The sequence below is a fragment of the Hevea brasiliensis genome, chromosome 18 (genome assembly GCF_030052815.1).
Source record: "Hevea brasiliensis isolate MT/VB/25A 57/8 chromosome 18, ASM3005281v1, whole genome shotgun sequence".
In the NCBI taxonomy this organism is placed as follows: Eukaryota; Viridiplantae; Streptophyta; class Magnoliopsida; order Malpighiales; family Euphorbiaceae; genus Hevea; species Hevea brasiliensis.
Genome location: NC_079510.1, coordinates 47,061,141 through 47,129,275, shown reverse-complemented (window position 1 = coordinate 47,129,275; position 68,135 = coordinate 47,061,141). Strand labels below are relative to the sequence as shown.

The following is a 68,135-nucleotide window of genomic DNA, read 5'->3' as shown; positions in this document are numbered from 1 at the left end:
AAATATAATTAAATTAAAATTATCAATTTAAATAGAATAATGAGTGAAAGTGATTTAAGAAAAGTAAATAAAAGTCTTCATTAACTATGTAAACATATATTTGATGTTGAGAAGCATTCTACATTAACATTCTAATCCATGTCTTACCCAATAATATTTCCTTCTAGGATGCATTTTTCTTTTTAAAGTAGATTCAATACCTTAAATTTGTTTGAATTTTTAAATCTAACATATTTCAATAGCTTCCCTTTTCAGTGAAAATTATACTTATTTATAATAATATCCTTCAAATTTTAAGGAAAACTAATTTTTTTTCCCCCAAATTTTAAAATAAAATATTGAGCTCAACATAAATATTAAGTCAAATAATATTGTGAAAATAAAAAATAATGCTTAAATCTAAAATAAAATTATGTGTAATTTTTTTTTTAAAAGTAAATAGTAACTCCTAGAAGGGATTTTATATCTTGGATTAAATATTATTTTTATATTATTATTTATAATACTTTTTTATTGATATTTTAAATAAGAGAAAAATATAAAATTAAGAGTATTGTAAATAAATTCTAAAGTTTGCTATCTCATATGTATATACACTGTTAGGCTTTTCAATACGAAAGAGCAACGATAGGTGATCATTTTTCTCAGAAATTTCCAGTGAACTCATATGTCGATTTTCATTATCGTTATTAAGAGTATTTTCTTTTTCCTTTTTTTAAAACAAAAAGGCCCTTTTCAATTTTTATTATTAAACAGTCTCACCTATTTACACCAATTTGAGTGGTAAATTATAGAATATATTTAGTGTAGTAAAAAATAGTGCATCAATCATTCATATAAAAATAATTACGCAATAAAATTATGAAAATAGAATTCATTATTTGGTGAGTGAAGATGCACATTTACTCAATGCATTTAATAATTTATCAATTTAAATAGACTGACGAGTGAAAGTGATTTAAAAAAAGTAAATGAAAGTCTAACACGTAGTTGACATTGAGAAACCTTCTACATTAACATCTTAATCCAGGTAATTGCTAGGAACATGCTTTGTCTCATAATACTTTCCTTCTGTGATGTATTTTTCTTTTTAAAGCAGGTCCAATATCTTAAATTTGGTTGAATTTTTAAGTTTGATAGATAAGTAAGATACTTTATAATAAACACAAGTTGTTTGACTTTTCAAAACGTTTGAGATAAAATGTTAATTAAACAAACTGAATTTATTAAAATTTTGAAAACTTGAAGTTCATCAATAAATTTACCCCTAATCATGGTGTGTGATAGAGGGGTCATCTATGGGTGTGGCAAATGCAATACAGGTACTTTCTCCTTCGGTACAACTTCTTATTATGCATACTAAATAAATATTAGACATTTTATGGTTTTCTCCATTTCTTTTTTCCTAATATCAATTTAATCCATTTCATGAATTATAAAATGTGACTAGTTAACCAATCAATAAATCTACCTATTACAAATAACTTTTTATTATTACATCGAAATATATAAATGTTGACTAATCTGACTAATATCGAATTTAATAAAATAAAATGGTTGAATAATTGAAAAATGAGATTATTCAAAAATATAAATTGAATATTAAGATTAAGATTATGCATTAAATTTTTACTATTTATATATATTAAATTTCTTTATGAAATAATTCTATAAGCACACTCCAACACATTTACTTACGCTTTGTTTGGGTGGGGGTAAGGGAAGAGTAAATAAGGGTAAGGAGGGGTAAGTAACTATTTTATCCCTGTTTGGGAAGAGGTGAGTTAGTAAAAGATAAGGGTAAGTAAGAGTAAGGCTTACCCTCCCTTACCCCTCAAATCCCAATTTTTTTTACACCTTAAATTGGGGTGTAAGCAGGGGGAGGTGATAGCTGAAAATTATTTTATTTTTTATTTTTCTATTGTATCCTTAATTTTTTATTAAAAATCTAATTATACTAATTAAAAATAAACCTAATGTACCACTACAAATAAATATTTTCTCTCTCATGTGGTCATACATAGTTTCTCTACTTTCAATCATTTGTTTTTAAATAGTTTGCTATAATTATTATATTTCAATTATCATTTTTTTTATTTATTCTTTCAATAATTTGTTTCAATTATTATACTTCAATTATCATTTTTTTTCTAAATAATCCATTTTTTATTCAATCTTTATTAGATTTGTGCATTATTGTTTTGATTTATTAATTTTATGATTTAATTATAGTGGACCATTATTATTTGCAAATTTAAGATTTATCATAATGAGTTTACCATTTAATAAATTATCTAATAAAAAAGAATATTTTTGTACTTCTAATAATTATTTATCCTTCTTTCACCTCTTTCTAAACATGAAGAATATACATTACCTTTCCTTATCTTTCCATTAATTCACCTCTTTCTAAACATGAGATTTTTTGTATTGTAACCCTCTTCACCCTTCCCCTTCCTTACCCTCCCTTATCCTTCTATTAATTACCCTTCCCTCGCCCCATCCAAACAGAGGCTTAGTGTATTCATGATTTTTAGATAATCATGAAATATTTTTTAACACAGTTCATATTTTTTAACACAGTTAAATTCTAATCAATAAGAAATGGGATCACATCCGTATTAACTAGATTAAAATTACTTACCAAAAAGAAAATAAATTAGGACAATAGCGATTTAATGAACCCTTCAGACACGATAAACACACTTAATCAAGAAAGATGGATATTTTTCACTCCTGACTACAGATATGAAGCTATCCATGCGAAGTACGTGGAAATCTGCTTCATTAACATACCATCTCCTCAATAGTCAATAACACAAACTCATGGCTGTGTGGCCTTTGAATGGTGTTATGCTTCTGCAGCTTTTGATCTTCCTTTCCCTTGCATACCTCCAGCAAGCCCAAGTTCTTTACTTTCCTACAGTAAAGCTGCCCACGTCGTGGACCATTTATAATCTGAACATAGTTGGGTACGATCAAACAATCCTGTCCAACGAGAAACCAAATGCTCAATATGGGATTGGATTTGCTTGTGGGTTTTACTACCCAGAAAGGAGGAACGATTACTTCTACTTGGCTATTGGATTAGCTGAGGCACTTATAGATTTTGAATCTTTCAAACAAGTTTGGTCTATCAACAACGTAACATGGTTAGCGAACAGAAATAGACCCGTTGGTGAGAATGCTACGTTAACGTTACATGCAGATGGAAATTTGGTCATCAGAGATGCAGATGGTGCTTTTGTTTGGTCTACAGGAACATCTAACGAGTCTGTGGTGGGTATGAAGTTGATGGAAACTGGAAACCTTGTACTTCATGATAGCAAAAATAAGACTGTTTGGCAATCTTTTGATCATCCAACAGACACACTGCTTCCTGGGCAGAAATTGGTGCCAGGCAAGAAGCTGGTGGCTAGTGTTTCAGAAACCAATGTGTCTGAGGGAGATTACTATTTTTCTTTAACAACCGAAGGTCTGTTTGCTTTTTACCTATCTGATAATTACTTCAGTTATTTCTTACGAGATTCATATTATTATTACTATGAAAATTCGACCATTGAAAGCATTCAACCTTATTATTACTATGAAAATTCGACCATTGAAAGCATTCAACCAACTGCTAACGGTACTGTCGTAGTGTATGCATTAAATACAGAAGGCCATAAGTTCACTTTCCCTTTTACAGATTTTTCTAATTATTCAACCCGACTCAACTCAAATACGGCAAAAATGAAATTCAATCCCGATGGGCATCTCAGACTTTATGATGATTATTCCGCGTCGGTTGATCTGTTGGGAGATCTTTTAAGTGAATGTGATTATCCAATGTCTTGTGGTAATTACGGCCTCTGTTCAAATGGACAGTGTTCGTGCCCTGGAGGGTTTTTTCAAGATAATGCCCAGGGCAATTTCAGTCTTTTCAGATGCAAGGAGATTAATCCAACCACATGTGAAAATCCCGTATCCCACTCACTTCTTCCCCTCGAAGGTGTCTATTATTTCACTAGAAAAGGTGGAATTGTGAATGAAACAAACATGGAGAACTGTAAACAGACGTGCTTGAAAAACTGTTCATGCAAAGTTGCTCTGTTTCAGTATGAAGACAATTCTTCATATGGGGAATGTCTCTTGCCTTCACCAGTTCTTTCACTTATAAATGGAGGAAAAGACGACTATTATTTGAAGTCATTTGCTTTTATCAAAATTTCAAATGATGATGGGAGCGGAAGAGGTTCTGATACAAATTCAAATCCTGGAGACCATGGAAGACTTGTTGATGGAATTTTGACCACCGGAGAACATGGAAAAGGATCTCCGACAACAAAAATTATCGCAGGATTAACCACAGCAACCTTTCTTCTGGTAGGTCTGATTGCTGGCTTATCTTGGATGGTGTTTTTTAGGAAGAAAGCTGATGGAGATGATGGAATGGAAGATTACTTAGATCAACTATCAGGAATGCCTACGAGATTCACTTATGAAGAACTAAAAGCAGCAACTGCAGATTTCCAGAAAAAGCTTGGAGCAGGAGGGTTTGGATCAGTTTTTGAAGGAGACATGGCCACAGGTGAGAAAATTGCTGTGAAGCGCCTAGACTTTTTAGGCCAAGGGAAGAAGGAATTCATGGCAGAGGTCAAGACCATAGGAAGCATCCACCATAACAACCTGGTGAGGCTAATTGGCTTCTGTGCAGAAAAATTGCATAGGCTCTTGGTGTATGAGTTCATGTGTAATGGGTCACTGGACAAATGGATTTTTCATAAAGAGCCCAAGAGACCTCCTCTAGATTGGCAAACAAGAAGGACCATTGTTCTAGACATAGCAAAAGGGCTGGCCTATCTCCATGAAGATTGCAGACAGAGAATAGTTCATTTGGATATTAAACCCCAAAACATACTACTGGATGCTGGCCTTCATGCAAAGATATCCGATTTTGGCTTGTCTAAGTTGATTGATAGGGATCAAAGCCATGTAGTGACCACAATGAGAGGAACTCCTGGGTATTTGGCTCCTGAGTGGTTCAGCTCAGTAATCACGGAGAAGGCAGATGTTTATAGCTTTGGCATTGTAGTCATGGAAGTAATATGTGGTAGGAAAAATTTAGATAGGTCACAGACTGAGGAATTCAAGCATTTACTTCCAATTTTCATGAAAAAAGCTGAGGAGGATCAATTGGAGGATATGGTTGACGGAAGTGAGGATATGCAATTGCACAAGTCAGAAGCTGTGGAGATGATGAGGGTTGCAATTTGGTGTCTGCATAGTGATTACACAAGGAGGCCTTCCATGTCAGTTGTGGTTAAAGTCTTAGAAGGCACTGTGGATGTGGAAGCTGACCTAGACTACGCCATCCATAATCCAATAGCAATGGCAGCAATAAGAAGAGAGGTAGAGTTGGGAACAACAACTCCAGTATTGCCATCTTTTCTATCAGGACCAAGGTGAAGAATGATGATTTTGTAAGAAATCAGGGTTTTTCTATTTCTTATTACTTTTTTTTCTTTCCTGTTGTTGTGCTTTATATGTTCCTTTAATCTCTGTACTGCTTATATTTTTCTGTCCATTGATTACATTTGGACAATATGGCATTTGGGTTCATCACATTTATAACTTTTAATAACACTATATCTGATGCTAAAATAGATATAGAAGAAGTGTTTTTAGTCAAATTGATGTCAGTAGATATCATCTAAGCACCATCATGAATACTACTTGTGTTCAGTTAATCTTTATTAAAAATATAATGGTGACTCTCTCTTCTAGTTTTATTAAAATACTAGAATATATTTACAGCAGTTTGATTTGGTTAATGTCTAATCTTTGAGCTACAAAGAAGTTGGCAAATTTCTTTATCAATTCTGTTAACAAATTCAACACATATTAGATTTCCATTGATTGTGTGCTATATGATTAGAACTTCAAAATGGTCTGTTGATTTTTTTTTTTTTTTTTAATTCAAAGATTTTATTTGTCTTATGAATTGGAGATCCAAAATTAGTATTTTTGCCCCATAACAATAATGGAATTTGTTTTAGCAATCTAGACACAAACTAAGGACATGTTTGTATCCATTTTATTTGATTTTATTAAAAATATTATACAAATAAGATAATTTTACTTTCATTTTTTGGTACTTAAAAATAGAAAGACAGATTGTTGCAACATAAGAAAATTTTTTCATGAGAAAATTTTTTAACTTCTAATTTTTTTTTTCAACAAAATGAACAACAAAAACCAAACAGAATTTGATAAAACAAGAACAAGTTGTACATTATGCTGATTCAGATGAAAAAATATAGAAGACATCAGATTGAATTCTGCAGACTTGGCAGGGAAAAGCAGGAAAAAAAAGAGTAAGAACCTTGAAGTGTTGTAGAATAAATCCTAAAAACTACTCTTTTAAAGAAAAAAGAAAGAACCCTTTGGGTTGAGGCTAATCTATCTCCCTTAAAAAATTCATTGTGTTGACTCGAAATTGTAATGTCTCTTAGCTGCCATTATTGCTTAGATACAACGATGTCGAAGTCACTAACAGTCCATTCGGCAACCTGATCAGGGGCTTTGAAAATTTCAGTTCCCAAGTCAACAGACATCCATTGCCTCCTAGCTGGAGGAGTCCCTGGATCCTGCGAGAATTGTTTTACATTTTCATCAAAGCAAAGCTTCAACGATTTCAAGAATTCCTTCTTTTGTCCTCTAAATAATTTTCTTGCACATAACCAGTAACCCCTAAAAGAAAGAAAAAAGAAAAAAAGAATTTAGATACCTGATAAAAGTAAAGGGATTGTGACAACCTCCCAACATCAAGCTCCCATGTTCTTGGATCACCAATCCAACCCTCACCTTGGCTAGTTGGATATCCATACTCACCCCAAACAGGATGCGGCAAAATCTGCAATATTTCCTGAGGCTGAGGATTGCTATATGGATCACACAAACTGTAAGGCACCTCAAGATGTTCTGCATTCCCTGGAGAACAGTGCAAGTGATAGGCTGCATAAGGGAAGCGAGCAGTGTCATTGCGATGAACACGTGTTCCATTGGCAAATGTGTGGTAGGGTGGGCAGACATTAAGGTTGTTAGGATGGCACCATGAACTTGTATTAGGGTTTATGATCATTTCACTGTATCGAGTAACGTCTGAAGTGACATTTCCATCACAAGGTTGTCCATTGTTCTTCCAACAGCTTCCCATGTCCATTAGGTAAAACTGACTGCTAGGACCCCCACCTTTAATTACATTCAAAGTGAACCTCACCTTAAAGTTTGGTGATTCTGGTATCTGCATATATAGTACACGTGTCAAGTACTAAACAGTTGTTTTGCTTGCAAGGAAAACTAGCCCAAAGGGCATAATTTAGATAGATTTTGATCTGACTGATAGGATAAACTTGTCATTTAGCATGTCTTGTTTAAAAAATTTTCTTTTAATTTTGTTCAAATTTTATTTGTTAAGCATCATATTTTTCATAACTAGAACCTGGGATTGAGATTGATTGAAAATTATGTCAAAACCTTTTGAAGGGTATGTTTGAATTAGGTATAGAAAGGAAAGAATTACTCACAATTTTGGACATTCCCCTTGTGGGGTAATGATAGCCACTAGAAAGTCCATATGTGGCATCCGATCTTAAGTAAAGCATCAACCATGGATACTTTGTTGAAGTCCTCAAGACATGGTGGAAAACCCAACTGCCCTTTCCAACTTCCTTCTCCCAACTTACAGAATGGTAAGAAATGTTACCCAACAATCCTTTTCTCAAATCAGCGTCCAAATCCCATGTCCCATAAAATCTACCTTTAAGAGTAGTCCTATTAGGCCCTTGCAGACTAGTATAGTCATGATAAATAAATGGTTGGTTCATGCACCCTTGTCCAAAGCAAGGAAACCCAGAATCAGGGCCAAAAGGTCCCACTTTGTGGCCATTTTTGGGGCACTTGGCTGCATAAGTGTCCATGTTCCCACTCTTGAGCATGATCATCCAAAACTGCCATGGATTTGGACTGTCTTCAACTTGACATTTAGAGCCTAAGTAGAGTTCTTTCTCTGCAGCATAAAGATTTACATCATAAAGGGACTTTGGTTGCACTCCAAGAAAAGGGTCTCCAACACCTAGTTTGTTGTCTTCCTCTGTGACTCTGTGCACCAACATGTAGGGCAGCAAACTGCAGATGGAGCAATTCTTTCCTGCAAAAGTAAGTAAAAACAAAAAGGCAAAGAAATAGTTATGTTGGAATAATTGATGGTCCGGGACTAAGCAAACAAAAAGTTTTATTTTAATAAGAAATTGCAAATTCATATGATTTCAAATTCTTGCTGGACAGTAATGCATTGGCTGCATAAGTTTCGCTGTCTATGTTCAAAGAACAAACATATAAACGCTAATTACAAGGACAAATAGAAATCAAGAAAAGCACAGAAAATAAGCCAGAAAGCTTACCTTTTGCCTGAGGAGAAGCCTTGTATATGTCAAAGCAATCTGCAGCTCTTGGGCTGCCCATGTAAGGAACTTCTTCTCCAACCTCATTGCACTGATTCCATGACTCTATTGCCAATCTTAGACTATCTCTTCTCATGCCCGGATCACCCACTGCTGATGCATACTCATTTCCAGCTCCAACACACAAAGACCCTGAAAGAAAAACCACTGCCAAAACAAGGAGATAGCAATTTGGCTTCTTTAGTATAGCCATTTACGAAAATGAACCAAAGATTGATATCCTATATATACACATGCACATGATAAGTTCAATTTCTGTTCAATATGTGAATGAAATTTGGGTTTGAATAAAAATGTGGAATTTGAATTTATTCTGTATTGTTTTTCACTACAAAAACATTGCTTGGGACTCTAGTCTTATATGCCTTCTAGAAAAAAAAAAAGGGGGTTATTGTTATTAGAAGTGTAATGCTCTGTGGAGTCTAATTATTCTTATTTTACTACAAGTAGCTTTGGTTCGTTGCACATTCTGTTTCATACAAGGCTACTTATGCCTTTCTTCAACCAACTTTCTTACCAGAAAAGAAAGGGACAGACCAAACAGGAGTCTTATCAGTATTGCATTTTATTTTTCTTTTTGGATAAAACATCTAATTTTCTTGTTAGATGAGCATTTGCAGGAAACTTGCATGCAAAAAAAAAAAGTCCCTTTAGAAAATTGGAGCAGTCACTGTCCTGGTAAAAGTTCAACTACAGGATTTTCTATTATGAACTTTTTATCTTCTATCTTGTTTTTCCCTTCCTAACAAAATACAATGGTTGCCATTGTAACTTATATTATCAATTATGTTGATGACTGAGATTTTCCACAATGCCCCATTCAGCATGATATATATCTACATGCTGTGTTTGGAAAAAATTCTTAGGAAATTTAGCACACGGTTAATATATGATAAATTTAATCAAATTTTATGCAAATTGAATTCAATTTTTATTTTCTGAATCCAAAGACTTTTCCTTAAAAAAGTCATAAATGATGAAGCATTGCTCTGGTAGAACTTGTGAGTAGAAATATTAGCCCTAGCTAATCAGGAAGAAGAATAATTCATCTGCAAGTGATTTTAGCATTTGCAAGGCCACCACTCTATTAGTCAATAGAAAACATAGGATGACCAAGACTGCAAGAGGAACACCCAGAAATTAGATTCTTGAGACTCTGGTCCTTCTAGCTGATAATGATGACATAATCGATTAAAGTAAAATTGACAATGACCACCCTTTCCCTCTGATAATGCATAGTTTGGCTGCACATATCAAACTTATAGGTCATGGCAGGCCTAAAATGGCTACTCAGAGTGGAAACAACTGGCCTGACAGGGGCAAAATCCACACTCACAAAATGACTGTAGAAAATATTTTTCTTGCCTACTAGAATTTTTTTTTTTTTACTCAACTTACCATTGAAAAAAACAGTGCATAAACCTAATATTAGCAATAACTAACTTTAATTTGGTCTTCACACGCAAATTCTGAAATTAGCAACCTCTCTATCTCTGATTTGGATGTATTGGTCGTTGGGTATCTTTTAAACAAAGTGATGCCTCCATTATAAGAAGTAAGAGTGAAGTTTCTTGATTCTGTCCTTGGACTGCAATCCATTTCCAATCATAAAAATTGTGGAAAAATAGTGGACCCTTTGAAAATTTTGGTCCAATGTTACCATTGATTTGGGCTTCTCAGCTTTTGTGTGTGGATCTTAGCCCTGTATATAAACCAACCTAAATTGCTACCCAAGGTCATTGTAATGCTACCCCTTTTTACCATCTCTGGCAATTAGCCACTATACTGGTCTTTGGCTTAAAGTTTTGAAAGGGAAAGAAAAAAAGTCATGCAATCTAGAAACCCAAAAAATAAAGCAAAAGGGAAAAAAAAGAAGGAACCAATTTGATTTTAACGAACAAAAGAAGGGAAGTCCTTCAAATCAGAAAAACCAAAAGAGAGAACTGGCAGTCCTAGTTGTCCAACATCTGTCTCCATTTCAAAGTCAAGTAGCTGTTTCAGGCCATGACAAAAAGTGGGCTATTAATGCAAGTGGACTGCCTATCGATAAAGAATTACTCACCATAACTTCCTATTTAAAGAGGCAGTTCTAGCAAATGAGCTTAGTAGTTGAACAATGACCTGTTGCTTGCTATCAAGAAAATTATGAGGCAGACAATGGAAAGCTAAATGCAAGGCAAGGCATGTTTTTAGACAGGCTAATATGGAGAGTCTTCTCAAGGATTTGAGTAGTATTCTCTTTTTTTATTCATTTGGCTTCAATAGAAATTTGAACTGAGGACTCATGACTCTAGAATACTATTGATTATAAACTCGCTAGTTGAACAATATAATTAGGGATGACAACGACAATAAGCATAGTATATATATATATATATATATATTATAAATTCAATTATTATTATTTAAATATTATTTAAAATTTTATATATTTTAATTTATAATTAATATAAAATTATATATTTTAATTAATAATGTACATTTTAAAATTTTAATGCTTATAAAATATTTGAATTCTATTTATTTAAAATACAATATTCAAAATATTTATAAATAGCCTGGCCTTTATTTCATGTAGTCTTAAGCAATTAGGCTTTGTTGGGGGGTACCTGTAGTGGTTCTGTTCCTAGGAGATCATCCGAGAGGTCCCCATCTACCCATCAATTATTTTTCAAGTACAAACCATAAAGTGAAAAAGAAAATTAAAGTTGAGCAAAGTGGTCACAAGATTTAGGGCGGGCCTTTCTTTTGAAAAAAAAAAAAATTCTAGCAGAAAACAAGTGAGAAACCCACGTTCCTATTTATAAGCCTAACTGCCCTCTAACTACTAAAACTCTCTCCACTCAACCCCATTATCATCTTTTATTCAGTTTCTTATCAACCTCTCCTCCTCTGCAACTGCATTAACTTAACAAATCAAACAAATTCTCTTTACAAAAAGCTGAGAGAACCTTATTCATCAATACTAGAGAAAGATGAAGTGGGGCAGGAAAAAATCATCTTCATCTGCTTCTTCTGGCTCTTTCTTTATCTCTCATATTTTACCCACTTCTTGGCTGACAAAGTTCAAGCAAATGAACATCAACTCAGGTAAGAAACATGCAAAGCAAAAAGTGAAGTGGAATTCTGTGTGTACAAGCTCCTCACGCTGTGTTAGTTCGGGAGGTAAGTTTTACGGAGGAGATGGTGATGCTTTTTGGAGGCTATCGTTTGGCGAGGAGAGTCTTGATGGCTTGAAGAGTAAAAATGTGTTGCAATCAGTTCGGTACAATTCAGACGATGATCTTGAATTTCCACCATCTAGCTACCATAGCTATAGATCAAAAGCTTCAAGAATGAATGGAACTGAACAGGTTCAGAAGTTAAGTAACATGGTTTCTCAAGTAAGGAAGATGAGAAGATTGCCTAAAGAAGAGGAGATTTTGCCAGAACCAACATGTACAAAGAAGAAGGTAGCAGAAATCAGAACACCAAGGCTGAAAGTTGAAAGAGCTAAGAAATTGAAGAAAGAAAATCAAAGGGTTTTCAAAAAAAAGCAATTAGAATTAGATGGAAGACCACATGTAGCAGAAAGGATTCCAAGAAATGCAGTAGTGAAGAATATGTATGAAACTGAACCTCGAAGAACAGGTGGGATGGTTGAAAGGGAGGATCGTAAGTTGGCAGCTGCCGATTCAAGGAAAGATTTCTACTTCTCTTCCATGAATTCAAGAGATTCTTATGGGAGAAAACTTGAAGATTGTGTTTTTGCAGCAGAGAATGGAAACAGCGGATTTTCTGCAGGGAAGTTTAGCTTTGAGTGGCAGAAATTGAAACAAAAGAAGATCGAAGAGCTCAAGTCCACAAGTGAAGAACAGAGGAAATCTCTATACATAAGCAGAGAGTCACAGAGGAAAAGACCAAAGCAGAGCAGCAAAGTAAGAGTTTATTCTCCACGAACAGCTTCAAAAGCCGAAATCTGCAAAATAAAAGCTCTGGAAGACATGAAGAAAGCCAAGTTGAAAATGAAAAAGAAGGCAAAGGAAAAAGAAATGGAGGAATTCAATGGTTTAGAGAGCTTCGCCATGGTGAAATGTTCACATGATCCCCAGAAGGACTTCAGAGATTCAATGATTGAGATGATTAAAGAGCAGAGGATTAACCAGCCAGAAGAGCTTGAAGAACTCTTGGCATGCTACCTGACATTGAATTCTGATGAGTACCATGATCTCATCATCAGGGTATTCCGGCAAGTATGGTTCGACCTGAACCAAGCTTGTTTCGATATTGAATTCACTAATGAAGAGTGTTACTAGGAGTTAACCACATCTTTGCTAATGATGGGAAAACTTGTAAGTATGATGTAGATAGGTTGCTATTCTAATATTATTCTTCAATTTCAGCACATAAGCAGGATTAGTTAGCTGATCTCCTGACCATAAACAACTTGAAGAAAGACTAGCTAGGGAAGATGTACAACTGAGGTAAGGAGAATCTAGACAACACAGGTCAATCGTTCAACAGTAGCTACTAGCTAGGGGACCTTTTTCAATATCCTGACTGAATTATATTACAAAGTACTTTTTTTTTTTTATGAGATTGATTTATATTACAAATATTCTCCAGCAAGCGAAGAAAAATGTATTAGTAGTAAGACTGTAAGAGCCAGTCTGGGCCTCCAAGTATAGGTAATGTGCAAGGAATCATCCTGCATTCAACCCTTATGGTGATGGGCAACGAAGTAAGAATGTTTGTAAACCCTTCAATTCCCAAATCCATGTCTTATTATCATCCTAGATGCCCTATACTAAAGCAATATGTGCAGATTCTCAGGGAAATAAAACGGGTCACGCGTTTGACACAGTGATCCATATTCCCAATTTTTCAGATGACAATTTCACAAAAACAGTACCAGTCCTGAGAATTGAACTCCAGGAGTCTGTTAAAAGATTTCTGCATGCCTCCTCCTCCTCCTTCTCCTCTCCCTTTTGAATGCATGGGTGCATAAACCAGCAATATTAACACCCTTCCTCAAAAAGACTGTCATAGCCTTATTAATGTTGTTCAAACAAAAGAAAAAACAAGTGTAGGAGTGGTAGGAAAGCAATCCATACTTTCCAATAACTAATTCGTAGCATAATCCACTCTATTATAAAACCTGTCATTTCACGAATAAGAAAACTAATGCAATCTTGAGAACTAAATGCAATTTACATCTCCTCAAATAAGATGAAAGTTTCCATTTCTATTGGAAAATAAGATAAAAAAAAGAATGCAAACAAATGCAAATAACTTGCACAGAAGGTAGATGAAAAGGTGCACTAACTGAATCCAGCACAACCAAACTGTGCATGAAAATCATAACAATTCCCAACATGCAGCTCAAAATATTAAATAATGTATAAAAATATTGGCACAAGATGGGGGATACACACACACACTACAGTCTAAATTGCTTTTCCAAGACAAATAGCTACAAATTCATTTGCTCATTCCCTGCCATATTATTAACATTATTACATCAGAAGTCCTAGCTAGCCCTGTAGTGAACCTTAACATTATGGTCATTCTTCCTTCATCTTTGTAAACAATCTGAACAAAAAAACCTCCTCTCATGAACAATCATTAATGGCCATAGCACCAAGCAGACCTTGTTCAAATTCCACCCCATTTTTCTCAGTTGGTCAATTCCATTTTTTACCAAGCTAGCTAGATTGCAGAATTAATTAAATGGGAAACACCATAGCTAATATTAACTATGCTAGATAGGAGAGAGATCAGTCAACTGTTTGTAATTTGCCCTCATCTGTCTATCTCTGATATTCAAAGTAATATCATCTGAAATGTACCACAAATAGAAACAGGGAGCTTCCTATATGCAAGAGGACACTCAAAGAACACCTATGATAAACTATTGTAGAATTAGGTACCAAAATCAATTTCATCGTTAAAGCTAATTGACATTTTCTTCCATGTCAAAAACCTGTCATACTCAGATAACAACCAAAGCATGATTAAACTGAAGGAAAATGCAAAAGCCTTGTAAGGATAGTTGCACCTAAAGAACAATGGAGAATGAGATCAACACAGAAAATCTATTATTACCGTATCAAACAAATCGTACCTAAATTTATTACAAGTGAGGTTCTGAGGCACCAATAGCCCAAAAAGACAATCAAAGCAAATTTCAAGTTCTCTCTGCAGGAGTAAGATGCCCCATCTGTTCAGCAAGATTATTTACATTCCTCATATTCCACCAAAATTTTCCCTGATCAATGGGTTTGATCTCATTTTTTCTATCACCAGAATCCTTTCTTTCTGATTGAACTTCCTGTGTGTCAGTTGAACCAGGATTCTCAGTCAAAAACTGTTCCCAGAATACATCATTCACTCCAGCTGCCACAGTAGGAGCTGTTCCAGTTGCTTGTTCCTTCAGGGGATCAGGCTCTGGAACTGAAGCTACAGCAGGCTCAGAATTCATGTCGATAGTAGGAGACTTGGGCCGAATATCAACACTAAATTGTACACAAGATATGGCTGGGCTTTCAGCACAGCTTGTAGATTCATCCAACTCTAAGATTGAATTGCTTTGAATGTTGGTTTGGACATCATTTACAATACTCTCCCAAAATGTCAGAGATGACTCCAATTGCTCAAGCTGCTCCATGCTTGACAGTGCAAAAGAATTACTATCCACATTTTCTCTAGCTTGGCAAGTCACCATTTGGTTTTCCTCCATGCTGGCCTCGTCATGGAAATAATGAATTCTTGGCAACCTTCTCTTTCTATCATGGCCTGGTTCCAACTGTGACATGAGATTTAAAGCAAGCCCAGGTTTCTGCAAGACCTGGGCCACAAAAGACACAATAGTTTGCTGCCTTCTCTCCATCTGTTGCAATTTCTCCTTCAGATCTTGCATTTGCATCTCAAATCCTTGTGTCTCTTGTTCATGCCTCTGTATCTCCGAGACAAGCGCTTCTTTCTCGCGTTGAAGCCTCTCCATGTCATCCGTCAAAGTCTGTCTTTCTGGATCAGTTAATGGATTAGATCCCTGTCCTTGGAGATTCTGCATAGAATGGCTGTGAACCGGCTTCCGTCTGTGAATGTTCTTCATAAGGTGTGCTTGACCTCTTATAAAATCTTCATTCGCAAATTCCCATTGTTCTGGATCAATCTTTCTAAAACCCTATTCAAAACATTCCAATTCAACAAGCATGTTTAGAGGAGAAGAAGAAGAATAAAAAGAAGAAGAAGAAGCAGAAGAAGTTATTGCGCTTAAAGAAAAAGACAACAGAGAAAACAATGCTTACATATGTATTGAGCTGTCTGATGAAGCTTGAGAAGTTATTGTGCTTAAAGAATCTTGGGAGCAAATCCCTTGCAAACTCTGGTGGATTCCATACGATAAAGCTTTTATTGCTCTGACTCCATGAAACTACTGAATCTGTGGAAGGATCGTCCACCATCTCATATGTCTTCGAAAGGAATGGTGGCAATGAATTGGAACTGCCCTGAGATTCATCCATCCTAAATTCCAAGCTCTAATCAGAACTGCAACATCAATGGTCTCCAAGATTCACTAATTGAATATGATAATTTTCAGTTCCCTAATAATATTCAATTGCAAAATCCCAAATGAGCCAAAAAAAAAATCTCTATTCCCATAAAGTCAAAACCCTTCTACACTTCAGGAGAATTCCACAGACCCCAAATTCAGAAAAATGGAAAAAGCCCACAACCATTGAATTCACACAGAAAGCTTCTCGAATAAAATCAAAACAAAACAACCCAATGAAGCCCTCTTGTCTTTGGACAATAACCAATAAGAAAATCAGCTTCCCTTTTTTTTTGTCCTCTCCTATAGTTCACTCCAAATAGGCAATCAACCGTCCCTTGAAAAATCCTAAAAACCTAAATTCTTCCCAAAGTTACATACAAAATTCAACGAAGTAAAACCCTCTTCATCATCAAAGTATTACAAACAATCGCGATTCCTAAAGTTGGAAATAAGTTCCAATGATACAGATATCTACAAAATTCTTAATGACCCACTTCCCTGCGCCCAATTGAAAAGAAGACAAAAAGAAAAACCCAAAGTAAATTTTATAATCCCAAACGCAACAGTTGCAGCTTCCTGTATTTATAACAAAAACAACAAAAATATATAGTTTAGTTCTGTTATCAGTTGAAAATAACATATACCCCCCCATTTGACAAATCGTTAAACATCACTAATTTTTAATTATAATATCATTAATCAAACAAGAAGCAGAATTTTTATGGGGAAAAAATAATAAAACTTGGAGCTTAAGCAAAAGTTCATTAATTCAGTGATAACTAAAAAAAAAAATGAAAAAGTGTCATTTTACCTTCAACGAAGTTGCAGAGAAAGTGCCAAAGTGGGGATGATTTGTTTTGAGTGAGCGAAAACGATTTTTTTCGTTGTCGTTTAACAAGGTTTTTTTGGGGTTATCGCCCTTGAACGGCGTCAGAGATTTCCTGGGGTTCTTATTTTCATCTATTTTTGCCTTCAAAATAAATGATCAGCAATTCACATTTTTTAAGATTTTCAATAAATATAATTAAGAAATAAATTAAATATATCACTTAGTAATAAATTTTAATTTAATAATGTTCTAATCATTTTTAAAATTACAAAATTTTAATTAAATTAAATTTATCTAAACAAATAAATTTTATCGCCGCTTTAGCTGTAGAAATTGTGCCATTGATCTTCAATTTCCTAATATTATGTCTGTGTAGAGTATGACGTGTGCGCTTCGGTGGCTTAGTAGGAGATTAATCAGCCACGTGTTCGAAGAACTTTAGATTTAGTATCTGTTTATTTTAGACAATTAATAAATGATAGATAATCTGCAGCCTGATATTCATAATCAGTAATTATAAATAATTATTAAGTATTTATTAATAATAATATTTTTATTATACATCATATAAAATTATTATTTAAGGTATTTATATATTTTAATTAATTAATATTAAGGATATAAATAATAATTATTGGAGATTTATCAAATTGTTGGCGAATGACTAAGATGTCAATCTCATTAATTATTAATGATAATGTGCGAATGGATTAATAAAATAATGAGTCCACATGACTTGAGTGAGAAGTTTTCTTAGCGGGGAAGATGTATCACGTATCATTAATCATGTGTGCGTAAGAGCTTATGCATGAGTCTTTGTTTTGCGATGGACATGTGAGCATCTTTCTACTCTTGTCCGTACACGTGGTCTGATACTACAGCCACACAGTCATTCTTCAATAATAATAATACATGCCACTGGCACTGTTCTCGGGCAATCAGGTCAACCCAACATCCACCCTGGGTTTAGCCCCAAGTTCTGATCCAAACCCTTAATCAATATGCTGGGTATTCTATTCAAATTAAATTTAATTAATTTAAATTATTAAAATTAAATTAATTAAATTATTATATTTTAAAAAATTAAATCAACTAAATAAATAAAAAATTAAATCAAACCACTATATTTTAATTCGATTTATTTTAAACTGGTAAGTTTTTTAGTCTAAATAAATTTTTTAATTTAGATTTAATTTTTAAATTATTTAATCTAATTTTAATTTTTATTTAAATTTAATAACCATTAATTAATGAAATTAAATTATATATATATATATAATTAGGCGTGGTCACGGTTCAAGAACCATCAGTTACTGTTTCTGAATCATTGGTTCAGGTTCAATGAAATTATGAACTTGAACTAAACCATAATAAGATGGTTTAGTATACTGTTTCTGAACCGTCGGTTCCGGTTCGAAACCTGATTTAAAACAGTTTAAATAATGGTTCGAAAAATGACTATTCAATACAGCTTGAAGAACTATTTGGAAGCGTTTTAAGAGCGATTTAAAGGAAAAAATTATAGGAAAATTTTATTGATTTATAATTTAAATAATATTTATAAAAATATTTTAATTTTTCTTAAAAATCTTTTAATCAAAATAAAATAAGAAAAAAAAATGAAAATAACTTATTTTCAAGAAAAATTTAATAAGCAAAAACTTGAACTTATTAAAAAATTAGAGATAAAATTAATTAAAAAAAACAAAAAAATGTACGTGAACTTAAATTTACCTATGTAGCTCTTTAGGATTTAGAGGAATCAAAATTTTCAGTTATAAGTTGAGATAAGGTAGATTGAGATGGTTTGGTTAAATGAAGCGTAGACATAGAAAAACTCTAGTTAGACAAGTAGAGCACATTGGGTTAGATGATAGAAAGAAAAGAACAGGTAAACTTAAACTGATTTGGAAGAGAATAGTACAACATGACCTATAAGCATTATACATTTCCGATGATTTAACAAAAAATCGTTTAGAGTGAATAAAGAGAATCCATATAACCAATCCCAATAAATTTTTAGGATAAAAGCTTAGTTGAGTTGAATTGAGTTGAGAATAGTACAATATGACCTATAAGCATTACACATTTTCGATGATTAAACCCAAAATCGTTTTAAGTGAATAAAGAAAATCCATATAACCAACCTTAATAAATTTTTGTGATAAAAGCTTAATTGAGTTGAATTGAGTTGGGTATTGCTTACCATTTTTTAAAAAATTATATGATAATTGATAATTAAAAAAGTATAAAAGAAAAAAAATTAAAATAGAGGGTATTAAAAAATTTATTGAAAATATAAAATAATAACAGAGTAATTGAGATAGTATTAAAAATTTCAGTGAGAATACAAAATAATAAAGTAGGGGAATTATGAGAGTACTGAGAATTAAAAAGAGTGTAGAAAATAATTATTTATAAAATTTGAGAGAAATTAAAAGAGTATTAAGAATTAAAAAAGTATAGAGAATAATTGTGTAAAGAATTAATGATATATATATATATATATATATATATATATATATATATATATATATATATATATATATATATATATATATATATATAAATGAACGAAGAGTGAGTAAGGTATTTATTGAATTATTTTGTATTTAAATAATCAGTTTGATCCGGTTCAGAACTATTAGTTTAATCTGGTTTAAATTCACCGATTCACTGTTTTTAAAAAATATGAACCTGAATTAAATCATAAAATGACAGTTTTGGTCCGATTCAAACCAAGCTCCAGTTTTGACCGAACTGGTTTCAATTTTGATTCAGGTTCGAAACCAAATTATGGCCATCCCTATATAAAATTACATATAATTTATAAAATTTCAATAAAAATAAATCAATTTAAAAATTAATAAAGTAATTTTCTTCAAAATCAAATAAAATTAAAATAACTAAAATTTTTAAAATATAAAATCGAATCAAATCGAATTATCTTAAAAATCAAACTAAATTATTAAATTAAAGTGATTCAACTTAATTTATTTAATTCAAATTAAACAGTATTTATCCTAACTTTTGTTTGAGTTATTGGATTAGTTTCAATAGAAAGCACATTTGGAATAATAATAATAATAATAATAATAATAATAATAATAATAATAATAAAAGTTATTTTTTTTTATGAATTTATATATTTTGAAAGATAAATAAAAAAGAAAATTATAAAAAATGATAGGGAAAAGGATACTATTGAGCTGCAAGAGAGAGACATACTCTTCAAAATTAAATAAAATTAAAATAATTAAAATTTTTAAAATATAAAATTAAATGAAATTAAATTATATTAAAAATTAAATTAAATTATTAAATTAAAATAATTTAATATAATTTATTTAATTCTCACAGCGACTTTTGTTTGGGTTGTTCGATTAGTTTCAATGGAAAGCACATTTGGAGTAATAATAATAAAAGTTATTTTTTTATGAATTTATGTATTTGGAACAATAAATAAAAAAGAAAATTATAAAAAATGATGGGGACAATGATACGGTTGAGCTACAACAGAGAGACGTACGTGAATAGAAGTAGAAATAGAATAAGTGAGAAAGAAATAAAGGAAAATAAAAAAGAAAAAGAAAAAGAAATTCACCGTTAGGAAAAGGATTGGCACGCAGGTGCAGTGCCGCGTGGGTGGCGGGCATATCGGGCATCATGTGACCCCACCAGTTTAACGGATATGATTAGACCTCTTAATAATTAGTGGTCCCCACCCACCTCTCTATTCCTTCTTCTCTCCATGTTGAAAGGGAGTTGCTCATACATATCACATAGCATAGATGATGGAAACCGTAATCGTTGCCACGCAATTTGGAATTAATTAAAAATATATGAAAAAAAAGCCACCAAAAGTGCTTTTTGCTGCATAATTGTAAGCTATTCATTGCGGGGGCTGTTGCGGACCTAATGTCTCCTTTCCAATCCAGTTTATTCATCGCCGCTTCGAGTCCGAGACGCACGTGCGGGATGTTTTAAGTCTTGGGATTATGACTCTTGGGACAAATTATCAGCTACTCTTAACGCCTACTGGGTACACCATGCATCAAATAAATAATAGTGCAAGCATAAATTTATTTATTTATTTATTTATTTATTAAATTAACGCCAAACCCTGAAGTAGGGCCAGTTTAGAATTAGATTGAAATTAAATTAATTAAAAATTAATTTTAATTTAAGTTAAATTTGATTTTTCTTAAAAAAAAATAACTATTAAATTTAATTAAAATTAAATCAAAACTAAAATTAAACTCAAATCGAATACCTAAAAGCGGATTTCAGTTATCTTAAGTTTTGAACCTGAACCTTCAATTCAGACCAGAACCGGCCTATCTGCAGGCGATTAATCATCTAAATTGAAAGCAGGGCCCAGCAGCAGCACCGCAAACATTGAAAAAAGAAAAATAAACAATTGTCGCAAACGCTATGGTCCATTGTCCAAATTGCCCGGTGAAACCCACCTGGGGCTGTCTAATCATGCAGCTCTCTTACTACTCACGCTAAAAGGGCGGCGTTGGGGGGACACCATCACGTGAAGGGAGAGTTTTTCAACAGAAACCTCAGATCCCCCCTCAAAGGATTAAAACATCTCACTTCAAACATAGCCTTAGCCTCTATAATAATTAAAGCATATCAAGATAATGTGGCCACCACAACCACGCATACATGCACACTACTTTACACTGTACACATACGCTGACAAAACTGACACTCCAATTCCCCTCCCCCTCCCCCCACCCCCTCCCCTCTCCCCCCAATCGCCTCCAGTTCAACCCACTGCTTGCTTCCTTATTGCCTATGCCCATCTCCCTACCTGCTCCCATTGGATCTGGGGCGCTGCCAAGTCTCAAATCCTCTTCTTTTAGCTAAGAGTTGTGTAGTTAGGGCCATAGAGAACAATGTTGTCGGTCACTAATCACTGCCCAATTTAGTTGCATTATAATTTTGAACCCGTGTTCAGACCCAGGTTGGTCCTGCCCTGCCGTCCTCGTCCTCACCATATTAGTCCATTTGGATTTTATTTGCCAGTACAAGTCATGGTCAAACTCGAGTCAAACTCTTCCTAAGCCTGTCCAAACAAGCTGTGCCAAAACAAGGACCAATAATCTCAATTTTCCCATAATACCCTCCCTTCAGACGACGTCGTTTCCTTCATTGCCTTTTGATATGCTGTGACCACATCACGTCACCTCTACTGCTCTCTTTATAAAAAGCCTAAACACGTGCTTCAACACCGCGATCCCGGAACACGGCCCTTTAGTGGCATCCTCGTTATTTGCAATCTTTTCGAGGTCAAATTCCTTACCTCTCTGTGTTTAGCTCACCTTCCCCGACCCACCCTTTCATATAACTACTCTTGCTGCCTCTTGACCAGAAACTCAGAACAAAACTTGAAGTCCGGTTCACCCTGTTTGCCTCTCGAGAAAATTTCTAATCGAGAAGAGTTTCTATCGATTAGCTTTTCTGGCTCTGTTGCAGTAGTAGTGTTGAGGGAGCTTCGTCGGAAAATGACGTCGGGGACGAGAATGCCGACGTGGAAGGAGAGAGAGAATAATAAGAGAAGAGAGAGGAGAAGAAGGGCGATCGCGGCGAAGATCTATGCTGGACTGAGAATGTATGGAAATTACAAGCTCCCTAAGCACTGCGACAATAATGAGGTCCTTAAAGCGCTCTGCAACGAGGCTGGTTGGACCGTTGAAGAAGATGGCACCACTTATAGAAAGGTAAACTCGAAAAAAGAAATCAATTATATTATAACGACTTTGTATTTGCACGTTAACTGGTTTTAGCTTCCTGCAAGCCAGTGAGTATGAGAAAGTGAAATTTTTTATTTTCCAGTGATTATTAGCACTGCCGGTGGTTTTAGATACGGGAAACAGATCTGAAATTTGCATTTCTATTTGACAAAGATTTTCGGAAATTATTTTCCCGGCGACCTGAGATGCAAAATGAATGTTAGTGGGGCTGGCTTGTTTCTCCTTGCTAACGTGCGCGGGGTAAATCTTGGGTATGATAGCGAGGGCAAGAATCATTGCAAAAAAAAAAAAAAAAGGGTAACGCATACTGATGGAGGGCTGGGATTGTTTTTGGTTGGTTTCGTATGACGTTAGATCGTATCGGTTTGTGCTGTTTTCTCTTTTTCACTTTTTGATTTTCTGTTTTTCCTTTTCAACGCACGAAACACAAGACCTTAAGATTCGGTTTGGGCTTCGATCCTTGTATAGGAACACGGTAAACAGTAACTCAGATATGGCGCAGACACTTTTTTCAGACGAAAATGTCCATTTCTGTTGTCATTGGGGGCACAAAGTCCAGTAAATTCAAGGGGTGGTTTCGTCATTTCATTGTACAATCCGTCTTCTAGATTGAACTTTCGCTTTGCATGCTTTAATGCAAGTCTGATTTTTCTTTTTCACTCTCTGCATCAATTTTCTTTTTAGCTCCCTTGGTGATCCTGATCATCTTATGACTGTTTTGCAACTTTTTTGTGAAAAATCTCTTTTTAGAATTCTCTTGCTACTTTATGCAATGCAGTGGTCATTTTGGTCATTCCATTAAATGTAATTTACCCCGATATTCCCGGGGGTAATAGTAATAATTTATTTGATTTTTACTGTTAAGGACATGACATATGAAGTTGATTGTGGTGATAAAGTTGAAACAAGAGTGGTCTTAATTGCATAAATTAAGAAGAAAGGAGTGCAGAGATCAAATCCTTGGATACCCTTTTTATGAAATACTGTGATTGGAGGAATATTTTGAAAGTAGTAAAGTGTGTAGGAAAACTATTTCATAAGTGCAGGAACATGTTGGGGGCGGGGAGAAGAGATGGCGTGTCGTGGGGTGCAGTATTTTGATAACGCCATTGTTTGACATTAATTCTTGCTTTAACAAAGTTTTTGTCGGGTTTCAATTACATTGTTGCCCTTCTGTCATGTTGTTCATTGCTTTGATTATGGGTACTTTGGATGAAGCCTGTGGAAATGGTGGCTCAATGGGTCTCGCAGTGATCACTTTATGTGGTTCTGCGCAATTGCATGAACGAAAGACGGGCGGAAAAAAGATACAGGTTCACACTGGAAGGGCTATAGCACCGGGAGATTTTATTTCATCCTATTCTATCATCGGTGGGGTTGAAAACTTTTAATTTAGATATTTAACTCTAATGGCAAATGCAGTTGGAGTCGGTCTTAGGTTAATACTTAGGTGCTTGTGCTTTGTGGGATGTACTATGTCAAATTGAGAGATATCATTAAGGTATGAAGCAACCATCTCAATGTTTATGTCGAGTGGGCCCATTAAAGCAGATCATGACAAGTGTGAGTATGAGATAATTTCGGCGATTTGTTGAAGATATGTTGTCATTTATGAACTTGAAATGTGATGATGCCTGTTATTTGTCCCATTAGAAATTTTTAGGTGATATGATCCACCGTGAACTAAACTTACAAATGAGGTAGGGTTCTCTTGGTGGGGCTCACAATAATTTGTGAGTCTGGTCATTGTGGACAAGATCCACCGAAAAATTTCAGCTTTGTAGGTAACATTTAAGTGCTGTCCCATGGTTGTGCTATTTTCAAGTCAAATTTAACCATTCTATAGAATGTGTTTGGGAAAGTTGCAGATATTGCATTTCGAGGCAGCACATTTTGGTGTTCTTGTAATTGAAGCACATTAAAGCACTTCAAACACTTCTTCAATGGATGCTATGATAGTTTCAATTCCATTTTACAATTTAACTCGACAAAAATGATGATTTTGGATAATTGCAGTTGCATCATAGATCATAAAAACTGAGCTCACTGGCATAAGCCTACGACCCGGCGCATGCACACACTAAAACCTCTAGGGGGAAGTTGAAGGAGTAACATTCTTAAGTAGGGCAAAAACCTCTAATATAAGTAGCGCAATTTGTGGTGATATATTTAGAAAATTGCTACTCCTGTTTTATTTGTTTTCTAGTTCTGCTTTGCACATATGGACATATCTCCCTGCATTTGACATAAGAAGTTTGAATAATTTGTCTTGTTCACTGTATTCATTTGTATAGGGCTGCAAACCTGTGGAACGCATGGACATTATGGGAGGGTCTGCATCAGCTAGTCCATGCTCATCCTACCACCCAAGTCCATGTGCATCCTATAATCCAAGTCCTGGCTCATCTTCTTTCCCTAGTCCTGTTTCATCCTGTTACACTGCCAATACTAATGGTAAGGCTGATGCCAATTCCCTCATCCCATGGCTTAAAAACCTCTCATCTGGCTCATCATCAGCCTCATCCAAGCACCCTTACCATCTCTTCACTCACAGTGGTTCCATAAGTGCTCCAGTCACCCCTCCATTGAGCTCCCCAACTGCTCGAACTCCGCGTGCCAAAAATGACTGGGATGACCCGGCGGCTGGTCCATCATGGGCAGGTCAGAATTATTCGTTCCTGCCCTCATCTATGCCGTCATCTACCCCACCAAGTCCTGGCCGTCAGGTCCTGCCTGATTCAGGATGGCTAGCTGGTATTGAAATTCCCCTAAGTGGACCATCATCACCCACATTTAGCCTTGTTTCACGGAACCCATTTGGCTTCAGAGATGAGCCTCTATCTGGTGCTGGATCGCGAATGTGGACTCCTGGGCAAAGCGGGACATGCTCTCCTGCTGTTCCTGCAGGTGTTGACCAGACAGCAGATGTTCCAATGCTAGACAGTATGGCAGCTGAGTTTGCATTTGGAAGTAACACAACAGGGTTAGTGAAACCTTGGGAAGGAGAGAGGATCCATGAGGAATGTGTATCTGATGATCTTGAGCTTACACTTGGAAATTCTAGGACCAGGTAAAATGAAATATTCCGTGGCAGAAAATGTAACCTGTTATACAATTGCTTCTAGCTCGTTTCTGATGACTTGCATTCTTGGTGCAGATGAGGGGGAACTGACAGAAAGGGTGAGAATGAATTATCCTCGGATTTCTTGATTTGGCTTCTTGCTTCCCTTTATGTTTCATGTCAATGACTTCATATTGTGCATGCTTCGGTTGGCAGAGAGCTGAGATAGAGGTACAGTGAGGAGGAGCACCTGTTCCTTTTTTCTTGTTCTATTATTTTTTACTTTTTGGTTTGCTTTTCCTCTGTTTTTTTTTTCTTTTTTCAACAGAAGAGAGAACTGAAAATTAAATTATAAATAGTTCATGGTGGTGACTTTGCCCCTTCAGTTCAATTCATTCTTCCTTATTTTTCTATTTTTTAATCCTTTTTTTTTTTTTTATAGAAATCCATTGCAATATTGATACTTGTTTGGTGTGATTTTGAATTTGCCATTGAAAGGGAATTTGGATTTCAGGATCAACTAAATTAGTTCTGAACATGCTCGTGTATCTTTCTTTGTTATGTGTTCTGCAATATTAATTGCTGGTTTCCTGCTCTATTATCATTTCCACCAGCACGACCGTTGTAACTAATCACGAAACTATAGAAGGAGATCAGCTCATAGCGCTGAAAGATTTTGTAGGGATTGGATTGGACAATTCCACTATCTCGGTATCCTTTATGAACAGCAAATTATAAGCACTGAGATTCTTGTATTAGCACCAGCTATCATAGCGCTTATCATTGCATCTCCAGTATAAGTGAGGCTCTTGTGAGAGCAAGAATTTATAAAATGACCATGAAAACATAAAATGACTATGAAAACATGTAATGAATGCTGAATTCAGCAGTAAAGTCTTTTGTCCCGCTGTTTTTTAGGACCTTGCATACAGCGTGTGGTGATAGTTAAGAGCATGACATGTAGATGCATGAGTTCTACCCATGACAAAATATAGCTATTTTCGCAGCTCGCTAGCAGTGCTGGAATTTGAATTTTAACGTTCTTTGCACTAAAAATCAGATATACTAACTTTAATTTTCTCTGCTGGTTACTCTTGGGAGGAGAGGGATTTTTTTTTTCCTTTTCCAAAAATTTAAACCATACTTGCCGTTTAATCAAGATCGATGTTGCTTTTTCAAACTCGTGGGCAAGTAAATCATGCACAACCTTTAGCGTTGTGATTTCATCCTATGCATGACGACAGCTTAGAAAATGCTTTGAAACAATAATGATTAAAATTTAACAGTGCTGTAAAAAGTGGTTTTTGACTTGTTAGATGAAGATGATGATGATGGAAAATTATGGCCGCAGCATCATCACCAGTCACCACCGCGAAACATCGCCTATTACCTCCTTATTATGCCTTTGCGCTATTAAGCCAACTAGTTGTCTTTCTTCGGCAACATGATTTTTCAACCTTAAGAGGCTGTCTTGGAAAGTGCCTTGTATCCTCCAGTTGGACACTTACAAGTATTAGTAATAAATAAAGAAAATCATGTTTGCTTTTGTTAACAAAATCTAAAGTATCACAATATGATTGCAAATTCTAGAAATTTATTTATCTTTGCAGGAGGACCAATAAATACATCCCTGTAAATATTCCAAGTTGAAATCATACATTGATAATTTTAACAGTGGACAAGAATTTTTGTGAATTCAACTTCTACTCCCTGTTTGAAATTTAAAATTTTACAAAAGTTAAATTTAATTCTTTTTTTTTTTTAATTCACAATGAAAGAATTCAATTCCTTCTTAACTAAAAAAGAAATATTTTTTTTTAAATTTTCAATTTTTTTTCTTGTAAATAATTGATTCCAAACGAAATTTTTAGGAAAGAGTTACAGATAGAAGCATTTCAAGAGAATAAATTCTCTCTAATTTTTCTTGCCTTGGAATAATTTTAAATTGAAGTATCGTATTTACATTTCAGAAATCTCCGTGGTTGTTCATTTATAGTATCTTTTTCTTCTTCCTTCTGGAGAAAAACTAGTGGCAGATAGCTCCCATTATGAACCATTTTGTACAGCACATTATCAACTGCTACACTTGGGCAAAGAATGGTTGTGAAGAAACCTTACAAGTAAATGTACAAATAATTGATACGTGGGACTGATACTGAACCCAAATAAATCACCTCTCAAGCTTCTGAGATAGGTCTGCAAGTGCACGATAAAGAATTGCTGCAGCAGGTGGCCTTGGTAATGAGCCAAGAAGTATATCTGATGCACTTATTGACTGGCTTCCATAAAATCTGGAATTCTCTTTCGCACGTGTGGTGACAATACTCCCTTCAAGTGAACATCCAACAAATGCTCCTGCACATACAGCAATTGACAAGTAAGCTTTAAGAAACAATATCACTGTGTGAAATGAGATTCAAAGGCAAAAAAAAAAGGGAGGCATTTACATGAGCCGCAAAATTAACTTATATAAAGGGGGGAGAGAGAGAGAGAGAGAGAGAGGGAAGGGGAGGGGGGGGGGGTGGTGGTTGGTTGGGGGGGAAGAGGGGAGTGTTTAAACGGAAAAACAAAGGTGAACATGTAAGGTTTTATGCTCTCTTCCATAAAAAGCTAGTGAAGCATGCAAAATAGATGTGACTGAAATTGAAAACAAAAGACCAGGTTAAGTATCATTACATCTGGAAGTTAAAAAATATGACGCTTTTAATCAACAAAATATTAACTGAGATATTTGCAAATACCTTTACTGCAGCTGTACGTATAACAAGCAGCATACCCACCATCACCAGCCCTCAAATCAGCTTCAACTGCCCGTCCAATGACACCAACTGCTGCACTCAAACCAGCACCCATTGAAACATGTGCATTGCCGCAAAAAGTCTTGACAGCATCATTTGTTCTCAACACAATTATGAAATCTGTCAATTCGCCTCCAGCCTGCACACAGATCAACCCATTATTAATAGAAACACACACCCTCCTAAAAAAATTCCTAAATATACAAAAAACAAAAAATCATATTAGAAGATACAATCAAGACTTCATTGAGCTGAGATTTAAAAACATCATGCACTCTCAGATACAAATAATTGGAAACTAAATCAAACCTGAGAAAATTCTCAGAATGTGTATCAACGCATGACATATACATTAACTAAAGTGCCCAAAAAATGCCAAGATCTGAGCAAAAAAATAAATATTAATCATATTCATCTATTGATTGGAATCTAGAAACATGGAAAAGCCAAAAAATTTCAACAATTAAAACTCTGCTTGGGAGGAGGGTATGGAGGCTTTTTAAGGTAAGGTATCAAAACCTCTCCAACCACTAATTTGATTGGTTGAAAAATTGGGAGCTTTGGATGTTTTGAAACATCTAAAAACCTTAATCTCCCTAAAAATTCTTGCTTTCAAACAACATACTCATGTACCTATTACTTTAGAAACCCATACCTTACCTCCAAAAACTTACTCTCAAACAATAGTATAACGGTGATAAATGCGATAAAATGGTTTCAATTTTCAATTACATTTTACACAGTTTGCATGTTGTAACCGAAGTTAAAGAGATGCTTATAACCTGTGCTCCCCAACCCATGCCAAATGAAGATACAGCAGAGGGCGGAGACCATGAGCCATCTTCTCTTCGAGCGACTACAAGCCCAGTTCCAACATTATATGTAACCATCACTCCAACTTTCACAACTGTGATTATTGCAAGGCCTTTTGCTTGTCGTAGAATGGCATCTGGAATTGATTTCTCAGGTTTTAGACAAACTGCCTGGCAATGGAAATACATCAAGTCAGAATTCAAGAAAGATACCATAGTTATTGCATGAAAGTTCTTTGGCTACACACATCTCCTGTACCTCACTTCCTTTTATCATTTTCCCTGCCTCTTTATGTATAATAAAAGAGGAGAAAAGGAAGATTCTCAAGGCTAACACAAGCAGTTCCCAAACAATAGCCTATCTTGATTGAATTCCAATTGAACAAGAGTGTGTAGTGGAAAACCTTAACTTATAGTCTATTCAATTAATGACTTCAATAGAGTTTGTTAAGCAACAGAAATGAGAGAGAAAGAGAAAGAGAGAGAGAGAGAGAGAGATTTAAAAAATGGGTGACATCCGAAGTCTTACCTTGTTATAACCCTGAATTGTATTTGCTGCCTTATAAATCTCATATTCCATGGATTGTCCCCATGGAAAATTAACCCAGGATCTCAAAGTACTAAGGTCTGTCAAGTCATGGGTAGGCAACTGGGCAGCATGGCTTACTTGGTCCATCAGGTATGGCTGGACAGTCTGAAGCCGCACACAACATACATCACAGACACGCTGAGGATCTGCAATACGAAACTTCACTGGCAACAAACTCCTACCTTTAGAGCACTCGCCACAAAATATTCCTCCACAAAACCTGCAATGATGCCTGGAGCACATGATTGGATGAAACCGCACACCACACAGCATGCAAGCAGAGGCAGTACTATCAGCCAACCATCTTGGAGGCTCTGCTTCAAGAATCTCCCTTGCATTCCCAAAATTGGCTTCCGTGAGAGTTTGAGCCATCTCTTGCCAAGCTTGCTCTAATAGACGGCTTGATATCCATGAAAAATTGCAACTACGAATATCACCTGAAGCAATAGCGCTCACTTTTCCACGAGCTGCAAGTAACATTTCCACTATCACATCCCACATGGTTAAATCCTTCTCTTCTCCAAGGTAATGGTTCCATCCCATGTCACCATCAGGAAAATAACCACCATTTGAATGAAAACCTCTGCTCCACTCTTCATGATCATTTCCCAACATGGGTGGAACAGAAACAGGTATCCAAACCCCAGTTTCTTCAGAAAGGGGTGAATCATAAAAGAAGTACTTCCCTACCTTTTGCTCACTGGTTTTTGTTTCGTTCTTCTCATTATTCCTGGGATCATTTTCTCCAGAGGTAAGAATTCTATGGGTCCCTAATCCAGTGGTGGCTGCAGAATTATAGAAATCTGTAGAACTTTCAAGTCCCCCATTATCCTGCTATTAGAATAAAAATGCAGCAAACCATCAATTAAAAAAAATGAACAAAGGGACATTTATAATTGCAAGGAGGAGATAACAACATATCATAGCAAATCTCCTTCTTTTCATCTTTCCCATTATTAGGAAGCATTGTTCTAGTTTCTGACTTCCAAGTAAATGAACAGCATTTATATGCTAGTGCTTGGCACTGGTGAAGTCAGCGATGGCATTGTTAGTGAATTTGATTGAGTACAAGAATTTTAGTAGATAGTGTACAAGAATTTTGGTAGATAGTTTAAGTAAAGGCGTGGTGTTATTTTAAGATATATAGAGACACCAGTAAGTGTAAAGGATATAGAAATGGCTCTCATGGTTCCAATTGCATATATAAAGCAAATACGAGGAAACATTCTAATTAAATTTCACGTTTTGACGGATAAATACTCCATTTTCTTTATTCAAGCTAACGAGTCACAAATTTGAAAAATCATTGAGGTTTCAAATCAGAAAATCACAGAACTAAATAAAAAAGTTAATCACAGAAAATCACAGAGGTCTAAAATTGCTTTCACAGCGATAATAAGCTCAAAATAATAAATTAAAAAAAAAAAATCCAAATTTGACATAACCGATAAATTAACAAGACCTCTCACCATAGAGAAAACAAAACCCTGAAATCATTCAAATCAAACCATTAACGCAAAAGCAAGCGAAACAAAGAAAATAAACATTCAATTCAAAACTTAATCAACTAGCAGAGGGTAAAGAATTACCGGAAGAGAATTGGAAACCCTAGTCTCCAAATTCCCAATTCCTTCAACTTCAAGATGAGGTTCGAAATTTAGAGAATTACCCTCCATATCGTGCAAGGGAAGAAGCAAAATTCGGCATATAACAAAAGAAAAAGGCAATTAAAAAAAAGGGAAATTGTGATGAGAAATTTGAAGATAAGAAGGCAGAGACACAGAGAACAGGGATTAAGGAAGGATAGGGAAGAAGGGAGTAATGATTGAGTTGATGAAGGGAACTAGGGTTGTAAAGGCGTCTTCTTTGGGCTATGGGAGCTTTCGTGTTGATTATATCTATCTTTGTTTAACAGTTGAATAACAAACAAAACTACTATGATTTTATGTTTTTTCAGAAAATTAGGAAAACAAAATTTAAAGCACCATTTTTTTTAATAATAAAAATATTAAATATATTAATTATAAAAAAATATATAAATATATGAAATCTCAATCCATAAAATCTAACTTAAATTGAAAATCCCATAAAATCATATTTTGATGATATTTCTCTCTTTTAAGATTTACCTAATGATACCAAATTACCAATCCTATCTCATTTTCTTTTTTTTTTTTTTAATGTGGCTTAATCTTCCTTATTTAATAATAAAGATTAATTTTCAATGAATTTAAAATTATAATAAATTTATTTTAAATTTAAAAATATAATTTAATTCAATAAAAAATAAGATAAATTTCTCGTCTGGTTTTAAATATTAAATAAATTTATGAGCTTCATGGATAAAAAAAAATCCTATAAAAAGGTTTTAAACAAAGTTTTGCATAAAATTGTTTTAATATATTATTAAATTTGTGCATCCGCCAGTTCTAGAGCAACCGCAGCAGCTTATCATCTACTGCCTCTTTGATTGAAAGGAGAAGGGAACCAATTCAATCTCTGACCGAAAGAGACTGCAAAGTGTCTCCTACCCCAGATTTAGCTTGAATTGGAAAGTCTAATTTAGTCCAATCCAAATCGAAGTTACCATTTTTTTATGTCTCAACAATGGTAGCAATCCACTCTACCATCATCTTTTTCCCCATCCTCCTTATCTTCCTTGCAACTCTATTGCAATCATCGTGTTCTTACGTCACAACTAGCAAATACCCATTACCGATTCCTTCGCATCGCGCCCTGTTTGCTGCACGTAGAGACCCCCGACAGCAGATCCCTAATTGCAGTGAGATGGTGTCGGGACCTCTCTGTTCTCAAAACCCCAATTGCCGGTGGTGTAAGAGTGACGCACTTGATGACATGTGCTTTAGCAAGGCTGAGGCTTGGAGGCTGCCTCAACAGGTCTTCGTTTGTGATTGATTTCCTACTATTTACATTAAGCTCCTCTCGATTTCTTTCTCATTTTTCTATATTTTGCTAGTTCTGGAACAGAATTTTATGTAATTTTGGTATGGGTATGAAATTGGAAAGATTCTTCTTGTTGTTGCTGCTGCTCAATGAATTGGGTTTCTCTGTAGTTCCAGAGATTAGAAGGATTGGCAATTCCAGTAAAGAAATTCTTGCTCATGTTGATTTTGTTCTTGTTTATCAACATCAAACAGTGTTTTTTTATATTATTATTATGATTTTTTGAACCTATGTTGATCCCGTGGCAGCCATAATTTACTCTCCTGCATTTCTTCTTCATAGCAAATGTGTAGGAAATAGATATTAGTTGGGGTTTGGATCTAAGGAGAGAGAACTGTTGCTTAATGAAGGAATCCTTATGTTTTAGTTGAACATCGCATTTTATGAGCCTGAAAAGCTTTGAGTGAATTGACTGAATCTTAATCCGCTCATAACATGTTTCTTTAAGCGAAGCAACCGTGTGACTCCTAAGCACGCCAATTATGCGAATGTCCTGCCACATGAAAGCTTCTAAAGCTAAGTGCAGCAATGCCTTTTGCTTAGCTTTCTTGCTTTCCTTGTATATCATATTGATGATGATATTTTCTGGATTGGTGCTTGGTTGAGTTTCTGTATTTGTGCTGCTTCTGCTCTCTTTATCTCTATGAAAATTGTAGCTGTGATTAATGTGAAATTGATGAACTGGCATTGATTTCAATTATGGACAATTATGATGATACTGGTTTCTCTCTTGGTGCTATATACTGCTAAATGGGAACTGATGGTTAAACATTTAGGCACTGCCAGTATGGAAGTTACTTTATAGGTTAAATGGGTGGAATGGAATGGAAATTGCCTTAAGTTTACATGGATTTAGGCTTGGAGTTAAGTTTCAATTTTTTTTTATTTTTTTTTTTTTAATGAAGACTTAAGTTCCAAGTTATTGGCAGTGAATACATTGAAGTTTTGGAGTTTGCCAATTACATATCCTTGGTGCATAGGGAAATCTTCTAGATTATATTTACAGTTTGTTTGGTATTGAATATTTGTTAATTCATCTGCTTGGTGCTGTCTGATTTAATTAACTAAGCATAATGAACCTTTTGTTTTTTATGCTTGTCTGTTTAAGAGAATAATGCTTCTGATTTTTAGGAAGGCAGTGTGAAACTGGTGGAGAGGAAATAAGAAGAATCAGTACACTCACAAGTTGTTGAGCTTACTGGTTTTTCAGAAGGCCATTCATTTTGGGGGTATAAGAAAGATGCATATATTTATGCTTTGGAACCCTTTTCTTGAGTCGGAATTGAAAATTCTGGATGTTTTCAATTCGCAAGTATTCTGCAGACTGCACCCTTTTGAATGTTTCTGCCTCATCATCGGTTTGGCGAACAAATCAGGATAATTCTAAATATGATCTTGCTGTTATTTGAGAATGGAAACAACTCATTGCACACCATTGGTAGGTAAAAACAAAAATTGTTAAAAGGAAACAGTTTACTGAAATTGGAAGTTGATGCTCGACAATCTCTTAAATTACAGTAGTCCTAAGGACCTTCTGATTGCCAATATGACTTGGTAATAAACTAGTTGCATCCTTTCTGAAATGTAGTCAACGACTTTAGTACGTGAAATATACTATTTCTCATCATGTACCAAAATCAATTTACTAATGGTTATGGCTTGGGAAAGTATCCCAAAAAGTTCAAAAAAATCTTGACTATTTACTGGTTGTCCTCCTTTTCATGTCGTATGTGTTGTTACCTGACCAATTGAATAATTCCCATTTACCATGCGAGGAATGCCACTTTCAAATATTTTCCTTTCTTAATTTTCTGTTTTCTACTCTTTATATATAGATTTTTTAGATCCTAAACACTAAATTCTTAGCGTCCATGGAAACACTTTCCACAGAAAAAAAGGGGTAAATCTGTAGTAGTGACCTTTTAATTTGAAGGGATAAAAATATCTTAACAAAATTGCAAAATTTTACATGTATGATATCCGAAAATAAGATTGCTTGAACTTGAGCAAGAAAATGACCCTCAAGAACTAGACGCGGAGAGTAATCTTTCCAGCAAAACTTGCGCTTTTAAGGACTTGTAACAAAGAAAAATGCAAATCTGATTCTTTCCTCAAGCAAATTATAGACAGGTGCAAAATTATGTCTTAATGAGAGGCAAAAGCCTGGTTATATCCCAGGGAACTTCAGGAGCAAAGCCTAATGGGAGATTGACAACTTGCTAGCGCTGCCTGTAAAAATCTTAATCTTAACCAAACACAAGAAATAATCAAGGATGAACTGAATTAGAAGTAAAAGAAGAAATGTTATTTTCGTCTGAGTTTCTTCTTTCATTTGGGATTGAACAATTTTTTTTTGTTCAACTCAGTCATTTCATGGTCAAGAAACCTGAAAAAATACAGTAGAAAAACAATTAAACTACATTGACACTTTCATCTTCGTATCATCCCTTCACAAAGATATTGCTTCACAGCATCTCTCATATCCTTAAAACGATCACACCCCTCAAAAAACTTAACCAACTTCCCTAACTCCCTATCACCAAAATCATCAATGAAAGGCCTCACTGGAACTGCATTTTCCGGGTGGAAAATGTAGCAGTTAGGATTGTCATCAACAATCACTACCCTATTCAAGTCCCTCCCCACCTCAGACAAGTCCTTAACAAACTTCCCATCAATTTCCTTGCACGAATCCCTATATAGCCGGTGTGAAATTAACCCCTTCACGTCTAGCTTGGTGAGAACCAGCGATGCATATTCTTTTAATCCGGCAGTGAACACCACCAACTCGTACTTTGCAGCCAGTGCCTCCAAGAAAGCATCAACTCCCGGTCGCTTCAACACATAAAAATTCATGAATTCTCCATCAATATTTGGCCTCACTATGAAATCAAACACTTGCGGTGGTGGGTCTGCTTTGGAATGCACCAAGGTCTCATCAAGATCAAGAAAGACAGTCCTCTTAGTTCGCGAAATCAAGGGCGGTAAGCATTTGCTAAAGGAAAGCGCTCGGTAAATGTTATATTTTTTAAGGCCGTATTCTTGTTGAAGTTCTTTTCTGTGGTCCTTCAGTCCCTTCTTCAAGATTTTGTAGCCTTTGTAGCGGCTATTGAGGGTGCTAATGCGTGCAAATTTGGAGAAGATCTTGGCAAGGCGGCTCTTGCATGAATAGATAGTTTTGTTGATGGGTGCGAAGATGGCAGAGGAGGCAGCAACCGCCTCGATCTTAATAGGATATTTCTTCCGTTGATGGCGATGACTGCCCCGGAGATCTCTAATGGACTTTTTTGGGCTTTTCTTGAGGACCCTGCTAACCATTTCTAGCGTTCTACAGAAAACACAGAGAGAGAGAGACAGACAGAGATTGATTTTGGGTTTGTGTGTGAGAGAGAATGGAAATGAATAGGGGTGTGAGGGTGGATTTTAAATTTTGGTTCGGTGCAACGGTAATGAAATGGTTCGGAGCCTAAGCAAGAGAGGGAGCAATTAAAAGAAAAATGATTGTTTAGAAAGTAGAAGTTTAACAATGGCACAGAGCGAAGCAAGAGCAGTTAAAAGGTTAAAGTTGATAAAAGGATGGTGGTTTTTCTTTCGTCGGTAATTGTAGGTTTTGGGTAAAATTTAGAAAGCGTCCGTTAGATGTAGAACACAGTACCTCCAGCTGGCTTCAACTGTATTTTAAACTTACTAAAGTCCTGTTTTTCAATTCCACTTTGCAACCATGCAGCGCATGAACCGACCTACTGGGGCCTTGAGCCATTTCTTTTTCGTTCATGTTGAGCTCAACATAGAATTATAAGGTTCCTGCTAAGTAAAATGGGTCCGTTCATACCTAGAGTCTAGCAACCATTACACTCGCAGATCACCGGATAACTGCTAAGCTGGAGATTTGGAGCCCTTAGCCGGCTTTGGAAGACAGGTTCTTTGCTGTTGTTCATGCTTTCTCGGTGTGCTTGGAAAAACTCCTTTGGTCGTTCTTCCCCTCGATGCTTGGTTGCTAGACGGTCCAGTGAAGGGAGACTTCTCCCTAGAATTGTTTGCCAGGGTTTTCTTGTGTGGACCTTGGGCCTTGATTGTGTTGCCAGCCTTTTCGGCCCTTTTTGTTCTGTATGCTGCTTGGTGTTGGGGCAGGAATTTTTAGGCCCTCAGGTTGTAATTGTGTTTTAAACCCATTTAATGAATCAATTTTTCAGCAAAAAAGACAAAAAAAAAAAAAAAATCAACTTTTTCTGATATAGTTTTCCATGATTTTATCAACTCAAGAAAACGTAGTGAATCATCAACTAAAGTAAGGAATCAAAGAGCAAAAGGGTACAAAAGTAGAAGGCAGAGATAGCATTTTTCAACAAAAAGGTTTCTAGTAATTCTTTAATTAAAGATGGGGGACTTATGTGTGGAGTGTATACAAACTAGTGTTTCATATATAATTAGCAAGTGCAAAACCAACGTGGATAGAGAGATTCCATAAAGAAATGGTAGAGAGATTCCATGAAGAAATGGTAAAATCCGACAACTAACACATGCTTTGGCAATATAGTCCAAAAGCTCCATGACCATTGAGGCTAGAGGTAAATTTCCATCAAAAATAGGAAAAAAAAAAAGTAATGGCGACTCTTCTTTATTAAAGATTTGCCTTTGACTAATCAACTAACAACTCCTCAAAGCAACTTGGTCAAATAGGGAGTTGGGAGATTAGAATTTGCATGCACATTCATATAAAGGAACAAAGAATCAAAAAAAAAAAAAAAGGAATTGGAAAAAATTAAGAGCAAATATGAATATTAGAATTTAAATGGGCAAAATCAAATCAAATCAAATTAAAATTATAATCAGCCCAGTGGCTACTCTCAATCGGTTGATTTGTTTTCTCTGAATTTTCAAAACTCAGCCAATTTCAAAACCCTGTCTTTTCTCATTGAAACATTGTCTACGTCGATTGACAATTGAGAGACTTTTGCAGCAACAAGAGGAGAAAAATACCACCAATAGTTAATGCCATCCTCAATCTCCGGCCATCATATCCTAATCATTCTTTAAATATGACTGTAGAAATTTTTCATTAATTCTATCTATGTCTCAGTTTGAACGTTTGCAAGAATTTAATTTAATTAATTTTTATTTTTATTTAATTTTTTAAATTTATAAAAATATATTTAAAAAAAAAATAAAAATTAAGTATAATTACGTGAAATTTTATTTTATTTTTAAATATTTTATTTTAAATGAAGTCAATAAATTAATGGAAGGTCATTTTTCACTTTATTAATCATAATTAGCAAAATTCGGTTTAAATTGAAAAATCGAATCGAACTGAGTCAATTCAGTTCAATCGGTTTGATTTTAAAATTTAATCGGTTCTGTTCGGTTTTAATTTATAAAAATTTCTGTTATTTTGGTTCGGTTCGATTTTGAAGAGAAAAAAATTAGTTAAACCGAACCGAATAGTAATTTATATAGTCAAATCGAACCGAATCGATTTTTGAATTAATTTATTTTTATGGAAAATTTATGAATTATATTTAATTTTACATATATTAATTATTTAATTTTATTGATTAATGGTTATTAGGTTCAAACCAAAATTAAAATTAGACCAAATAACTTGAAAATCAAGTCTAAATTAAGAAATTAATCAAAAATCAAACCGATCGGTTTAAATCGAACCGAACCGAAATGTGATTCGATTCGATTCAATTTTTCATCAATTTCGGTTCGATTTCTAAAATTGACGGTTCGATTTTTATAATTTAATTTGGTTCGGTTCGGTTTGAACCGATTGCTCACCCCTAATTTTGTCTAACAATGCTCATGTAATTTAGAAATTTTAAATTTTTAGAAAGTGTTAAAATTTAACTTGATTAATTAATAATAATTTTTAACTTTTTGAAAAATTAAAATTCAATTATTTCACTTAGAAAAGTAACTTATTTATTTTAATTCAGTCAAAATATTTTCTAAAAAGTTAATTTTAACATGTAAAAATTAAAGTGTGATATAGCTTTTATAAACCACGTCAATTAATAAACTTTTAATCTAACATATTAAAATTATTTAAAAGGTTATTAATGTTTTAAATTTCAAACCTAATTGAAATCTAATGAAATAAAAAAAACCATGTAATCAATGACATAACTATGATATCATCATTAACTCATAGACCATACAGTTATGAAATTAAGAACTGAGAAGAGGTCACACAATTTACCAAGTCAACTGCTTCTGATATTTCCCACTGCAACAAACCCTTTTCAACTGTGGGCCAGACACTGCCACCTGGGCCTGTAGCATGCAAGAAAATTTTGCATTTGACTTTTACGTGCTTTCATTGGATCATGGGCCCATACCCATAACAAAATTTACATTTTTTATATTAATTTTTTAAAAATATGAATTAAATAGTTATTTTTATTATAATATTATTTAAAAGGAAAATAAATTTAAAGATTAGTGTGTATGATATTTTAATAAAATGATTAAAGTGTAGTGAAATTAAACAATTGCGGATCATTTATTTTATTATATTAAAATATTTTATATAATTTATTTATTTTAGAATTTCATAATTCAAAAGAAATGGTTGATAAATTAATCTGGGCTCCCTAGTTTCTGGAGTTGGTGGAACTAATTGCTGGTATTATGGATTTCATTAGACTGTTAAGTAATGCATAATGAATTTGTTTTAAGTGCACATGTATGAGTAAATGATCTAAGAGAAGGTATTAATCTCAAGGCCATGTTTGGATACCTCTCAAAAATATTAAGATTCCACATTAGTTTGAAAAAGGGTAATATATCCCTTATAAGACCTTGAGCATTTCTCTCACTTTAGCTAGTTCTATGGTGAATTAGACCTGATTCATTTTCTTAAGATGGTATCAAAGTCTCCTCAATTAATATTAGGCCTTATATAAGTGTTTTACGCTTTAGTATTCAATCTTGAGTGTGAAAATATGTGTTCAGATCCCACATTAGTTTATGATAAAAATAATGTATTGGACACTCTTTCATTTTGAACTAACTTTTAGGAGTAAATTAAATTCAACTCATTTTCTTGAGAAAAATAGAATAGAAATAATTAATAAATATCTAAATCTTATTAAAAAAAAAAATCATATGGGTATTTTTAAGGAGTCCAAAGATTCATTTGATAAGAAATAAGGTTGGATAAGATTTTTTTTTTTTTAATAAGAAATTGAGAGAATAGAAATTTAAATCTGAATCTTTCAGTCAAGTAATATGCTTTTCAAGCTAAACTAAGCAACAAAGATGGATAAGTTAGTGAAAGAATTAAATGATGAAATCAGATGAGCTATTATATATAATTAATTAATTAATTATCATTGGGCACTTTGCACGATACTGAATAGCAAAAGAATTTAAAAACAGACTCATGATTTTTGTAACACCCCTGATTTTTTATATATTATTATTGGGCTTTGTGTAGGTATCCTCAATTCGCAGAAATTCGACAGTTGTCCGGATCTGTGAATTTCCGGCCAAACAGACCAGCTACCGGAAAAGTCTCCGAATTGGATCGAGGTTTTGGCTACCCCACCATTGTCAGGCATCCCGAGCGCGTTCCCGAAGTCGGAATCGGCAAAGGTAAACCCGAACCTTGCTTTTTCATAATTTTCTAGTGCTTAAATAGGATTAAAAATCCATAAAATATTCGTGGTAGCTTAGAAAATTACGATTCTTTTTGCAATAGCTTAGTAATATTTCTAAGGACATGAGGCGAGTTTTATAATTTTTAGAGCTTATTTGAGCAGTTTTTGCAAAAATGATCAATTATAAGGACTAAATTGAAATTTTACATATTGTGATGAATGATTGATTTGATGGGCTCAGGAGGGGCTGTGTGATGTGATTGAGTTGTGGATATATGGATTGTGGATATAGAAGTGTGTTTTAAGCCCTTTTACAGGTTGGGTAGATCCTAGGTATAGGGGAGACTCTGCCGGATTTTCGGCACGACTTAGGACGTATTGGGTCTTTTCTTGATTTGTATTGGGTCATTTGTATTAAATAATTGTAATATAATTGTCAGGTGAGCCGGGACAGCCTTCTTCCTCCGCCCAGCCGCCACAGTGATTGCCGTCAAGTCTGTGAGTAAAATATTAATTTTAATTGTAATTTCGATATTATTATATGTTCAAGCATGCCCATGCATCACTTATATGCAAATATTTATGTAGTTAAACTCTAGGCACGATTTATGTTGCATTCATAACTGTTAGCGTGCCATGGATGTTGTTGTGGTAATTTGGAGCAGTGTGCGTGCGTTGGCGTGCGTGTGATGTGGTGTGGACTATGGATAGGACGGGTAGACACGGCTTGAGATTCTCTTCTGGGACCCGGTCTTTCGGGGTAGACACGGCTTGAGTTCTTCGCTGGGACCCCGATTTGGTTATTAAGTGGAAGTCCGAGCTGAGTTCTTCGCTGGCACCAGGTTGGATTTAAGAGAGCTGTATAGGGGATCAGCTCCCATATATTATGATTGATGTTACAGGGTGCGTGAGTGCTTCAAATTACCTTTTTGTTGTTATGATGTGAAAATATGGTTGCTGTTGCATTTCACTTCACAGGTTGTATTAGTTCTAGATAGTTATAGAGATTATAGTTAAAATTGATATTTTACTCTCTGAGTCGAACGCTCACTCCTGTTCAATATTTTTTTTCTCAGGCTACAGGAGGATTTTATTGTGGTTAACCTGCTTTTCTCCTTCGCAGGTTGTTTATCAATAGTTTTGTAATTTTATTTACTCCTAGAATTTCCGCATGTGTTAGAAATATTTAAATGATTCGGGTCTGTCATATAAATTGTCATGTGGACCTGTAAAATTATATGCATGTTTGATGGATTGGATGAGGGAGCTGAGCTCCCATTTATTTTTATGCCGATATGAGTATGTGGAGGGTGAGCTGAGCTCCCCAATTGATGATATATTTTGTTTACAGGTCGGGTGAGTCAAAAACTCCCCGTTGAAAGGTCTACTTTATGGCCGGACTCTGTCCGGTTGGTTTCTTGAAATTGGGCCCAAATGGGCCTTAGAGTTGGGTTAATGAACAGTTAGGCTTACTACGGGCCTCGGGGGCTTTAGGCTGGCCCAGGTCCTAGTGCCGGTCCGGTCCATAGGTTGGGTCGTGACAATTTTTTTTTTTATTTCCTTTCTTTAATAAAGCTGAAGAGATGACAAATATTATCATAGCATTATTTCATTATCAATTGAATGTGAAAATGAAATTAAAAAAATTAATTAATGTTAGAATTTTCTTTAAAAAAAGAAAGTGGATCCCTCAGAGCTAATAAAGCTTAGCATGCTGGACGAATTTGCCGCATATCATTGATAGGTTCTTAGTAAGGAGTGGAAGATGTCATTAGCATATAACCAAGGAGGCTAGGAGGCCATAGGTTTACGAAAAAAATAAATAAATAAATAAATAAATTAATTAATATAATTTTATATATTTAAAATTATATTGGCCTCCCTAATTTTATGAAAATAAAATTAACATGATTTTGTATATTAAAATTAAATTAGTCTCCTAAATTCAAAAATTTGTATATTTTATTAGGCTATTTAATTATTTAAATTTATAGTATCTTGTTCAAAATGTTAATTTTATTTTAACTATAAGTTATTAATTAAATCAAATAAAAAGTTTTGTTTGTAGAATAATCTCTAATATATATTTTTTTAACAAGCGGAAGCAAATAGTCCATAATATTTTTAAAATAATTTGCTAAAAAAATATTTTTGTATTAATTTTTAAAGTAAAAGCTTTATAAGGAGTAATAACCCTTCTCTCTCTCATGTTAAATCAATTGTAATCTAAGCATTTTTAAATTTCAACAACTAAAATATTATACCATACAAAAAAAAAATAATTATTTAAATTTATTTTTACTACAACCTTTTATTAATTTTAAAATTTTTAAATTTACAATTTCGTAGATTATAAAATTCTTCATCATCATATTATATATACTCAACTCAACTCAACTCAACCAAGCATTTATCCCAAAAATTTTGGGTTGGCTATATGAATTCGCTTTCTCCACTCTAAACGATTTTGGGTTAAATCCTCAGAAACGTATAATACTTATAGATCATATTGTATTACTCTCCTCCAAGTCAATTTAGGTCTATTCTTTTTTACCTAATGTGCTCAACTTGTCTAACTGGAGCATCCGTATGTCTACGCTTCACATGACCAAACCACCTCAGTCTCCCTTCTCTCAACTTATTCTCAATTGGCACCACTCTTACCTTTTCTCTAATACTCTCATTACGGACTTTATCTAGTCTAATATGGCCACTCATCCACCTTAATATTCTCATATTTGCAACTCTTATCTTAGACGTATGGCTGTACGATAAAATTTTCCTTTCAACTTATTGGGAATCTCGCGATCACATAAAACTCCCGTGACACGTCTCCATTTTAACCATCTGACTTTAATCCTATGACTAACATCCTCCTCACATTCTCTATCTAATTGAAGGACTGAGCCGAGATATTTAATTAAATTTTTTTATTAAATTAAAACAAGAGTGAATTATTATTTTTAAAAGTTAAGCATTTATTTTTTAAAAATATGTCTTATATTTACAATATAAGAATTTTAATAATTATACCTCAAAAATCATCACATGGCATATATCCATTTTTTTTTAAATTTTGTTTATTCTTTTATTGATATATTTAAATAATTTTAAGAAATAATAAAAAATAATATATTAACCAACTTATTTATTCATTAACTCTTGAAATAAAATTATAATTAATTAAAAATTTAGTATTAATAAAATTCTATAATATGATTATAAAAATATAAAATATTAAAAATTATATTAAATTATATTATTAAAATAAAAATAATAAATAATTCGTATAATGCAAAGCTAAAATCAAGTTTTAAATTTAAGTCCCCAGAATAAATTCTGATTCCACCACATCTCTTATAAAACTTAATTAAAGGACAATAGTATAAAAGTACTTATTTATAATATGAAATCACGTAATTATCTCTATAGATTCATAATAAATGTGAATCAATTTGATTATATACCGTTACTCAGAAAAAAATTGTACATTAACTATGAATAGTTTAGATATTCAGTTTTATTATATCCAACTTTCTTACCAACTTTATCACTCATTTATTCTCACTGGAAATGAGCTTTAACATGGTAAAACTAATATTCATCCTTCTTATTTCCTTCCTTCCATAAACGTCTCAATCAACCTTATAGAAATATAATATCATATTATAATCCTCCAAGAAAAAGAAAGAAATCAGGAATATTAACAAATTAATGGGAATTGATCAACAGGGCAAAGAAGAAGACCTAGAAAGAATTTAACGGATAGCATTCATGCATTTCTGTATTTCCGGTGGGTGGTTGAGGCAGCCTTCCATTTATTTCCATGTTCACAAAGGCATATGTGAATGTCACACTTTTCAACGATATATCCAATGAAAAAGATATATACTATATAATTATATATGCCAGAAAATACCAATAATAAAAAAAAAAAACAGAGGGGTGCATATTGTCGATCTCTGCCCTTTTATATTCTGACAAAGTCTAATTTACCTTCTTTGTCTTCTTTTGGATCTTTCTGCACTTATAAATAGTACCACAGCATGTTTTTTTTCCAAGTTTCTTGCGTAACCCCTTGGTGGGCAACAAAGCTAGCCAACTAAGCAACCAGAAACAGCAAACACAGGGAAAAAGAAAAGAAGGAATTTCTTTCTTCTTTATTCACATCTTTGCCTCCCTTATTTGCTCGCTTCTCATTCTCAGATTGTCTTTTACTTTGCAAGAAGAAACTAGTATGGCTCAGGCTGAGATCTCAGTAGCTAATGGCAGGCATGGAGTTGTATTGGATGTTAAGGATGATAATCCTTGTAATCCTGCTCCAGCTGGTAATAAGCCTCCTCCTTGTGCCTCCAAAACTAAAGAAGATTCAATCTCAAGCATCTCCGTACCTTTCATTCAAAAGGTCAGTGTTTCTTCTTTTCTTGGTCCCGGCTTTCTTACCCAAAAAAAAAAAAGCCTTTTGAATCAAACCCATTTCATAAAATTTGATTTCTTGCTTGCCACCGATTGTATCTGGCCAATTGTATGTCCTCTTGATGAAAAATTGAATAGTTTTTTGAAGGGTATATGAAGCTTTATTTAGCCATTAAAGACTGAAAGTTTTGCTTTTGAATTGAATTCAAATGGAAATTTTGTGTTGATGAATGATGTGCAGTTGATAGCTGAGATGGTTGGCACTTACTTCTTGATATTTGCCGGATGTACATCGGTGGCGGCGAATTTGAACTACGACAAGGTGGTGACACTTCCAGGAATATCAATAGTTTGGGGATTAGCGGTGATGGTCTTGGTTTACTCTGTTGGTCACATCTCTGGTGCCCATTTCAACCCGGCTGTCACTCTTGCCTTTGCCACCTGCAAGAGATTTCCCTGGAAACAGGTAAAACCAAACTAAATCTACTTTGTTGAAAATTGGTTAACTACACTTGCGGGAAACCTTTAGGGGTAAGAAATTGTTGCAATAAAAAAATTGGTTTATTTTTGTTTATTGAAATTTCTCACTTGTTTGTAATAAGAATTGTGTTCACATGTACCCCTCGGCATTTTCTGAATGCTAATTAAGTACATTTGACCCTCCCCAGAGCTGACAATGCAGGATGCAGGAGGCCTGGTCAACTGGAGCACTTGAACTCATTTGTTTCGAAATGTTTATTTGGGATTATTATAGAATCTACTTTGTGTTACAAAGTGTAAAAGTAAACGGCATTATGAGGTTGAAATCAATTCAATCAAGCTGTTGAACTGAGCTCCGGTAGAAGGTTATGTATTGATATTCTTTTTTCCCCCTTTCCCCTCTTCTTGTTTGGTCATGTAGGTTCCAGCTTATATAGCATGCCAAGTCACTGGATCAACACTAGCTGCTGGAACAATTCGATTAATTTTTACTGGGAAGCAAGATCAATTCACAGGAACATTGCCAGCAGGATCAGATATGCAGTCCTTTGTAGTTGAGTTTATAATCACATTCTATCTCATGTTTATCATATCAGGTGTCGCTACCGATAATCGAGCTGTAAGTTATTATTCTTCACCTAATCATTGATTCTAGACTTAGAATACAAAAACTTAATAAAGAATAATGTGGCTTGCCAATAGACTTGGCTAATCCGTACTCGCTGATTAAGTTACCAACTTATTGACCTATTATAACTTTTTTAGTGTATTCCTTAGAATTTGAATTATTTTGATTGTGAAAAGTGATTGCTGATGTTTATGCAGATTGGTGAACTTGCTGGACTTGCTGTTGGTGCTACGGTTCTCTTAAATGTGATGTTTGCAGGGTATCCACCTAATCAAGTTTGCTTAGAATACGTAATCAAATTAAGCAATAATCAATATTATCCAAAATCTAAATCGTTGACTAGTGATGAATTGTTTGCTTGTATGACATATAAGTTAATTATTTACTAATGAAAATAAATACCCTTTTGATGGTTTTGCTGATATCATTTTGCAAATCAGCGCAATTTCAGGGGCATCAATGAACCCAGCAAGAAGCCTGGGGCCTGCAATTGTATCAAGTCAATACAAGGGGCTATGGATTTATATTGTGTCGCCAATACTTGGTGCTCAAGCAGGTGCATGGGTCTATAACATGATTAGATATACAGATAAGCCTCTGAGAGAGATCACCATGAGTGCTTCATTCCTCAAGAACACAGGACGTGCTTAACAAGAAAATGATTTCTCTTACTGGCTCTTTATTTCATGTAATCTAATACAAGATAAGACCTTTAATTCCTGTATCTGAAGGATATTCTGTAATTTTTCCTGCTCATCAATGCAATAGAAAGATTTCCATTAGTAGTCTACTTTCTTTTTTAATATATATTCTTATGAATTGATATGAATATCTACGCTGATATTTGTTCAGTAAAAGAAAGAAAAATGTAATATTACAAAGAATCAACACACAGAACTAAGAGGCCCAATCCAATAAGCCTTCAGATTGTGACTCGTCCAGGAATTCAGTAATAATCAATAGCTTACCATTTTTTTTTTATTTTAATTTTATCATGTAATTTTTTTTAAATGTAAAACTTGGATGTGAAACCTTTAAACTTTTGTCTAAAATATTAGTGTACATATGTTTTTATCCATAAGTTTTGTCATTGGCATCATGTGACACAAGAAAGTTGACAACATAAAGGCAAAGATGAGCTTAAAACTGTGTCCTAAGGAGGAAGGCCTATAACATGTGACAATTGGGAGAATGATCCATGAAGATGGAAACCCCACTTTTTGTTCATTCCAATTTTTTCTTTTTTTATTTTAAAAGATAAGTGGGTAAGGAAAATAGAGATGAAGATGAAGTGGATAAGAAACAAAGAATGGTTGCAGCCATATCTGAAAATGGTAAATGGATAAGTTCATCATCCCCTTGAAAGCCTTCTGAGATCACATGATACGCGCATGGTAAAAATAGTACAGCCATTGATGAAAAGTTGAAATTTTCTTGCTATCCAAACACATGATTCCTGTTCACTTATTGCGATTTAAAAATTGTTTTCTAAGACGCACGTTCTTTAAAAAAGGTTTGAAGGGGTATTTCATTAGCTTTAACAATGGACCCGTAAGCTGGCTGGCATCTCTACAGTGCATAGATCCCCAATCCCTGAAAATTATTGAAAACTAAGTTGTTCTGCTTGCACAACCTATTTTTGTTTTATATTCTGCCAGTTGAATAGTTTTAAAATTATTCTGATTTTTAGCTTCTAAAAATGAAAATTTTTATTCAACATGACTTGATTAGAATACTCTTATAAAATTAATTGTGACGATTCTTTTTCAAATTTAAAATTTTTTATTTTCAATTCAGAAGAAAAAACTTCCATAATTTTGGTCAAACCCAATAATATTATTATAACTATGATTCTGATCCTGCCAAGAGAAAATAAATTATGGAATCATCACTAGTGGAAGAATGAATCACAAACAAGGCATATCTAGAATTTCCTGACTTCATATTCGAGTTTGATCTAAAATGATGTTGTGAGCAGATATTGAGTTGAGAAGTTGAGAATGGCAAGCAAGATCAAAGCCAACCCAAGTTGCTTTTGGGCCTTCTAAATATGTAAAATGGTGTGGCAGCGCTCTCAGTAACCAAATTTATAAAATAGGACAAAAAGAAAATTAACTTTTGAGCCTTTCAAAAGGATTAAAAAAATACCTTTGGGTTGGATTATATCACTGTTGCTTCACTACAAATCTACAATATTTGTGCAAATCCAAGAGTTGCAGATTTAGGTTCAATTCTAAGTTGGATTTACAATGAAAACTGTATAAAACATGCATGCCTTGAAATTTGTAATGTAACTGCTAAAATCAGAGAATACAAAACCAAATTATTTTTATGTTTAAATATAAAATATCAGTGCGTTACTGTACAACAAACGAAGCAGGCCCAAAAAGTTTAAAATAAACACACACAATTTACGCTTCATTAGTCAAATGAAATGATCCTCACGTTTCCTGAACATTATATAGGTTTTTACTTCTTTAATATATGGTGCTCGATCACTAATCCTACAAAATTCTTAGTAATGAATCCACTGCCATTGCTTCCAACAACCACCAGCCTCCATGGCCACCACCAAAAACCTCTAACAATCCCAAATTCAGCATATGTTCAAAATCATTTCGTTGGGGAAATAACACCACTAACCATCTTCAACAGCAACCAAATCTCATCGTAGTCAAAACCATGCAAAAGGATTTCAGTGAGGAAATCTAATGGCAATTGCCCAACAAATCATCAAGCAGAAGCAATAACAAAAGCAACAGAATAGCACCATCATTGGAATTATCAAATCTTAGGCCTATAAAGCTTACATCGTCATTTGTCATAGCAAAAGAAATAAGAACTAAAGAAAATGGATATTAGAGAAATGCTTGGACTTTTCGCTTCACAGAGGATGGTTTCATGCAATGGTGTAAATGGGCCAAGCTATTTTTTGAGCTACATAGACTCAGCTCACTAAATGTTCAACTTTAGTACTCAGCTCACTAAATGTTCAACTTTAGTTTCGGTTTTAATCAAGTTTGACTTGAATAGCTCTTAAAGCAAGTCAAGCTGCTTTTAATTATTACTAATTTTTATGCACTAATTATATTTTTATATGAAAATTTTATGAATAAATTATAAGCCACATTAGCAATTTGAGAGTTTTGGCACATGCTAATTGCAATTGAAAAATTTGTGCATAAGAAATCTAGTAGACTACGTCCCCTTTTTTCATATATTTTTTTTTTCTTTCTTTTCCAATTGAAAAATTAGTGCATAAAAATAAAGTCTTTCCAAATGTAAATTATTCCTCAATTAAATCATTGATAAATAATAATATGTACATTGTGGTAAAGATAGGTAAAAAGTTGATCCAGTGCCATACCTAAGATGAGTTCAGGTGGCACAGAGAAAGGACTGCTGCGGTTGAAGGTTCAGTCTTTACTTTCATCATTATCATCAAACACAGAACACCTTGTTCCAAACCTATTTAGTGAGATTGTTTGGTGTTGAATTGTTGAGAGCAGGAACCCCTCTTGACCTGGTTCTTGGAATAATTGCAGGTCTACAACAGATTATGGTAAACAACAATTCGATTATAAACAGCATCATGCTGATGCATGCAAAAATGGTGTTCTTCCAACACCATATAATCCTTTTCAATATAGAAAGATCAGTCTCAAGTACAAGGGATGCATCATATATTTCTGGGACACCACCTTCAGCCTGGAATTCAGCTCGTTGCTCAACTGTCACTTTTAGGCAGGAAGTAGGCTCATCTCCTTCCTTAAAACCTCTAATCTTAACCTTTAGAGTTTGGATTTCTGACGTGTAGCCAGTGACCAGAGGTACAATCTTAAAGAAATTTAGTAAGAAGCGGACAGGTTCACTTCTGAATTTTAACATGCACAGTTGACGTTTGCTGGCAAGGGTTTTACCATATGGAGACAGGAGGTCTACCCGGACCTTTAAATGAACAACAAACAACAAATAAAATTGAAAATCAGAAATTTAAAAATCATTATATTTAATGCCAAGTATTAGGAGTTCAGAACAGGGAAAATACTCGAAATACTACCAAAAATATTTTAAAGAATAGAAGGAAAGAAAAGAAAAGAACAGAAAACACTATGCTTCCAAAGCTATCTTTCTTACCTTTACTAAAATTTGGAATTCTACATATTCCTAGCAATATTTTAATTTTCTAGACTATTTCATTTGAGTGGTTTAAGAGATGTCTATGGAAAAGGAACACAGGGATTTTAAGTACATTTTCGGTCCAATCTCTTTCGATTATGGCCCAATTTAGCACTGCTTAGTGCTTATGCACAAACCCCAAAGCCAAAAAGGCACCTTGGGAGAAGCTTGTTCCTAGAGCTTTTTGGCAAAGTTGCCGTTTTATGTTATTGGACTTGTGCCCTGAGCCCCAAAGTTCCGAACTCCTTGCAAATTCTGTCAAACTGTTAATGATTTTCACCAACTCTAGAACAAAACATTGTTTTTCTCATGCACTTGCTTCTGATATGAGTACCAGGAGACTGTACCCTAAGGCCAATAAAACCTCGCAAAGAAAAGCCCTCCGCCCAACAGGCTTCTCTTCCATCTCATATTGTTAGCCAGAGTTTTCAGTTTAACAAACAATAACTAAGGAACTAATTTCCTTCACACGAAGATAACATATAAGAGCCAAAATGAAGAAAACTTGAGATCACTCACAGCAGTCTTTGAAGAAAAAAAATACATGATTACAAATCGCATATCAACTATAAGAAATTGCAAATTTCAAACAATAAAATAGCAGCAAAAAAATTTCAAACTTTCATTTTTAATGAATCAAAGAAGTACCTGAAACAGCCCAAGATTTTTGTTATATGCAGACTCTGGCAATGTTAGTAGCACATTAACTTCCAACTTATCATTAGGTTGTACAACCCGTCGCCCCAAACTCTTCTTTACACAGTTTAAATCACAACCAACACCACCACATGACATTATAGGCGCAAATGCAACAGGGCTATTCTCAGTGTAATCAAAACTCAATTCTTCCCTTATCTGCACTGGCTTCTCCAACAAATTTATGACCAAAGAGCCACTAACCATCATCGAGAAAATCACTAATATACACAAGATCATACAAACATAAAAAGACCAAAACATCCTCCACGCAAATCGCACCAGAAGCTTCCGTATCGATATTCGGTCCTTTAACCAGCCGATTATCAGTGAACTAAGATACCAAATAATCCGATTGCATAAACCAATCAATTTTTTCATTAAAAAACCTCTGCCACGCCTTATTACTCCAAATGGATCAATAACAAACATGTAGGAGTTATATAAAGCCAATATGGGAAACGTAATAAATTTAAAAAATAAACGAACTTCAAACCAAATTGCCTTAATCACCAATCGAGCCATACACTCGAGCAAATTTGGAGAGGAGTTGTCCCCGAGTTCGCCCGCCGTGTCCACAGAGTCACCAACCAGGTCATCATTCTCCATCTCCTCGTCATCATCCTCTCCTACTTTGCTTGTAACTTCAACTAAGTCGACTCGGTCCCCATTCCACCGATTTGACTCAGTAAAGTACAAATTGTTCTCATTTTCCTTTAAATCGCGATAATATCTCTGTCCTTTCTCTTTGTATTCAGTTTTGTGGTCGTAATTTTCGGTAATGTATGAGCTGATACAGGAAGACTCATGATTGGAGTCGTTGGATAAGGTGCCGTAGATTCCACGGTCGGATGTTGGCCGGCTCCGTCGCCGGAGAATGTTTCTCCGATGGGAAACCTCGGGAAAGGGTTCGAGCAGAGTGGAGTCTGAAGCGGATTGATCTGAATCATGAAACGGAAAATCTTCGAGCACGTCGAAGAAGCAACCGTCCTTTTGATCGGTTTGACTTGATGGGTCATGATCGTTTTCATCGGTTTGATTAGATTGCTCCATTGAATTAACAGAATTCTGAGCTAGAATTATGGTTAGGTTTTCATTCCCAAACGGGGGAGGATTTATGGAAGAATTTTCGCTCCTAAAGTGCGTTCATCTCGTCAGTTACCTGGGGATTTTCCTAATGCCACGTGTAGGTTATGGTCCTGATAACCACGCGTCAGCATCGCAACCGTAAGGCTTGTTGCTGTTCGAGATGTTTAAGTGTAAATTATTGAGAGGTTAATTTATTTAGTTTTAATTGAATTAAAACATTTGTTTGTGAAAAATAATTTATTTGTAAAAAGTATTTTAAATCTTCTTTTTGTGAAAAATAGTTTAATTGTAAAAGATTTTAATAATTAAAATAATTTTAATTAAAATATTAATTCTTAAAATATGTAAAATCCTACAATTATTAAAATTATTGAATAAACTGAATAATTAATTAATTAATTAAAAAAATTATAAATAAATAATTATGTGGATTGCTTCTCCAATTATGGCTGGGTGTGAATTGTCAGCAAAGACCCTCAAACTAAAGAAAAATTATGCTTTTATAGTGCTTCCGAATATTCAAAGAGAAGTCGTCGGTTTTAATTTGGGCCCAAAACGCATCACAAGAGACGACACACAGCTCGGATAACAGTTACACGGCCCAACTTGAAAGAACACGGCCGAAGCCACGCATGTGTTACTGTATGCAATGATCCACTTCAAGCCGAACCACACGTCCTCCATTGACTAAAAGTAGGTTTTTTTTTTTTTCTCCCTTTAATAGATATTATTAAAATAAAAATTAACTTCAAAGCATAAAATTAACAAAAATAAATAAATTAAAATAAATTTTTAATAAACAAATAAAAAAATATTTAAATCAACAAAGTTATAATGAAATGTTTTTAATATTTTCTATATGATAACACAACATCAATAAAAATTGTATATATCAACTTATTCATAACGTGTAATGCTACTTGACCTAATAATAACATTCTTTACCTGTCTCAATTAATTCTAAAAGTATAAATATCTATATTTTAAACCCCTTAAAAATCTAAATTCTAAAAATCTAAACCCTAAAATCTAAAATTCTAAACCTTAAAATTTTAAAATCCAATAAACCCTAAACTTTAAAATTCTAAATCTTAAAATGTTAAAATCAAATAAACCCTAAACTTGAAACTCTAAATTTTAAATCATTAATCCTAAAAACCTAAACTCTGAACTCTAAAAGTCTAAATTTTAAAAATTTAGACCTAATTCTAGAATTTTAGGGTTTAGATTTTTAGGATTTTATGGTTAGAATTTATTAGAATTTTAGGATTTAAAGTTTAGGATTTAGAATTCAGGTTTTTATGATTTAGATTTTTTATTTTTGAGATTTTAGATTTAAAATTTTAAGATTTAAATTTTTAGAGTTATATATAGCAATACTCATTCATCACTTCTGTCAAATATTTTGTGCATCGAATCACTCTTTTATGCCGAGTGAATTCAATTAACTAAAGTAATGAAAGCATGGATGTAATAATAATAATAATAATAATAATAATAATAATAATAATAATAATAATAATAATAATAATAATAATAATAATAATAATAATAATAATAATAATAATAATAATAATAATAATAATAATAATAATAATAATAATAATAATAATATTATTATTATTATTATTATTATTATTATTATTATTATTATTATTATTACAACTCAGAAAATGAATATAATGCCGGACTGTTATTATTTCAATTGAGAAAAATATGTTTTTGTTTAATCTAACATGACTATCATAATTATATATTTTGATTTCAATCTTTGCCACCTTTTCAATATGATTATGTATAAAAAATGCATTTTATATATAGTGAAATTATGGGATGCATTTCGAATGGTTCAAGAATATTCAACTAAATAGCTAGCACTGGAAATATAAAATAAATTTCGACATGATTATCTCTGCATTGCAGGCCTGCCAAGCGGAAACCTAATGGAGCTTGTGGATTAGAAGCTTGGATGATCTAAATTCAAGAAGGGAGAAACGGAAAGGATGATTAAAACAAGTATTTATAATGAAGACTTGAGGTTTAAAGCCATAATAGAGAACCCCTGAACATGTTTCAAATTTAGAGGAATTTCCTTTATGGATTATCCAATAAATTAAGCCTCTTGCTTGGCACCTGCCTTTTTCCATCAACTTTTTATTTCCCACCAACCCTGCAAAATTTGGAAATTATCGTCTTACATTGCCTTTCTCAGGAAATGAAGCCATCAGATGCAGTCACAAATTGGCAATCTAAAGCAAGGAAGTCCACCATGTCATTTCACTGGGCTGCTATCCATCCCTTTTAAGCTGACTAGGTCTGCTTGGGATCATTCTTTTGTCCCTTTTCTTCATTTAATAAAAAAACTTGGTCTACACTTTAGAATTTCCAAATTTCCAATAATATGGCCAAAAGCTCTTTCATGGTGATCTCTTCTGATGTGACAAATATAATTTATCTAATAACGTAACTCATTGGTAGTTATACTTTATAATCTATACGCTATACTAGTAATAGGTTTTTTTCACTTAGTATGCTACGTTCTAAGTTGATTGTATCAGTTGGCTTATTGAGAATAGTTTTTTAGTGTATTCATGTTAAATTTTTCCTGATTTTATTAAAATTTTAATAAAATTTACAGCATAGAAAAAAAGGTGTTATATACCATGCTAGCAAAGTAGATTGTACCTAAATGTTAGTGCTCAAGAATATTGCTCCCTTGTTGTCGGTCTCTTTCTTCTGCTACATTAGATTCATATATAGATGAAACTACAACACAGTATCTGTTGGTAAAATAAGGTTCCTATATGGGCGAGTCCATTGATATGGGTATCAAAACCTCAACACGAAGTCTTAAGGTTGCCATTAAACATAATATCTTTTGATCCCTACAAAAAATAAATTAAAATGCATTAAATATTCTCACATTCGCACACATGCATAGATATTCTTTGACAATCAAGAAAAGGTTAGGCCTGAAGTAGTTCACTGGTAAAAGTTTGAATAAGGAGGGTCATTTTTTAAAGCCATTTGAGTTGATGCAGTGTACTTACGCTTATTCTTCCAATTAATAGTAAATTAAACCTATAGGTGTAATGTAATTAATGTTTGCTTAATGAGAAAAGCTCAGGCAAGATCACACGTCAAGTGCTAGGGGGAATTTTCAAAGATGTTCTTCACTAAACATGCATTCTTTATATTGGATATACTTTTGAGCTGCTTGGAAACACAAAGAATTGCTGCTGCCAAGCTGCCTGAGGATGAGGGTATGATGAAACTACCTCGGCCCTTATTCCAACTTCAACATTTTCCATTTCTTTTTGAAGTGATGGTTGAGGTTTTGATATATATATATAAAGTTCTTTTCTGGTTTTGTAAGATTGCACTAGAATCTTTTCTTTTCTTTTTGGCTGCGATAAGTCTTTGCCAGATAGAATCTGGGGACTATTGGGAGCATGTGATAGAGGTGGTAAATATTGCTTAATTAGGAAAAATAACAATCATCAGTTACTTTGTCTGTGCTTTATTAACAATTGAATGAAATATTGGTAACTGGGGACAATTCTATTTTAAACAATATAATAGCTTGGTTTTACAAAATAAAATAGAAATAAAAATAAATTCAAGAACAAGAAAAAATGTTAGCCACATTAGCGTGGCTTTAGCTTTGAGCTCAATATGCTGGTAGACATAATTGTATTTTAAGCTAATTTTGTTCTAAAATATTACCTTGCAATATTGTCTACCTAATGGATGTGAAAATAGTTGATGCTCTAAACCAAATTGCCAAAAGAATGGGAGCCACTGGTTGGAATTTCAATGCTCATGCTTGTGGAGATCAAATTCGACCGGTTGAACGGACAGATCCTGAGAGGAACATCACTTGCAACTGCAGATTTGAGAACAACACCTGCCATGTCATAGCCTTGTATGTTTTTTTCTTTTTCTTTTTATTTTCTCATATGAATTTTACATGGGAACTTTTTACGTTTATATTTGTAATAGGGATGTGCATCTGAATTTTTCCCTCCAGGGAAATAAAGCGTTTTAGCCTTCCAGGAGAACTTCCACCTGAACTCATCCAGCTGCCTTATCTGGAAATCATGTGGGTATATGAAACTTATGGATTTTGCTTTCCGCTTATCTCTTTCCTTTCTTTGAAATAATTGAGGGAAATAAAAGGAAGATGCTTTTCAAATATGTTGTTTCTGTGGGACAGCGTCATCAAGAAATAAGAAAAGGAAAATGCCTTCTGGGGGATTAATGCTATGTTTTATTGGCTTTTCAGTGATTTTGCTTATAACTACCTAACAGGTTCCATTCCACCTGAATGGGCTGCATTGCCATTGAAGTACATGTAAGCTACTATTCTGTTCTTATTTACCTCTACTTTCAAGTGAATAAACTTTTTGATGCTTCTTATAGAAATAACCAAGGAACATTGGTGCAGCTCTCTTCTTGCAAACCGGTTATCAGGGAATATCCCAAGCTATTTGATGAACTTCACTAGTCTTACGTACTTGTAAGTTTCCTTTGGTTTTGGACCGTGCAGATCTGTTAGTGGTCAATGGACTTTATGAATTTTGCAAGTTATGAACAAAAATAACATTGTTTTTATGAATCTTTGTCCTAAGAAATTTTTTCCCTTGTGCATACATGTCGATATGTATCTTCTGATATGTTTAGAGCAATGTGTTCTACTAGCAATTAAGAAAATTTTCTTACCAGGAGCCTTGAACTAAACCAATTTTCTGGAACGGTCCCTCGAGAAATTGGGAAGTTAGCTAACTTCAAAACTTTGTAAGAAACTCATGAGTAATTCTAATTCTTACCTGGTATTTTTCCTTTTAACTATCCATTGGAGAATAAATTTTATTATTTATTGCAGGATGCTATCCTCCAATAATTTGAGCGGAAATTTGCCAATGGAACTTGCTGAGATGAAAAACCTGACTGATTTGTAAGCTCTTCACAATAAAGTTATTAGTTTAGAAAAAAGATTGACATCTGAAACCATTTATTATTGTAAATGCAGTAGGATAAATGACAACAATTTCAATGGGAGCATACCTGATTTTATACAAAACTGGAGTCAACTCAGCAGGCTGTAGAACCATAAACTCTCAAATGGTTCTCTTGTGTTAAATAAAAATACCTTTAAATTCTGTTTAATTGAAATCTTTTACTGTTCTTGTTCAGAGAAATGCAAGCTAGTGGGCTAACAGGACCCATACCAGCATCAATCTCAGTTTTAGAAAACCTATTTGATTTGTGAGTGGGAATGCTTTAAGATTCTACTACTTGAAATTTACATTTATAATTTTAACTTGTTTTCTTAATTGTATATATTTATTGCTTATATTCATAATTTGATTTTTCGATATAGGAGGATTGCTGACATAAATGGAACAAATCAGGCTTTTCCTGATCTGAGTAGAATAACAGGTCTTTTATGGATGTATGTTGACTGGGTCCTTCCAGGGATTTTCAGAGAAGCATTTAATTATTTGCTATTTGACTCTGCATCTAACAACGCTATTTATCGGATTTTCAGAGTCCTGCGGAACTGTAACATTGCAGGAGAGATCCCTCCATACGTCTGGGGAATGAACAACCTAAGAACTTTGTAAGTACAAACACATGTTTCTCTGAATGATATATTTTTCAATTTGTTGTCCTTTTTTTTTCTTTGCAATTCATCAGAAATCATAAAGTCCATTGGATTTTGACAACTTCTGTATGTTCTAACATATAATAAAATGAAATCTGTTGGTTAAATGCTGACCTTAACATTACAATATTTTAACTCAACACTAACAAGATATAAAATGAAAACGATAGAATGGATCCTGAAATCTTTAAAAACAATATAGAAAAAATGGGAAAATAGATACCTAGTGAAAGTCTGAAACCCAGTAATCACCATAAGATCTTTGGCTGATGTAAACAAGTGCTTTTAAGTTTCTGGAAGTGAAAGAACAAGAATAGGAGCAGCAGTGAAAATGAACAAAGGAACCACTTCAAACAGTAAATTGTACTTCCGCTGGATCAACTAGCAAAGCAATGCTGGAATTGTGGCATCCACTCTTCTCCATTCTCATTTACAAAAAGCCATTATGAGCATTGGGACCTCAATTCTAAAAAATTTAATGGATTTTTACAATCTAATGAGTTCTAAATTTTCATCAATTTTAGTTGGTTCAATTGATTTATTTACATGTTATAAGTAAATGTAGTGATTTTGGACAGGGATCTCAGTTTCAACAATTTAAAAGGGGGGCTTCACACTTCCATAATCACTCCAAATCTGCTATTTGTGTAAGTTTTGAAGCCACAGTTATGAATTTTCTGTTTGAAATTTTACAATGCCTAGCATGCCAACTGTTGCCCTTGATCAGCTTTCTAAATCACAACCTGCTCAGTGGAAACATACCACTCAATATCAGGATAGGAATAGATGTGTATGTATGATATAAACTTTTCCTCATTATCTTACATCCGTGAAATTAATTTATATGCTGATTTGTGACCCAAAAAATTCCATATTTAGCCTTGCTCCATTTGTTTCTCTGCGCAGGGATCTTTCTTACAATAATTTCACAAGGCAAAGACTGAGTCAGCCTGCTTGTCAGCTAACAAGGTCATCATCTATGCTTCTTTATAGTTTTATATGTTAAAACATTGTATGATGGATTTAAATACTTAATTACTAGATCATATTATCCCGCCTTTTTATTCACTAGGCAAATAAATCTAAACTTGTACCGGAGTTCTTCAATGAGGAATGACTTGTAAGTCTGCTCTTCTTGCTTCCAGTAATTCTAACGTAAATTACACATTTAACTGGCAAGTTGCAAAATTTTTCTATAATGCTGTATAATTGGTCAGTCAACTGAAGTTATCATTATGGGTTTTGTTGATTAATGACTTCAACCAGAGGTGGAGCATGCATGGAAGATCCTAAATGTGATCGATGTAAGTGTGTTATTTGGCAAGTTAATTGTTAAAAATGATCCATACTTTCCCCATAGAAATTACTTTGTATTTGGCCAACATGAAAGGCCATTTGATGCACTTAATCATAACTATATCTTGGCAGATTGGCACTCTTTATATGTTAATTGTGGTGGAAATACTGAGAAAATAAATGGGATTGCATATGAAGGAGACAAAGAAGATGTTGATGGTGCTGCAAGATTTCATCAGAGTAACAATAACTGGGGATTCAGTAGCACTGGAGATTTTCTGGATGACAATGATAATAAGAACATAGCTTCCCATTCTACAAATGTTTCATCACCAAACCTTAATGTATTGTACAGTACAGCTCGGCTGTCTCCTCTTTCGCTTACTTACTATCGATATTGTTTAGAGAATGGAAGTTATAATGTGATTCTACACTTTGCTGAGATCCAATTCACAAATGATAAATTATATAAAAGTCTTGGGAGGCGCATTTTTTATATTTATATTCAGGTAATCAATCATGAAATTGATATGTTTTTCAGAGAAGGGAAGTCCTTCCTTTTCATTAATTTGCGAGAAATGGTGTTGCTGGCATGTCTATTGCAGGAAACTTTAGTAAAGAAGGATTTCAATATAAAAACTGAAGCCTCTGGTGTTCTTAAACCAATCACAAAAACATATACTGCTAATGTTTCAAATGGTATCTTGGAGATTCGCTTCTATTGGGCTGGCAAAGGTACTGTCAGAATTCCCACTTTTGGAGTCTATGGATCCCTAACATCAGCTATTTCTGTGAATCCCGGTAAGTTATTCTTCTACTCTTGCTATTATTTAATATGATTATGCATTTACATTCTGATAATAATTATTAGTCAGCCTAATAGACTCAAAAGTTGGATTCCAGTATTGAAGTTGATGTGATTGCTTTATTGGCTCTTTTGGGCAGACTTCAAACCTCGTTTTGAAGGTCGAAAGAAAAGGATCACACCCATTGTTATTGGAGTTGTAGGATCTTGTCTTCTATACTTAGCAATGGGTATCATTTTGTGGAGATGCTACTGCAAAGTGAAGAGTGGGAAGAAAAAAGGTTTGAGCTGTCCTGTGGATCATTGCATTCTCAAGTGATGAATATGTATGTTACGTACTATAGAAAGAAATATAAGAGAATATGATTAGATATTCTAGAAGTTGGGTAAGTAAGGAATTGGAGGGAAATGTGGATGAGTTGTTAGGGAGCCAGCTGTTCTGTAGTTGGCAAGTGAGCTATTCTGTAGTTGGCAAGTGAGCTGTTCTACAGTTGTTCTACAATTTGTTCTCTGATTGGCAAGATGAGACAATTTGAGCGATTATGAGATAGTTGTTGTATAAATAACTCAGCTGTATCTTTCTTGTATTCATTCCAGAATTTACAAGAAATACAATAACTACTCTCTATTCTCTTCTCTCTCTCTTCTCTCTACTCTTCTATTCTTTTCTGTTAGAGTTCTCAAACCCTAACATTGGTATCAGAGCTTTGCATCCAAGAAACTAGTGGGTAATTCTTTCTTAAAAGTTGCAGCCATGACTAGGTCTGTTGTGGTTGGCCCAGAAATGGTGCAGTTGCAGACTGGAGGAGCAAATGAGAAATTTGCAGGAAGTAACTCGGAGGAATCTTTGAGGCTGAATGATTTCAAGAAGGAGATGAAAGAGGAATTAAACAAGACTTCTTTAACCAATAATGCCATTTTGGAGGACTTGCGACAAATGATGATCACTCATGTGGTGGAAAGGAATAAGGGCAGCAGCAGTTCAAATGAGGGTGGAAGCAGTCGAAAGCAGGGAATGCAATCTAACCCTGTAGTGCAGCTAGTTCCTGTGGTACATTCAGTCCCTATAATCCAATCAATTCCTGCAGATAATAGGGGATTATTACCTATTCCTAATATGGGTGGTATGTCTCCATTATTGCCTAAAATTGAATTAGTTACTTTTGAAGGTAAAGAACCTAGGGCTTGGTTGAGAAAATGTGTTAAGTATTTTGAGGTGTATAGGGTCCCTCATGATCAAAGAGTGCAATTAGCAAGTCTTTTCTTGCTTGATAGGGCTGATGCTTGGTTTCACAATTGGGAAAAAGGAGAGAAACATTCTTGGGAGGAATTTGAGAAGGAAATTTGTAGTAGATTTGGGGAGGATGGATTAGAAGATATAGTGGAGGAATTTATGGCGAGACAATGAGGATAGTGGGGGAATATCAAGATGAGTTTGAGGATTTAAGAATAAGGATGGAGAGACTATTACCTAATTTGGGGGAATCTTACTTTTTGTCAGGATTTATAGGAGGTTTAAAAGATGAAATCAGATTAATGGTAAAGATGATGAAACCTGTCACTCTTTCCCAAGCTGTGGAAATAGCTAGATTGCAAGAACAATTGTTAGAAAACACCAAGAAACCTAGATCTGCAACTAATTCTTCCAAATTCAAAGCCATGACTAATAGTTCGACAACTTATTCCAATTCTTCTTTTCAGTATTCCAGACCTTATCAAACCTATCAATACCCTCCTAGACCACCAAATTTTGATTCTCAAAATAAACTCAACCCCCTTGTTACCAAGCAACAATCAGTAGGTAGTACTACTACAGTTACTAATATTTCCACAGCAGCCTCAAAACCTACTACCAATCAGACTCCACCAACAAGAAACTTACTTAAACCATGTTTTAGATGTGGTGAAAAGTATTTTCCGGGCCATCAATGTAAGTCAAAGACATTGAATGCTTTGTGTATGGATGGGAAAGATGAGGAGTTGAATGAGGAGTGGCATGATGTGGGGGCTGATATAGAAGAATTGGGAGAGGCTGGTTCCACCTTATCTGTTCATGCTTTAGAGGGTAGTCATGGGGCTGACACTATAAGAATGTTAGGGATTCACAAAAATAGGCAATTGGTGATCCTCATTGATAGTGGTAGTACCACTAGTTTTATGGACAAGAGGATAGCACGAGGCGAAATTAGACTTAGTGCGATTCCATTTAAAGCGATTCTTATTCTTTGATGGAAGAAAATTGGGTTGTAACCATCTATGTCAACAATTTAAATGGAAAATGCAGCATAATGACTTTATGTTTGACTTCAAAATATTGGAGTTAGGTGGATTTGACATGATTTTGGGAGTTGATTGGTTAAAAGATCATAATCCTGTTCTTTTTGATTTTGCTACATCTTGTATTACAATTGCAAAGGATGGCCAACGCATTCAATTGCAGGGAATTGGTGAGGAAAATTTGCAATCTGGTTTGTGGCATTGTGATAATTTCTTTGAGCAAAGGAGGGGTGGATTTTCAAACTCCTTTATTCTGTGTTGTGAATTCCAGCCTATCAATAGATTCTTTGGCTACTGCAACTGCTGTTTCTGTTCCAAATGAGAGGCTGCAGGATTTAATTCAAAAGTATAAGGGTGTTTTTGCAGAACCTAAGGGGTTGCCTCCATTTAGGAGTCACAATCATGCTATTCCCTTACAATCAAATGCTCAGCCCATCAATATTAGACCCTACAGGTATCCTTATTATCAAAAGGCTGAAATAGAAAAACTTGTAGCTGATATGATAGAATCTTCAATAATTCAACCTAGCACTAGCCCATATTCCTCTCCAGTTCTTTTGGTGAAGAAAAAAGATGGCACATGGAGGTTTTGCATTGATTATAGAAGGTTGAATGATCAAACAATAAAAGATAAGTTCCCCATCCCTATTATTGAAGATCTATTGGATGAATTGAATGAGGCTAAAGTGTTTTCTAAGATAGATTTGAGGGCTGGATATCACCAAATTAGGATGTTGCCCGAGGATATTCCTAAGACAGCCTTTAGAACACACCATGGGCATTTTGAATTCAAAGTGATGCCTTTTGGGCTCACTAATGCTCCTGCAACATTTCAAGCCTTAATGAATCACATCTTCCAACCATTTTTGAGAAAGTTTGTGTTAGTATTTTTTGATGACATTTTGGTGTTTAGCAAGGATATGGAGTCTCATTTGCTGCATTTGGAGAAAGTTTTTAAAGTACTACAGGCCCAACAATTATTTGCAAAGCAGTCTAAATGTTTTTTTGGGCAAACTGAGATTGAATACTTGGGGCATATAATTTCAGGGGCAGGGGTATCTACCGACCCTAAGAAGGTGGCTGCCATGGTTGATTGGCCTGTGCCTTCATCTGTTAAAGAACTCAGAAGTTTTTTAGGCCTCACTGGATATTATAGGAAATTTGTAAGGCACTATGGCATTATCTGCAGGCCTCTTACTGAATTATTAAAGAAAGATTCTTTTCATTGGAGCAAGGCAGCCCAAACAGCATTTGATACTTTGAGGAGATTGATGTCTGCAGCACCAGTCCTTGCTCTTCCTAATTTTTCTAAGCCATTTATTGTGGAAACTGATGCAAGCAATTGGGGAATGGGCGCAGTTTTACAGCAGTAAGGGCATCCAATTGCCTATATTTCTAAGGCATTTGGTCCTAGGAGTCGGGCTATGTCAGTATATGAAAAAAGAATTATTGGCTATTACTTTTGCAGTTAGCAAATGGAGACATTATTTGGAGCAAGGGCAGTTCTTTATTAAGACTGATCATGAAAGCATTAAGTATCTTCTGGAGCAAAGGTTACATAACAATTTGCGTGAAGGGTATTTCAAAGTTGCTTGGTCTGGATTACAAAATTTTGTATAGAAAGGGCATTGAAAATAAGGTGGCAGATGCTTTATCCAGAAGGTGTGTTGAAGTGGATTCTTATTCTTATGCTATGTATTCAGTGGTGGTTCCAGTTTGGATGCAAAGGTTAATTGCTAGTTATGAAAACGATGGGAAAGCCTCTGATTTACTCCAGCAGTTGTTTTTGGATAAGGATGCAGTTTCTGGGTATCAAGTGAAGAATGGTATTTTGTATTATAAAGATAGAATGTATGTGGGGACTACTACCAATTTGAGGCAGGTGTTGTTGGAATCTTATCATAATTCAGCAGTGGGAGGCCATTCAGGTGTTCATGCTACTTATTTGAAATTAAAGAAATTTTTCTTTTGGCCTGCTATGCTTAATGATGTCATGCAGTGGGTTCATACCTGTGATACTTGTGCTAGATGTAAGGGAGAGCACGTGCTTATCCAGTGTTATTACAACCTCTACCAATTCCTACTCAAGCTTGGCAGCAGGTGTCTATGGATTTTATTGAAAGATTGCCCAAGTCAAAGGGGAAAGACACTATTTTGGTAGTTGTTTGCAGATTTACTAAATTTGGCCATTTTATTTCACTAGCACATCCTTTTTCTGCTGTTTCTGTAGCCAAACTTTTCATTGATCACATTTTTAAGTTGCATGGAGCTCCTCAAGTTATTGTTTCTGACAGAGATAAGGTGTTTACTAGCTTATTTTGGCAAGAATTGTTTCGAAGTATGGGAATTAAACTTAATTTTAGTTCTGCCTATCACCCTCAATCTGATGGACAGACTGAAAGAGTTAATCAGTGTGTGGAGAATTATTTGAGGTGCATGGTTCATTTGAGGCCTACTAATTGGAGCTCTTGGTTACCTATGGCAGAATGGTGGTACAATTCCTCTTATCAAAGTGCTATTCAGATGACTCCATTTGAAGCACTGTATGGGTATGCTCCACCTCTGTTTCATGAAAATTTTTCTCTTGATTCATCAGTTGGGGCTGTAGGGAGATTGTTACAAGAGAGACAACATCTTAATAATCTCTTAAAGGAAAATTTACAATTGGCCCAACATAGGATGAAGCAGCAAGCTGACAAGAGGAGAACTGAGAGGGAATTTGTTGTTGGGGATTGGGTGTATTTGAAACTGCAGCCTTACAGGCAGACTTCAGTATCTGTCAGACAAACCCTTAAACTTTCTGCTAAGTTTTATGGGCCATTCAGAATTCTTGCTAAGATTGGGGAAGTTGCTTATCAATTAGACTTGCCTCCAACAGCTACTATTCACCCTGTTTTCCATGTATCCATGCTTAAGAGGAAGGTTGGGGATGGTGTGGTGGTTGCTACTGATTTACCTGTTATGCAAGATGATCAAATTAAAGTTGTTCCTGAGCAGGTTTTGCAGACCAGGATAATTGAAAGAGGACACCAGAGAGTAGAACAGGGACTTATTAAGTGGCTTAATCTGTCAACAGAGGATGCCACTTGGGAAGATAGAAGCTTTATTGAAGGGCAATTTCCTGAAGTCTCCCTTTCTTGGGGACAAGAAAGTGCTAAAGGAGGGAGTATTGTTACGTACTATAGAAAGAAATAAAAGAGAATATGATTAGATATTCTAGAAGTTGGGTAAGTAAGGAATTGGAGGGAAATGTGGATGAGTTGTTAGGGAGCCAGCTGTTCTGTAGTTGGCAAGTGAGCTATTCTGTAGTTGGCAAGTGAGCTGTTCTACAGTTGTTCTACAGCTGTTCTACAGTTGGCAAGATGAGACAGCTGAGGCAGTTATGAGATAGTTGTTGTATAAATAACTCAGCTGTATCTTTCTTGTATTCATTCCAGAATTTACAAGAAATACAATAACTACTCTCTATTCTCTTCTCTCTCTCTCTCTCTCTCTCTTCTCTCTACTCTTCTATTCTTTTCTGTTAGAGTTCTCAAACCCTAACAATGTACTTAGGAACTGGCAACAAATTTGTAATTCATGTTTTATTGTGTTTCTTTGAACAGGTCTTCAAGGACTAGAAATCCAAACAGTTTCTTTTACCTTAAAGCAAATTATTGATGCCACTAACAATTTTGATGAAGTAAACAAAATTGGAGAAGGAGGATTTGGACCTGTTTACAAGGTATTCTGGCTTCCCTTTGATCATGATAGCCATTATTAAAAAATTGATTATCATTCAAAGATTCTGATAAAGTTAACTGATAGCCACTATTATATGTTCTTCAACTTGGATGCAGGGTTTGCTAGCTGATGGTACCATGATTGCTGTTAAGCAGCTCTCGTCTAAGTCAAGACAGGGTAATCGCGAATTCTTGAACGAGATAGGCAAGATTTCATGTTTGCAGCATCCGAATCTTGTGAAACTACATGGCTGTTGTATACAAGGAGATCAATTGTTTCTAGTGTATGAATACATGGAAAATAACAGCCTTGCTCGTGCTTTGTTCGGTATGTGAAAATGTGGTGTTACATAAAATAAAATGGAATTCAGGAAATTATATGCATGTAGATTATGATTATTTTGAATATTTCCGTGGAAAATTATTCATAGGTCCAAAACAGCACCAATTGAAGTTGGACTGGCAGACCAGGAAGAAGATCTGTGTTGGAATAGCTAAAGGTTTAGCCTTTTTACATGAAGAATCAAGACTCAAAATTGTTCATAGAGACATCAAAGGCACTAATGTTCTCCTTGATAAGAATCTAAATCCTAAGATATCAGACTTTGGGTTGGCTAGACTTGGTGAAGGGGAAAAAACCCACATTAGCACTAAAATTGCTGGAACCATGTAAGTAGCTTTTGGTACCATATTGAATTCTGTTTTGGTTAAAATGCCTGAACTTCAAATTTTAACATTAAATGTGCAACTTGATTTTGATTTGCAGAGGATATATGGCACCAGAATATGCATTGTGGGGATATTTAACATACAAAGCAGATGTTTACAGTTTTGGAGTTGTGGCATTGGAAATTGTTAGTGGGAAGCACGATTTGAGTTATGAACCAGAAGAAAATTTTATTTGTCTTCTAGATTGGGTAATCAACAAATATTCATATGAGGCATTTCTTCATATCCCTATTGTCCAATATTACTTTTATATGAATGTTATCAAATCTTGCTATCTTTTTATGCAGGCCTGCCACTTACCGCAAAATGGAAACCTAGCAGAGCTAGTGGATGAGAACTTGGGATCTGAATTTGAGAAAGAAGAAGCAGAAAAGATGATTAAAGTGGCTCTCTTATGCACAAACGCTTCACATTCTTTAAGACCAACCATGTCTGAAGTAGTGAACATGCTGGAAGGAACTAGCATCATACCGGATGTGATCCCGGAAGAAAGTAGTTACTATGAAGATATGAGGTTTAAAACCATAAAAGATCACAAGCAAATGAGAAGTCAGAGAGTGGAAGGAAGCGAGGACCATAATTCAACATCAAACTGGGGTTCCTCTACTTCTGCTAATGATCTATATGAAATCAAGGAGGAGTCATATAAGAGATTCAAAGCTTGGAGAGACCATTATAAACAGATAGAAATCCCAAGCGAGGTTTCAACTTCAGCACCTTCAAAGACGGCCTCTTCCTTAGCATCTGTCCATGATATCACTAAAAATTCCGGATAATGTTTCTTCCATTATAAAACATATCAAAGAAACTAAGCAATGCATAGAACATGCTTCACATGCACTATTTTCAATCAAAGAAAGAGCATAAAACCTGATTAATTTGGTTTTCACTGGACGACTAATGAGCGACCCATTACCCATGCTTTGGCTGTTTGTTTTATAAACGATGATACCCTTTTTTGCCCTTTCAATGCGTAACCAGGAGCCTAAGGCCAAGCATCATAAACATTTATTGCCCACTCGTCAATTGTGGGACTGAAAAAATTTAAATGCAGTCCAAGTCAATTACACAGAAATGGGGGATGTGGGGACTCTTCCCCGGCCTTAATGCTAGGCAAGCCATTAGTCCAATGAGTTAAATAGCAGTAATTTTTAATTTTTAAAAAATTAATTAACAGAACTTGGTAAGTTTTTCCATTTATAAATATATGAAAGTAAAACTTTTTTATAAGAGCATTTTAGTAAAAAAAAATATTTTTATGTAAGTTTAACATAATTTATTTCAAATTTTCATCAAATTTGATAAAAATTAATTTTAGTTATAATCAAATTTATAGAATTGAATTCTAATTTTTATTCAAACAAAATAGATAAAATATGAAAATTAATTAAATTTCATAAAATTTTAAGAAATAAAATTCAACCGAACAAGCTCTTAGGAATTCTTATCTATAAGCAACTGATTTTCCCAATTATAATTATTCGTTTTATTTTTAACTATTTTCAGTCAAAATAGGTTTTATGAATTCCAGGCTGTTCTCTGCTAAAAAAGTCGAAATTGCATTTTTATTTCCTCTTGCAAAGAAAATTCCAAGTACTGACTTTTGACTTTGTTATTAAAAAAATATTATCTTAATTATGCTAATGTTAGATTATTAATATTTTGAAGATAAATATATTTAATA

General features: G+C 34.4%; 14 protein-coding genes across 19 annotated transcripts; 9 read left to right on the top strand and 5 right to left on the bottom strand.

Annotated features, from left to right (window-relative positions):
* Positions 1-2,727: 2,727 nt before the first annotated feature.
* Positions 2,728-3,698, top strand: LOC131175902 (epidermis-specific secreted glycoprotein EP1-like). The gene is made up of 2 exons (XM_058140592.1): positions 2,728-3,641; positions 3,689-3,698. The coding sequence occupies exons 1-2, from the start codon at positions 2,827-2,829 to the stop codon at positions 3,696-3,698; spliced, it is 825 nt and encodes a 274-aa protein (XP_057996575.1). The 5' UTR covers positions 2,728-2,826.
* Positions 3,699-3,720: 22 nt separating this feature from the next.
* On the top strand, positions 3,721-5,623 carry LOC110649473 (G-type lectin S-receptor-like serine/threonine-protein kinase SD2-5). The gene has a single exon (XM_021804058.2). The coding sequence runs from the start codon at positions 3,733-3,735 to the stop codon at positions 5,446-5,448; it is 1,716 nt and encodes a 571-aa protein (XP_021659750.2). The 5' UTR covers positions 3,721-3,732; the 3' UTR covers positions 5,449-5,623.
* Positions 5,624-6,226: 603 nt separating this feature from the next.
* Positions 6,227-8,944, bottom strand: LOC110649457 (uncharacterized). Its single transcript, XM_021804047.2, has 4 exons — positions 8,445-8,944; positions 7,569-8,191; positions 6,770-7,285; positions 6,227-6,629 (listed from the first exon to the last, which is right to left on the bottom strand). Exons 1-4 carry the CDS (start codon positions 8,695-8,697, stop codon positions 6,501-6,503), a joined length of 1,521 nt encoding a protein of 506 aa, XP_021659739.2. The 5' UTR covers positions 8,698-8,944; the 3' UTR covers positions 6,227-6,500.
* Positions 8,945-11,261: 2,317 nt separating this feature from the next.
* LOC110649449 (transcription repressor OFP5) lies at positions 11,262-12,893 on the top strand. The gene has a single exon (XM_021804031.2). It carries the CDS (start codon positions 11,480-11,482, stop codon positions 12,797-12,799), a length of 1,320 nt encoding a protein of 439 aa, XP_021659723.2. The 5' UTR covers positions 11,262-11,479; the 3' UTR covers positions 12,800-12,893.
* A 1,666-nt stretch (positions 12,894-14,559) lies between these two features.
* On the bottom strand, positions 14,560-16,798 carry LOC110649424 (heat stress transcription factor A-4a). The gene is made up of 2 exons (XM_058140912.1): positions 15,794-16,798; positions 14,560-15,669 (listed from the first exon to the last, which is right to left on the bottom strand). Exons 1-2 carry the CDS (start codon positions 16,007-16,009, stop codon positions 14,671-14,673), a joined length of 1,215 nt encoding a protein of 404 aa, XP_057996895.1. The 5' UTR covers positions 16,010-16,798; the 3' UTR covers positions 14,560-14,670.
* Positions 16,799-21,771: 4,973 nt separating this feature from the next.
* LOC110649405 (BES1/BZR1 homolog protein 4) lies at positions 21,772-26,087 on the top strand. Of its 3 annotated transcripts, none has more exons than XM_021803959.2 (3): positions 21,790-22,602; positions 24,930-25,705; positions 25,793-26,087. In XM_021803959.2, the coding sequence occupies exons 1-3, from the start codon at positions 22,387-22,389 to the stop codon at positions 25,794-25,796; spliced, it is 996 nt and encodes a 331-aa protein (XP_021659651.1). In that variant the 5' UTR covers positions 21,790-22,386; the 3' UTR covers positions 25,797-26,087. The 3 variants fall into 3 exon arrangements, with proteins under 3 accessions (XP_021659658.1, XP_021659651.1, XP_021659667.1); XM_021803975.2 differs by lacking the exon at positions 21,790-22,602 and adding an exon at positions 22,620-24,198; XM_021803966.2 differs by lacking the exon at positions 25,793-26,087 and having other exon boundaries at positions 21,772-22,602; positions 24,930-25,709.
* Positions 26,088-27,604: 1,517 nt separating this feature from the next.
* LOC110649389 (uncharacterized) lies at positions 27,605-31,870 on the bottom strand. 2 transcript variants are annotated; one of them, XM_058140321.1, is made up of 6 exons: positions 31,485-31,865; positions 29,836-30,729; positions 29,277-29,477; positions 28,438-28,633; positions 27,871-28,051; positions 27,605-27,773 (listed from the first exon to the last, which is right to left on the bottom strand). In XM_058140321.1, exons 1-6 carry the CDS (start codon positions 31,569-31,571, stop codon positions 27,770-27,772), a joined length of 1,563 nt encoding a protein of 520 aa, XP_057996304.1. In that variant the 5' UTR covers positions 31,572-31,865; the 3' UTR covers positions 27,605-27,769. The 2 variants fall into 2 exon arrangements, with proteins under 2 accessions (XP_057996304.1, XP_057996305.1); XM_058140322.1 differs by having other exon boundaries at positions 27,605-28,051; positions 29,836-30,726; positions 31,485-31,870.
* A 372-nt stretch (positions 31,871-32,242) lies between these two features.
* LOC110649376 (uncharacterized) lies at positions 32,243-34,560 on the top strand. 3 transcript variants are annotated; one of them, XM_021803920.2, is made up of 2 exons: positions 32,243-32,793; positions 33,999-34,560. In XM_021803920.2, exons 1-2 carry the CDS (start codon positions 32,503-32,505, stop codon positions 34,050-34,052), a joined length of 345 nt encoding a protein of 114 aa, XP_021659612.2. In that variant the 5' UTR covers positions 32,243-32,502; the 3' UTR covers positions 34,053-34,560. The 3 variants fall into 3 exon arrangements, with proteins under 3 accessions (XP_021659612.2, XP_021659620.2, XP_057996995.1); XM_021803928.2 differs by having other exon boundaries at positions 32,245-32,793; positions 33,991-34,560; XM_058141012.1 differs by having other exon boundaries at positions 32,246-32,793; positions 33,995-34,560.
* A 563-nt stretch (positions 34,561-35,123) lies between these two features.
* On the bottom strand, positions 35,124-36,392 carry LOC110648808 (uncharacterized). The gene has a single exon (XM_021803167.2). It carries the CDS (start codon positions 36,175-36,177, stop codon positions 35,290-35,292), a length of 888 nt encoding a protein of 295 aa, XP_021658859.1. The 5' UTR covers positions 36,178-36,392; the 3' UTR covers positions 35,124-35,289.
* Positions 36,393-44,392: 8,000 nt separating this feature from the next.
* On the top strand, positions 44,393-46,780 carry LOC110649365 (aquaporin NIP1-2). Its single transcript, XM_058141260.1, has 5 exons — positions 44,393-44,871; positions 45,124-45,348; positions 45,784-45,981; positions 46,188-46,249; positions 46,431-46,780. The coding sequence occupies exons 1-5, from the start codon at positions 44,704-44,706 to the stop codon at positions 46,639-46,641; spliced, it is 864 nt and encodes a 287-aa protein (XP_057997243.1). The 5' UTR covers positions 44,393-44,703; the 3' UTR covers positions 46,642-46,780.
* Positions 46,781-49,262: 2,482 nt separating this feature from the next.
* LOC110649351 (seipin-2) lies at positions 49,263-51,985 on the bottom strand. The gene is given in 3 exon segments (XM_058141259.1): positions 49,263-49,472; positions 49,474-49,938; positions 50,818-51,985. Coding segments are annotated over 3 exon segments (1,632 nt in total). The 5' UTR covers positions 51,919-51,985; the 3' UTR covers positions 49,263-49,406.
* A 3,443-nt stretch (positions 51,986-55,428) lies between these two features.
* Positions 55,429-56,056, top strand: LOC131175948 (probable LRR receptor-like serine/threonine-protein kinase At1g07650). The gene is made up of 2 exons (XM_058140808.1): positions 55,429-55,879; positions 55,957-56,056. The coding sequence occupies exons 1-2, from the start codon at positions 55,701-55,703 to the stop codon at positions 56,000-56,002; spliced, it is 225 nt and encodes a 74-aa protein (XP_057996791.1). The 5' UTR covers positions 55,429-55,700; the 3' UTR covers positions 56,003-56,056.
* Positions 56,004-66,395, top strand: LOC110648893 (probable LRR receptor-like serine/threonine-protein kinase RFK1; the record flags this gene model as incomplete). The annotated part of the gene is made up of 20 exons (XM_021803267.2): positions 56,004-56,056; positions 56,240-56,308; positions 56,402-56,473; positions 56,680-56,751; positions 56,840-56,911; positions 56,987-57,058; positions 57,151-57,222; positions 57,338-57,409; positions 57,506-57,577; positions 58,201-58,269; positions 58,350-58,412; positions 58,529-58,591; positions 58,695-58,742; positions 58,889-58,926; positions 59,051-59,427; positions 59,524-59,719; positions 59,864-60,004; positions 65,606-65,724; positions 65,840-66,050; positions 66,154-66,395. Coding segments are annotated over 20 exons (2,193 nt in total), but the record flags the coding sequence as incomplete, so codon positions are not given.
* A 100-nt stretch (positions 66,396-66,495) lies between these two features.
* On the top strand, positions 66,496-67,227 carry LOC131175901 (probable LRR receptor-like serine/threonine-protein kinase At1g29720). Its single transcript, XM_058140591.1, has 2 exons — positions 66,496-66,639; positions 66,739-67,227. Exons 1-2 carry the CDS (start codon positions 66,496-66,498, stop codon positions 67,225-67,227), a joined length of 633 nt encoding a protein of 210 aa, XP_057996574.1.
* The last annotated feature ends 908 nt before the right edge of the window (positions 67,228-68,135 follow it).

Coding starts and splice junctions, on each gene's coding strand:
- LOC131175902 (XM_058140592.1), top strand. CDS start 2,827: ATGGCTGTGTGGCCTTTGAATGGTGTTATGCTTCTGCAGCTTTTGATC.
- LOC110649473 (XM_021804058.2), top strand. CDS start 3,733: ATGAAATTCAATCCCGATGGGCATCTCAGACTTTATGATGATTATTCC.
- LOC110649457 (XM_021804047.2), bottom strand. CDS start 8,697: ATGGCTATACTAAAGAAGCCAAATTGCTATCTCCTTGTTTTGGCAGTG. Junction 7,286..7,568: donor CAAGGGGAATGTCCAAAATT/GTGAGTAATTCT, acceptor CTATATATGCAG/ATACCAGAATCACCAAACTT. Junction 6,630..6,769: donor AATCCCTTTACTTTTATCAG/GTATCTAAATTC, acceptor CAATTCTCGCAG/GATCCAGGGACTCCTCCAGC.
- LOC110649449 (XM_021804031.2), top strand. CDS start 11,480: ATGAAGTGGGGCAGGAAAAAATCATCTTCATCTGCTTCTTCTGGCTCT.
- LOC110649424 (XM_058140912.1), bottom strand. CDS start 16,009: ATGGATGAATCTCAGGGCAGTTCCAATTCATTGCCACCATTCCTTTCG. Junction 15,670..15,793: donor TCAGACAGCTCAATACATAT/GTAAGCATTGTT, acceptor TGTTTTGAATAG/GGTTTTAGAAAGATTGATCC.
- LOC110649405 (XM_021803959.2), top strand. CDS start 22,387: ATGACGTCGGGGACGAGAATGCCGACGTGGAAGGAGAGAGAGAATAAT. Junction 22,603..24,929: donor ATGGCACCACTTATAGAAAG/GTAAACTCGAAA, acceptor TCATTTGTATAG/GGCTGCAAACCTGTGGAACG.
- LOC110649389 (XM_058140321.1), bottom strand. CDS start 31,571: ATGGAGGGTAATTCTCTAAATTTCGAACCTCATCTTGAAGTTGAAGGA. Junction 29,478..29,835: donor CAATTCAGGGTTATAACAAG/GTAAGACTTCGG, acceptor TTCCATTGCCAG/GCAGTTTGTCTAAAACCTGA. Junction 28,052..28,437: donor TACGTACAGCTGCAGTAAAG/GTATTTGCAAAT, acceptor CTGTATGTGCAG/GAGCATTTGTTGGATGTTCA.
- LOC110649376 (XM_021803920.2), top strand. CDS start 32,503: ATGGTAGCAATCCACTCTACCATCATCTTTTTCCCCATCCTCCTTATC. Junction 32,794..33,998: donor CTTGGAGGCTGCCTCAACAG/GTCTTCGTTTGT, acceptor TTAGGAAGGCAG/TGTGAAACTGGTGGAGAGGA.
- LOC110648808 (XM_021803167.2), bottom strand. CDS start 36,177: ATGGTTAGCAGGGTCCTCAAGAAAAGCCCAAAAAAGTCCATTAGAGAT.
- LOC110649365 (XM_058141260.1), top strand. CDS start 44,704: ATGGCTCAGGCTGAGATCTCAGTAGCTAATGGCAGGCATGGAGTTGTA. Junction 44,872..45,123: donor CCGTACCTTTCATTCAAAAG/GTCAGTGTTTCT, acceptor AATGATGTGCAG/TTGATAGCTGAGATGGTTGG. Junction 46,250..46,430: donor TTAAATGTGATGTTTGCAGG/GTATCCACCTAA, acceptor TTTGCAAATCAG/CGCAATTTCAGGGGCATCAA.
- LOC131175948 (XM_058140808.1), top strand. CDS start 55,701: ATGGATGTGAAAATAGTTGATGCTCTAAACCAAATTGCCAAAAGAATG. Junction 55,880..55,956: donor ACCTGCCATGTCATAGCCTT/GTATGTTTTTTT, acceptor TATTTGTAATAG/GGATGTGCATCTGAATTTTT.
- LOC131175901 (XM_058140591.1), top strand. CDS start 66,496: ATGGCACCAGAATATGCATTGTGGGGATATTTAACATACAAAGCAGAT. Junction 66,640..66,738: donor TTATTTGTCTTCTAGATTGG/GTAATCAACAAA, acceptor CTTTTTATGCAG/GCCTGCCACTTACCGCAAAA.